Here is a 72089-nt window from a genome sequence, read left to right as displayed (position 1 = left end):
ACCGTCCTTTATAACCCCATCAAAAATATGTGTGATAAGAGTGATAGGAGAAATAGAGAACCCTCTGCATTGTTTAACAGGAAGCCTATCACTTATTTAAAAAGGCCAAGCATGATATTTTACTATAGTTCTGTATCTGTCTGTTTTGTATTTGAGAAGCATTTCTCTTACCAGTCTTCATATGTGTTGTCTGCATTAGTTTCCCCATTTTTCATTTTTTTTTTCTTTACCTAGTTGCCCTGGCAGTAACACACTTCCTGCACTAGGGTGACAACGCTCACTCATTGAATCTATGGAGGAGCAGCGTTGTCACCATGTGTTACTCTCCTGATTTGGACTACAAACAACTCCCCCCTCTTTATCTTCATTACATACAATTCACACAAGATAGCTGCGAAGGCTGATAACATTGTTTAACCACTTCTAGACTGGAAGGTTTTGCCCCCTTAATGACCAGGCCATTTTTTTGCGGTTCGGCACTGCGTTACTTTAATGGAAAATTGCGCGGTCGTGCAACGCTGTACCTAAGTTGATATCCTTTTTTCCCACAAACAGAGCTTTCGTTCTGAAAAAATAATTAATCCGTGAAGAGAACACCTCTCCAAAGTGCCAGATGTCTGGCACTTTGGAGAGGTGTTCTCTTCACGGATGAATCCTGGTTTTTACTGTACAGGGCAAAAGGCAGAAAGCATGTAGGGTGTCGTGTGGGTGCGCAGTTTGCTGATGTCAACGTTGTGGATGGAGTGGCCCATGGTGGTGGTGGGGTTATGGTATGGGCAGGCCTATGTTATTGACAATGAACACAGGTGCATTTTATTGATGGCATTTTGAATGAGGGAGCCCTCTGCTCACCACCATCACTTGTAAACACAGTGGTCTGGCTTTCTGTGTTTTCCAAGTGCAGTATAGGGACAAAGGAGATGCTGGTGCCTGGGGTGCAGTGTGAATGCTGACACCCCCACTGGATGATCTCTCTGCAAGTGAGAGAGGAGAAGCCATCTACAGTGTGAGGGGAGGTACTAGAGAAGAAGAGGGGTAAAAGTGAGATGTGGATGGGGGGTGCCAAGCTATACAGCTGTGGAAGAAGGCTGAACTCTGCACCCTGTGTGTAGCGCACCCCTGAATAGAGATGGCCTTGCAGTTCGCCCGACGGCCGGTTCGCGCAAAAATTTTGCTTGTTCCCGCCAAATTTGCGAACACATGGCGTTGTTCGCGGCGGCCATATTAGTTTACATTGGGGAGAACTTTGACCCATGACACAGCCGTCAGGTGGAACGGGACAGCCAATTAAAACATTTCAGCACATGGACATGCCCCCTACCCTATAAATAGACCTGAGCTGTCAGCCATTTCACATTCTGCTTTTTGTCAGCGTAGGGAGAGGTCAGCTGTATGCATCAGGGAGAGATTGCTAGACACAAATAGCTCTATTAAGATCCACAAAAGGTTTTGAACAACTGGTATGATAGACCAGTGGCCCCCCATTACCACATATTGAAGTGGGGTGTTATTTAACAGTATACTTTTCTAAGAGTGTATTTTAGTCCTGAAAAAAGTTGGCCTCTCTTGCTGTGTTAACTGTGCTACACACAGTGACAACAGTTACTGGCCAATTATTTGTAGAACTGGTGTAATAAACCTGTGGCCCCCCAATATCACAGATTGAAGCAGGGTGTTATCTGAGTATACTTTTACAAGTGTATTTGTGTCCTGCAACAATATTGCCTCTTTTGCTGCGTTAAGTCTGATACACACAGTGCCAAAATCCCTGGCCAATTTTTTGAACAACTGGTGTGATAGACCAGTGGCCCCCCAATACCACATATTGAAGTGGGGTGTTATCTGAGTATACTTTTACAAGTGTATTTGTGTCCTGCAACAATATTGCCTTTTTTTGCTGAGTTAAGTATGATACACACAGTGCCAAACTCCCTGGCCAATTTTTTGAACAACTGATGTGATAAACCAGTGGCCCCCCAATACCACAAATTGAAGTGGGGTGTTATCTGAGTATACTTTTACAAGTGTATTTGTGTCCTGCAACAATATTGCCTCTTTTGCTGAGTTAAGTCTGACACACACAGTGCCAAATTCACTGGCCAATTTTTTGAACAACTGGTGTGATAAACCAGTGGCCCCCCAATACCACATATTGAAGTGGGGTGTTAATTAACATTAACACTTTTAAATTAACATTAACACTTTTCTAAGAGTGTATTTTAGTCCTGCAAAAATGTGGCCTCTTTTGCTGTGTTAACTGTGCTACACACAGTGACAACAGTTACTGGCCAATTATTTGTAGAACTGGTGTGATAAAACTGTGCCCCCCCCCATATCACATATTGAAGTGGGGTGTTATTTAACATGATACTTTTCTAAGAGTGTATTTTAGTCCCGCAAAAATGTGGCCTCTTTTGCTGTGTTAACAGTGCTACACACAGTGACAACAGTTACTGCTCAATTATTTGTAGAACTGGCGTGATAAACCTGTGGCCCCCCAATACCACAGATTGAAGTGGGGTGTTATATAACTTTTTCCAGATATACCGCGATTCTCTAGAGACTTTTGTCACAGGGTAATTTAAAAACATGACAAGCAGAGGAAGAGGCAGACACTTACGCAGGGGTGGTAGAGGTAGGGCAGGAGCAGTAGGTTGGAACCAAAGTGTGACATTTCAGAAGGTGCGTTCGATAACGTCAAAGGAAGCACCAGACTTGGTTGAGTGGCTCACTCAGCCTTCCTATTCTGCACCCTCCTCATCCTCTCTATCTGCACCCTCTTCACTCTCTGTTGTGTGCCCCCCCAAAGACACCACCACAAACACCACCACATACCCTCCGCTTGAGTCTCTGGAATTATTTTCCGATCCATCACAAGACATTTGCGATGCGCAGCCATTGTTGGCATCAGATCAGGAAGAGGAGGTAGCAACAGCCGCCACTCAGCAGTCCGACAACAGTACCCAGATCAGCCCAAGGAGGTTGGTCCCCGCTGTTGCTGCCTACTCCGAGAGCCTCCTCTCCTCTTTCCTCACATTTGTCCTCCACTCCACCTTCCATGATGCCGTTGTCACGTTGTTCCCCTCTTGCCCAACGTTTGACTGCTGGCTTGTCGAAACTGATAGCCCGCCAACTACTGCCATATCAACTGGTGGACTCGGAGGTCTTTCGTAAATTTGTGGCCATTGGAACACCACAATGGAAAGTCCCAGGCAGGAAATATTTCTCGCAGAAGGGAATTCCAGAGCTGTATGGCCATGTTCAGCGGCAAGTTAATATATCTCTGGTACACAGTGTTGGTGCCAAGATACATCTGACCACAGAAACATGGTCTAGCAAACACGGGCAGGGAAGGTATATCACTTTTACTGCCCACTGGGTGAACCTTCTGACGGCCGTCAAGCATGTAACCCGTGGCACCCGTGTAGATTTAGTTGTACCACCACGGATTGCAAGCAGGCCTGCCTCTTCTTCTCCTCCTCCACCCTCCCTCTCCTCCTCGGCTGACCCCTCCTCTTCCACTGCTACCGTCTCTTCCACTGCGCCGCCCAAAATCCCCAGAACCTATTCCACATGCCAGGTGAGACGTTGCCATGCTGTGCTGCGTCTGTTGTGCCTGGAAGCCAAGAGCCACACTGGTCCTGCACTCCTTCCAGCTTTGCGTTCACAGGCAGATCAGTGGCTGACACCGCTGAATTTGACAGCTGGTAACATGGTGTGCGACAACGGTGCCAATCTGCTGAGCGCGCTGAAACAGGGCAGAATAACACACGTGCCATGCATGGCACACATCCTGAACTTGGTGGTGCAGCGATTCGTTGGCAAATACCCTGTGGTCCAGGACGTCTTGCGGCAGGCCAGAAAAATCTCGGGCCATTTCCAAAGATCTTACACAGCCAGGGCCGATCCTAGGGTCACAGGCGCCTGGGTGCAGAAATTTTTCTGGCGCCCCCACGTGGGCGTAGTCATCTTACTAACTCCTCCCCTTTACAAATGTTTCTATGGCAATGGCTCAAACACAGAGATGCTCCCCTAAGACGTCTTCCTTACCGCGGGACACTCCCACGATCTCTTAACAATAAACAAATTACAGTAAGAGAAGCAGAGTACTCTAATGGGAACTGGAGGGGGGTCTATCTAATGGACACAGAGAGGGCATCTGTTAGAGAGTCTGTTAGACAGAGCCCCCAAACAGGAGATGGTAAGAGACTGCAGACTTAAAACAAGAGATCAATGCATCAATGCAGACTGATCAGTGCCCACCAAAAGCAGCCTCATCAGTGCCCACCAAATGCAGCCTACCAGTGCCCACCAAATGCAGCCTACCAGTGCCCACCAAATGCAGCCTTATCAGTGCCCACCAAATGCAGCCTCATCAGTGCCCACCAAATGGACATGGTACAGAGGGAGATGGTTAGAGGCTGTGGACATGGTACAGGGGTGAGATGGTTAGAGGCTGTGTACATGGTACAGGGGTGAGATGGTTAGAGGCTGTGGACATGGTACAGGGGGAGATGGTTAGAGGCTGTGGACATGGTACAGGGGTGAGATGGTTAGAGGCTGTGGACATGGTACAGGGGGAGATGGTTAGAGGCTGTGGACATAATACAGGGGGGAGATTGTTAGAGGCTGTGGACATGGTACAGGGGGGAGATGGTTAGAGGCTGCGGACATGGTACAGGGGGGGGGGGGAGATGTCTGAGGCTGTGGACGTGGTACAGGGGGGGGGGAGATGTCTGAGGCTGCGGACATGGTACAGTGGGGGAGATGTCTGAGGCTGCGGGCATGGTACAGGGGGGAGATGTCTGAGGCTGCAGACATGGTACAGGGGGGAGATGTCTGAGGCTGTGGACATGGTACAGGGGGGAGATGTCTGAGGCTGCGGGCATGGTACAGTGGGAGATGGTTAGAGGCTGTGGACATGGTACAGGGGGAGATGGTTAGAGGCTGTGGACATGGTACAGGGGGGAGATGGTTAGAGGCTGCGGACATGGTACAGGGGGGGGGGGGGGAGATGTCTGAGGCTGCGGACATGGTACGGGGGGGGGGAGATGTCTGAGGCTGCGGACATGTTACTGTGGGAGATGTCTGAGGCTGCGGGCATGGTACAGTGGGAGATGGTTAGAGGCTGTGGACATGGTACAGGGGGAGATGGTTAGAGGCTGTGGACATGGTACAGGGGGGAGATGGTTAGAGGCTGCGGACATGGTACAGGGGGGGGGGGAGATGTCTGAGGCTGCGGACATGGTACGGGGGGGGGGAGATGTCTGAGGCTGCGGACATGTTACTGTGGGAGATGTCTGAGGCTGCGGGCATGGTACAGGGGGGAGATGTCTGAGGCTGCAGACATGGTACAGGGGGGAGATGTCTGAGGCTGCAGGCATGGTACAGGGGGGGAGATGTCTGAGGCTGCGGACATGGTACAGGGGAGAGATGTCTGAGGCTGCGGGCATGGTACAGCGGGAGATGGTTAGAGGCTGTGGACATGGTACAGGGGGGAGATTGTTAGAGGCTGTGGACATGGTACAGGGGGGAGATTGTTAGAGGCTGTGGACATGGTACAGGGGGAGATGGTTAGAGGCTGCGGACATGGTACAGGGGGGGGGGGAGATGTCTGAGGCTGCGGACATGGTACAGGGGGGGGGGGAGATGTCTGAGGCTGCGGACATGGTACAGTGGGGGAGATGTCTGAGGCTGCGGGCATGGTACAGGGGGGAGATGTCTGAGGCTGTGGACATGGAACAGGGGGGAGATATCTGAGGCTACAGACATGGTACGGGGGGGGGGGGATGTCTGAGGCTGCGGACATGGTACAATGGGGGAGATGTCTGAGACTGCGGGCATGGTACAGTGGGGGAGATGTCTGAGGCTGCGGACATGGTACAGGGGGGAGATGTCTGAGGCTGCAGACATGGTACAGGGGGGAGATGTCTGAGGCTGCGGACATGGTACAGGGGGGAGATGTCTGAGGCTGCGGACATGGTACAGGGGGGAGATGTCTGAGGCTGCGGACATGGTACAGGGGGGAGATGTTTGAGGCTGCGGGCATGGTACAGGGGGGAGATGTCTGAGGCTGCGGGCATGGTACAGGGGGGAGATGTCTGAGGCTGTGGACATGGAACAGGGGGGAGATATCTGAGGCTGCGGACATGGTACAGGGGGGGGGGAGATGTCTGAGGCTGCGGACATGGTACAGTGGGGGAGATGTCTGAGGCTGCGGGCATGGTACAGTGGGGGAGATGTCTGAGGCTGCGGGCATGGTACAGGGGGGAGATGTCTGAGGCTGCGGGCATGGTACAGGGGGGAGATGTCTGAGGCTGCGGGCATGGTACAGTGGGAGATGGTTAGAGGCTGTGGACATGGTACAGGGGGAGATGGTTAGAGGCTGTGGACATGGTACAGGGGGGAGATTGTTAGAGGCTGTGGACATGGTACAGGGGGGAGATGGTTAGAGGCTGCGGACATGGTACAGGGGGGGGGGGGGAGATGTCTGAGGCTGCGGACATGATACAGGGGGGGGAGATGTCTGAGGCAGCGGACATGGTACAGTGGGGGAGATGTCTGAGGCTGCGGGCATGGTACAGGGCGGAGATGTCTGAGGCTGCAGGCATGGTACAGGGGGGAGATGTCTGAGGCTGCGGACATGGTACAGGGGCGGAGATGTCTGAGGCTGCGGGCATGGTACAGCGGGAGATGGTTAGAGGCTGTGGACATGGTACAGGGGGAGATGGTTAGAGGCTGTGGACATGGTACAGGGGGGAGATTGTTAGAGGCTGTGGACATGGTACAGGGGGAGATGGTTAGAGGCTGCGGACATGGTACAGGGGGGGGAGATGTCTGAGGCTGCGGACATGGTACGGGGGGGGAGATGTCTGAGGCTGCGGACATGGTACAGTGGGGGAGATGTCTGAGGCTGCGGTCATGGTACAGGGGGGGAGATGTCTGAGGCTGCGGACATGGTACAGGGGGGAGATGTCTGAGGCTGCGGACATGGTACAGGGGGGAGATGTCTGAGGCTGCGGGCATGGTACAGGGGGGAGATGTCTGAGGCTGTGGACATGGAACAGGGGGGAGCTATCTGAGGCTGCGGACATTGTACAGGGGGGGGGAGATGTCTGAGGCTGCGGACATGGTACAGTGGGGGAGATGTCTGAGACTGCGGGCATGGTACAGTGGGGGAGATGTCTGAGGCTGCGGACATGGTACAGGGGGGAGATGTCTGAGGCTGCAGACATGGTACAGGGGGGAGATGTCTGAGGCTGCGGACATGGTACAGGGGGGAGATGTCTGAGGCTGCGGACATGGTACAGGGGGGAGATGTCTGAGGCTGCGGGCATGGTACAGGGGGGAGATGTCTGAGGCTGCGGGCATGGTACAGGGGGGAGATGTCTGAGGCTGTGGACATGGAACAGGGGGGAGATATCTGAGGCTGCGGACATGGTACAGGGGGGGGGGGAGATGTCTGAGGCTGCGGACATGGTACAGTGGGGGAGATGCCTGAGGCTTCGGGCATGGTACAGTGGGGGAGATGTCTGAGGCTGCGGGCATGGTACAGGGGGGAGATGTCTGAGGCTGCGGGCATGGTACAGGGGGGAGATGTCTGAGGCTGCGGGCATGGTACAGTGGGGGAGATGTCTGAGGCTGCGGGCATGGTACAGGGGGGAGATGTCTGAGGCTGCGGGCATGGTACAGGGGGGGAGATGTCTGAGGCTGCAGACATGGTGCAGGGGGGAGATGTCTGAGGCTGTGGACATGGAACAGGGGGGAGATATCTGAGGCTGCGGACATGGTACGGGGGGGGGGGGGGGGATTGATGTCTGAGGCTGCGGACATGGTACAGTGGGGGAGATGTCTGAGGCTGCGGGCATGGTACAGGGAGGGGATGTCTGAGGCTGCAGACATGGTACAGGTGGGAGATGTCTGAGGCTGCGGGCATGGTACAGGGGGGAGATGTCTGAGGCTGTGGACATGGAACAGGGGGGAGATATCTGAGGCAGCGGACATGGTACAGGGGGGAGATGTCTGAGGCTGCAGGCATGGTACAGGGGGGATATGTCTGAGGCTGCGGACATGGTACAGGGGGGGAGATGTCTGAGGCTGCGGGCATGGTACAGCGGGAGATGGTTAGAGGCTGTGGACATGGTACAGGGGGAGATGGTTAGAGGCTGTGGACATGGTACAGGGGGGAGATTGTTAGAGGCTGTGGACATGGTACAGGGGAAGATGGTTAGAGGCTGCGGACATGGTACGGGGGGGGGGGAGATGTCTGAGGCTGCGGACATGGTACAGGGGGGGGGGGGAGATGTCTGAGGCTGCGGACATGGTACAGTGGGGGAGATGTCTGAGTCTGCGGTCATGGTACAGGGGGGGAGATGTCTGAGGCTGCGGACATGGTACAGGGGGGAGATGTCTGAGACTGCGGGCATGGTACAGTGGGGGAGATGTCTGAGGCTGCGGACATGGTACAGGGGGGAGATGTCTGAGGCTGCGGACATGGTACAGGGGGGAGATGTCTGAGGCTGCAGACATGGTACAGGGGGGAGATGTCTGAGGCTGCGGACATGGTACAGGGGGGAGATGTCTGAGGCTGCGGACATGGTACAGGGGGGAGATGTCTGAGGCTGCGGGCATGGTACAGGGGGGAGATGTCTGAGGCTGCGGGCATGGTACAGGGGGGAGATGTCTGAGGCTGTGGACATGGAACAGGGGGGAGATATCTGAGGCTGCGGACATGGTACAGGGGGGGGGGGGAGATGTCTGAGGCTGCGGACATGGTACAGTGGGGGAGATGCCTGAGGCTTCGGGCATGGTACAGTGGGGGAGATGTCTGAGGCTGCGGTCATGGTACAGGGGGGGAGATGTCTGAGGCTGTGGACATGGAACAGGGGGGAGATATCTGAGGCTGCGGACATGGTACGGGGGGGGGGGATTGATGTCTGAGGCTGCGGACATGGTACAGTGGGGGAGATGTCTGAGGCTGCGGGCATGGTACAGGGAGGGGATGTCTGAGGCTGCAGACATGGTACAGGTGGGAGATGTCTGAGGCTGCGGACATGGTACAGGGGGGGAGATGTCTGAGGCTGTGGACATGGAACAGGGGGGTGATATCTGAGGCAGCGGACATGGTACAGTGGGGGAGATGTCTGAGGCTGCGGGCATGGTACAGGGGGGAGATGTCTGAGGCTGCAGGCATGGTACAGGGGGGAGATGTCTGAGGCTGCGGACATGGTACAGGGGGGGAGATGTCTGAGGCTGCGGGCATGGTACAGCGGGAGATGGTTAGAGGCTGTGGACATGGTACAGGGGGAGATGGTTAGAGGCTGTGGACATGGTACAGGGGGGAGATTGTTAGAGGCTGTGGACATGGTACAGGGGGAGATGGTTAGAGGCTGCGGACATGGTACGGGGGGGGGGAGATGTCTGAGGCTGCGGACATGGTACAGGGGGGGGGGGGAGATGTCTGAGGCTGCGGACATGGTACAGTGGGGGAGATGTCTGAGGCTGCGGTCATGGTACAGGGGGGGAGATGTCTGAGGCTGCGGACATGGTACAGGGGGGAGATGTCTGAGGCTGCGGACATGGTACAGGGGGGAGATGTCTGAGGCTGCGGGCATGGTACAGGGGGGAGATGTCTGAGGCTGTGGACATGGAACAGGGGGGAGCTATCTGAGGCTGCGGACATTGTACAGGGGGGGGGGAGATGTCTGAGGCTGCGGACATGGTTCAGTGGGGGAGATGTCTGAGACTGCGGGCATGGTACAGTGGGGGAGATGTCTGAGGCTGCGGACAAGGTACAGGGGGGAGATGTCTGAGGCTGCAGACATGGTACAGGGGGGAGATGTCTGAGGCTGCGGACATGGTACAGGGGGGAGATGTCTGAGGCTGCGGGCATGGTACAGGGGGGGGATGTCTGAGGCTGCGGGCATGGTACAGTGGGGGAGATGTCTGAGGCTGCGGGCATGGTACAGGGGGGAGATGTCTGAGGCTGCGGGCATGGTACAGGGGGGGAGATGTCTGAGGCTGCAGACATGGTGCAGGGGGAAGATGTCTGAGGCTGTGGACATGGAACAGGGGGGAGATATCTGAGGCTGCGGACATGGTACGGGGGGGGGGGATTGATGTCTGAGGCTGCGGACATGGTACAGTGGGGGAGATGTCTGAGGCTGCGGGCATGGTACAGGGAGGGGATGTCTGAGGCTGCAGACATGGTACAGGTGGGAGATGTCTGAGGCTGCGGGCATGGTACAGGGGGGAGATGTCTGAGGCTGTGGACATGGAACAGGGGGGAGATATCTGAGGCTGCGGACATGGTACGGGGGGGGGAGATGTCTGAGGCTGCGGACATGGTACAGTGGGGGAGATGTCTGAGGCTGCGGGCATGGTACAGTGGGGGAGATGTCTGAGGCTGCGGGCATGGTACCGGGGGGAGATGTCTGAGGCTGCGGGCATGGTACAGGTGGGAGATGTCTGAGGCTGCGAGCATGGTACAGGGGGGAGATATCTGAGGCTGTGGACATGGAACAGGGGGGAGATATCTGAGGCTGCGGACATGGTACGGGGGGGGAGATGTCTGAGGCTGCGGACATGGTACAGTGGGGGAGATGTCTGAGGCTGCGGGCATGGTACAGTGGGGGAGATGTCTGAGGCTGTGGGCATGGTACAGGGGGGAGATGTCTGAGGCTGCGGGCATGGTACAGGGGGGGAGACATCTGAGGCTGCGGGCATGCTACAGGGGGAGACGTCTGAGGCTGTGGCCATGGTACAGGGGGAGGTGGTCAGAAGCTGTGGAGGGGTCTTACCTGGCCGTGATGAGAGGCACTCGCCACTGCTGGGCCACTGCAGTTTACTTTAGATTTAAAAATGGCGCCCCGCCGGCGCCATTACATCACTGCTGACAGAGAGGACAGGAGGCGGGACTGCTGATTACTTAGAGGAGGAGGCGGGGCGGAGGCGGGACGAAGTTCTTAGCTGGGAGGAGGCGGGATGCAGAGAAGACATCCTCGGGTCTGAGAGGAGGCGGGGCGGAGGCGGGACGAACTGCTTAGCTGGGAGGAGGCAGGATGGAGAGAAGACATACTCAGGTCTGAGAGGAGGCGGGACGAACTGCTTAGCTGGGAGGAGGCGGGACGAACTGCTTAGCTGGGAGGAGGCGGGATGGAGGTCGAGCATAATTGTAATAATGCAGAGCTTGCTGATTACATTTTTTCTCTACCTCAGTTCCGCCTCCTCCCAGCTAAGCAACCCGTCCCGCCTCCTCTCAGACCGAGAATGTCTTCTCTCCATCCCGCCTCCTCCCAGCTAAGCAACCAGTCCTGCTGCCTCCCCTCCGCTCTGTCAGCTGTGTATTAAATTTTAGAACACCGGCACTGTCACTGGAGCTTCGGCGCCCCTCCTCCGCCTGAGCTCGCGGCGCCTGGGTGCGATGCACCCCGTGCACCCGCCTCGGACCGGCCCTGTACACAGCCATGGCTTGCCTTGCTGAGATTCAGCGGCGACACAACCTGCCTGTCAGGCGTCTTATTTGTGACTGCCCGACACGATGGAACTCAACATTGCATATGCTTGATAGGCTGCTCAAGCAGAAACGTGCAGTTAACGATTACCTGTTCGAACTCTGCAGCAGGACAGGTTCTGGGGAGCTTGGTTTTTTTTCACCTCGCCAGTGGCTGCTCATGCGGGATGCATGCAGACTTCTGCGGCCATTCGATGAGATCACCAAACTGGTCAGTCAAGGCCAGGGCGCCATAAGTGACATCATACCTTACGCCTTCTTTCTGGAGCATGCATTGCGTTATGTTATTGATCAAGCCGTCGAGGAGCAGGAGCAGGAAGATGAGAAAGTCGCAATGTTGGATGAATTCCCAGTTGGTGCTACTCCTTCTGAGACAAATCAACAGCAGGAGTCTGAAGAGAAGTCAGAGGAGGATGGTGCTGGGGGGGGGGATGAGGAGGAGCAAGGAGAGCATGCTTTAAACCTTTCTGGGATCCCTGGTGTTATCCGTGGATGGGGGGAGGAGAACGAGGATGACATTATCCTGGATGATGAGCTGGAAGCAGGCCACTACACCGCTTCCAGTTTAGTGCGAATGGGGGGCCTTCATGCTCCAGTGTTTTAAGGGGGACCCTGTATAAAACGCATAACGGCCAAGGAGCAGTACTGGGTGGCAACATACTTAGACCCCGGTACAAACACAAAATGGCGGAAATGTTACCACAATCACAGAGGGCGGTCAGAATGCAGGGCTTCCAGGCCTTGCTGTGGGAAATGCTGCATTCTGCTTTTCCGTGCGCTGGCAGAGGAATTTCCAGTCACAGAGAGACAGTTGCGGGTAGCAATCCAACAGCGCCTGCAAGAAGAGGGCGGTTTGAAGATGTCTTGGTCACTTCAGATATGAGATCCTTCTTTCAGCCGAACCATTGACAGCTGTACTCCGGATCCAGCATGAGGGAACGCCTAGACAGGTGTCCGACTACATTGGGTTAACAGCCGATGTGGATGCTCTGAGGAGTGATGAACCCCTGGACTACTGGGTGAGCAGGCTTTACCTCTGGCCAGAGCTTGCACAATTTGCAATGGAAATGTTGGCTTGCCCCCCGTCCAGTGGCCTGTCCGAAAGGACGTTCAGCTCAGCAGGGAGGATCGTGACCGATAAGCGCACTTGCCTAGCTAATGACAGTGTAGACTACCTCACATTTATAAAAATGAATGAGGCATGGATCTCTGAGGAATTCAACACATGTGACCAGTAGACCATGTTTCATTGAAATTCCTCATGCCAGGCCACAAATATTGGCTTCGCTACATACAGCGGCATAAAAGGCATTTCATGTCCATTGAATGGCAAATTTGTGGGGCCTTTCAGGGCCGACAAATATTTTTTCTGTGAATGCCTAATATACCTCCAGCGGCAAATACTGTACTATATTCTTACCTGTCAGGTAAACCCATGTGGGCAAATTTTTGGGGCCTATACAGGCCGACACTTACTTCTGTATACTGTGAATGCCTAAGGTACCTCCAGCCATCAAATACACTATATTCTTTGCTGTCAGTTAAACACATGTGGGCTAATTTTTGGGGCCTATGCAGGCCGACACTTACTTCTGTATACTTTGAATGCCTAATGTACCTCCAGCCATCAAATATACTACGTTCTTTGCTGTCAGTTAAACCCATGTGATCTAATTTTTGGGGCCTATACAGGCTGACACTTACTTCTGTATACTGTGAATGCCTAAGGTACCTCCAGCCATCAAATACACTATATTCTTTGCTGTCAGTTAAACACATGTGGGCTAATTTTTGGGGCCTATACAGGCCGACACTTACTTCTGTATACTGTGAATGCCTAATGTACCTCCAGCCATCAAATACATTATGTTCTTTGCTGTCAGTTAAACCCATGTGAGCTAATTTTTGGGGCATATACAGGCCGCCACTTACTTCTGTATACTGTGAATGCCTAATGTACCTCCAGCCATCAAATACTACGTTCTTTGCTGTCAGTTAAACCCATGTGGGCTAATTTTTGGGGCCTATACTGGCCGACACTTACTTCTTTATCTTGTTTATGCCTAATGTACCTTCAGCCACAGAATACAACGTTCTTAGCTGTCAGGTAAACCCATGTAGGCTATTTTTTGGGGCCTATACTGGCCGACACTTACTTCTGTATCCTGTGAATGCCTAATGTACCTTCAGCCACAGAATACTACGTACTTAGCCATCAGGAAAACCCATGTGGGCTAATTTTCGGGGCCTTTTATGGCCGACACTTACTTCTGTATCCTGAGAATGCCTAATGTACCTTCATCCAGCGAATACTACGTTCTTAGCTGTCAGGTAAACCCATGTGGGCTAATTTTTGGGGCCTATACTGGCCAACACTTACTTTCTTTATCCTGTGAATGCCTAATGTACCTTCAGCCACAGAATACTATGTTCTTAGCTGTCAGGTAAACCCATGTGGGCTAATTTTTGGGGCCAATACTGGCCGACACTTACTTCTGTATCTTGTGAATGCCTAATGTCCCTTCAGCCACAGAATACTACATGTAACTATGTAACTACGTTCTTAGCTGTCAGGTAAACCCATGTGGGCTAATTTTTTGGGCCTGGAATGGTCAACACTTACTTTTGTTACCTGTGAATGCCTAATGTACCTTCAGCCACAGAATACTACATTCTTAGATGTCAGGGAAACGCATGTGGGCTACGCTTGGGGCCTGGAATGGCCGACACTTACTTCTTTATCCTGTGAATGCCTAATTTTTCAGACTTGAAATTAAAAACAATGGGTCTGTAAAGGTTCCGCCCAATTGTGGAATGGATGCGGACCCATTTTACAGATGTGTGAATGGACCCTATATGTATTAGACATGTATTTACCGGCTACTGTCAGTTCTGGCTGATTTATGAAAAAAAAAAATACATTTTTTTGCTGTAAAGAAAAAAAGATTTAGGGCAACTTTTCCAAGTGCAATACTTCTGTTATGACATTGTCCATGTGCTGGGACTATTTGTGCACAGCTAGTACGTCTTTTGTGGCTGCAAATATGACCTAAAGGTTTTTAAAGTTCGCCTCCCATTAAAGTCAATGGGGCCCACCGCGAACTTGCGGTTCGCAGACTTTTGAGAAAATTTGCGGCTGACGTTCGCGAACCGCCCCAGCCTATGTTTGTCCATCTCTACCCCTGAACCCTTCACTGTATACATAGCACACTCCTAAACTCTGCACATAGCATACCCCTGAATTCTGCACTCTGTGTGTAGCGCACTCCTGAACCCTTCACTGTATACGTAGCGCACTCCTAAACTCTGTACATAGCATACCCCTGAACTCTGAACTCTGTACATAATGCACTGGTACTTGATGCCCCCTTTAAGACCCTCTCATTGTTAGTGAAATTTTGACTAGTTTGGGGAGGGGGTTTTGTGGGGGTCGTGGTTGAGTTCCTGCCCCTTTCTTCACAGAAAAAAAGCCCTTCTAATCAGCATCTTGATATGCCACACCTGTGAGATGGATGGATTATGTCGGCAAAGGAGAAGTGCTCACTAACACAGATTTAGACAGATTTGTGAACAATATTTGAGAGAAATAGGCCTTTTGTGTACATAGAAAAAGTCTTAGGTCTTGGAGTTCAGCTCATGAAAAATGGGGGCAAAAACTAAAGTGTTGCGTTTATAATTTTGTTCAGTGTATAAAGCATTTTGGCCACTAGATGTTGCTGATGATCATAGGAACTTATCTATTACAGAAATTTGGATCAACATGTGGGCATCCTGCAGAAATGTGTGTGACATCCATCCAACAAATGTTTTATAAATACATCCCTAAAGGGCCATACACACTATAAGATTTTCGGAAGACTTTGTCCTTTAGACTTACCAAAACCATATAATATGAGGTCAAACCTAAACACTTTCAATTTGTATGCAATCTGGCAGGCCCTTGCACTACATAGAAAAGGTAAATCTGAAGGAAATCTAACCACAAAAGTTGGATAGTGTGTATCCAGCTTAAGTGTACCTGAACTGAAATGGGGCCAACAAAAACTACTGTGCACATCTAAGTGATCCATTACTTCTCAACCACAAGGCCTCATGCACACTGGACGTTTTTGGAGCTGCTGTTAGCAGCGTCAGACGTTTTTTTTTGCAGCTGCAGAACGCCCATCCATGTTATTCTATGGCCTCATGCACACATAGAGCTTTTAGGAGCTCCAAGTGGCATAGGCATTTTACAGCTCCAAAAAAAAACCCAGGCACTGTGCGTTCTGGAGCTGCAGCGTCAAGCTGTAAAAACGTCTGACGCTGCTAAAGGCTGAATAACGTTGCTTAACGTGCGTTAAGCCACGTTATACGTTTTTTTTCTTCCAGGATGATCCGACTTGCGGCGCGACTTGCGCTGTGAGAATCTTGAGGGGGAACTCCACGCCAAAATGGGGAAAAAAAACGGCGTGGGGTTCCCCCCCCCCAGGTTCCAAACCAGGCCCTTCGGGTCTGGTATGGAATTTGAGGGTAGCCCCACGCCGAAAAAACGGCGTGGGGTTCCCCCCAAAATCCATACCAGACCCTTATCCAAGCATGCAGCCAGGCATACTAGGAAAGGGGAGGGGAGGGGACGAGCGGATCATACCAGGCCACATGGGAGGGGGGGTGGGTGCTTTGGGGCAGGGGGGGGCTCTGCACCCCCCACCTCAAAGCACCTTGCCCCCATGTTGATGAGGACAAGGGCCTCATCCCCACAACCGTGGCTGGTGGTTGTGGGGGTCTGCGGGCAGGGGGCTCATCGGAATCTGGAAGCCCCCTTTAACAAGGGGGCCCCCCAGATCCCGCTGTACCCCTACCCATTCACCCCATAAAAGGCAGTGTGTGTAAATAACGACAGGAGACGTTTTGGAAAGTTTATTATAAATCTTCATCCCGTCTTCTTCCTCTCCGGTCTTCTGCTCTTTTGCTGTCCTCACTTCTTGTCCTGTCCTCTCTTCTTGTCTTCTGCTCTTTTGCTGTCCACTCTTGTCTTCTTCTCTCCGGTCTTGTGGTCTTCTGCTCTTTTGCTGTCGGCTCTTCTTCTTCCTCCGGTCCTCCTCCGACGACGTCTCTGGCGATTATGCCGGTCTCCTGTCTCTGCAGCTTATTATATAGCCATTAGGGGCGTGGCCGCCTGATGACGTCATCTGGAGACCCCGCCCCCTTGTGTCACCGATGACGTCATCTGTCCCCTCCCCTTTCCTGGTATGCCGGGCTGCATGCTCGGATAAGGGTCTGGTAGGGATTTTGGGGGGGACCCCACGCCGTTTTTTCCCCATTTTGGCGTGGAGTTCCCCCTCAAGATTCTCACAGCGCAAGTCGCGCCGCAAGTCGGATCACCCTGATCCGACCTGCGGTGCGACTTCCATTCAAATCAATAGGCTCCCATAGGGAACCATTGATTTTGAATGGAGGCAGAAAAAACGCTGCTAACAGCTACTGTGGCCAAACGTGCAATAACGCTAATGGAAAAAGCTACTGAAAGCACGTTTTTACAGCTGCTGTTTCCCGGCGTCAAGTAAACAGCTTTGGAGCACGTTTTTATGACGCCCTGTGTGCATGGAGCCCAAGAGTGAATTTTACAATCTATAAATCTGTGGGTTCAAAAGCCTATTCTGGCTAAGGTGCATGATGATAATGATAATTATGATGATGAAGATGATAATGATAATTATGAGGCTGACAATTATGATAATGATGATGATGACAATTATGATGCTGACAATGATGGTAAAGATTATAATGATAATTATGATGCTGACAATGATGGTAAGGATGATGATAATAATGAGGATGCAGACAATGATGGTAAGGATGATGATGATAATGATGATGCTGACAATGATTATCATAATGATTATGCTGACAATGATGATGATCATACTGATGATGCTTCCTATAATGCAATGTGGGATAAAATACAAGAGTTTTATGGTCAGGGTCAAATCTATACCTCTATGGATCAATAACAGTTGCTATCTCTGCTTTTTCTTTGATGCAACTATTTAGTACTGTGGAACTAAACCTGGTCAAACATGGACCCAAATTTGATTGGTTCAGCAGGGAATTTTGATCAGTGTGTGTCCTCCCTGTTCAAAAGAATTCAATCATTGGATCGATTTCTGTCAAAAGGACAAGTTGGAGAACTTTTACTGGTCAGTGGCTCCAGCCTCTAATCAGAGTTATATGGCAGTGCTGGCTAGGGTTGCCGACTTCTCTTCAAGCCTAACCCGAACACATGGCGATTGTTTTTTTTGTAGTACATTAAATTCCTTACCTATGTACAATGCAATGCACAGCAATTTTTTTAAATGTAGTATACACTATACATACATTTTTATGATTAGAAATGTTATTTAATCACATGAAGTTAATTTCAAGAGTCCCACCTTACATCAGAGTGAACAGAGATCCCCTTTAAACCTGAATCTGCAGAGTTCCCCTTTAGCTCTGAATCTGCAGAGTTCCCCTTTAGATTTAAATCCACAGAGTTCCCCTTTACATCTGTATCTGCAGAGTTCCCCTTTACATCTAAATCTGCATAGTTCCCCTTTAGCTCTGAATCTGCAGAGTTCCCCTTTAGATTTAAATCCACAGAGTTCCCCTTTACATCTGTATCTGCAGAGTTCCTCTTTAAATCTAAATCTGCAGAGATCCCTTTTACATCTAAATTTGCATAGTTCCCCTTTAGATCTGAATCCACAGAGTTCCTCTTTAGATCTGAATCCGCAGCGTTCCCCTTTACATCTGAATCCACAGCGTTCCCCTTCACATCTAAATTTGCATAGTTCCTCTTAACATCTGAAACCGCAGAGTTCCCCTTTAGATCTGAATCCACAGGGTTCCCCTTTAGATCTAAATCTGCAGATTTCCCCTTTAGATCTGAATCCGCAGAGTTTCTCCTTTAGATCTGAATCTGCAGAGTTCCCTGACACTGTAACTGTACATGTAAGGGAGAACCTTGGGGACTCTGATTTAAGGAGGAACACTGAGCGCAAACTGTTGATGCTATATAAATCCTGTATTTTAATAATAATAATAATACATCTGAATCCGCAGTGTTTCTCCTTACATCTGAGTCTGCAGAATTTCCACCTACACTGAAAAGGGGAGCTCTGTGCAGTTTAATGTAAAGAGGAACTCTGATTTTAGGGGGGGCTCTGGGAACCCTGATTTAAAGGAGGGGGGGCATTGATGTAAGGGGGAATGCTGTGGACTTTGGTATAAAGGGAAACTCTGATGCTTATCAAATCCCCCTTAAATCCCCCTTACATCAGAGTCTGCAGAGCACTCCTTACATCAGAGTCCCCCTCCCTTTAAATCAAGGTTCCCAGAGCCCCCCTTACATTAGTGTACTAACTCAGGGGCAGGAGAGAGAAGGAAAAGAGAGGAGTACTTATTCACAGACAGGGGATGGATGGTGAGCTCACTTACCTCAGGGTGGAGGCTCAAACTTTGGCACCTTTCATGCAAGATTTAGCTGAAGCAGTTGTGCTTCAAATTTCCTGCCCACATCCCCCTGCACAGCACTGAGAGAGGCACAGCACTGGTGGGGATTGGAGTGTGCGTGGCGCAGACACAGTAGGAGAGGGGTGGGAGGAGGAGCATATTGAGCTCTCTCTCTCCTCTCCAGTGCGAGGGAAGAGGGGGAGGTGGGGGGAACTCTGGGCAGTGTGAGAGAGACTCTCAGCTTACAACCGCAACCAGCAACCCTGCCTGAGAGCCACAGTCTGGGCTGAATAATATGTCCTGGTATCAGGCAGTCTTAAACCCGGACATATGATTCAAAATCAAGATTGTCCAGGGGAATCCTAGGCACATGACAACCCTAGTGCTGGCATGGTCTCTGTGGGGGGCGTCAGGAATTTCTCTATCCACCTTGCTTGTGTGGATGATGGATTCTGATAATCTTTTTTTGGCTTAGCCATCTGGCTGAACGAAGAAAAAAAAAAAAAAGAACAGCCTGTGGATTGCCTAAGGCAGTGATGGCAAGCCTTTTTAAACCCGAGTGCCCAAACGTTATCACAAAACCAACTTTTTTTTTATCAAAGTGCCAACACTGCAATTAATCTGCAAACACGCAGCCACCCAGGTGATGAATTGATCACACACTCCAAGAGGGATTGCAGTCAAATACAGCACTCCTAGGCTGTCCCTCCTCTTACTTTCTCAGGGCATATTGGGGCTGGTGTTTTTCTTTAATTGATTTAAATGGAGTCATAGACTTCCAGGACTACATGTCCCATGTTCCACGTGTCCTGGCTCCTCATTCGTCCGTGGCTTGAGCCACTGGGGAGGTAGGAGGAATCAAAGTGGGCAGCGATCCCTGCAAGCGTTGCTCTGTCCCTTCCCCATGCTGTTTGACAGAAGAAGGGGGAAATGGGGTAAATACACTGACAGCTGGCGCTAGCTTCTTCCCTTGTCACAGTGTGGCCAGTGGCCAGTGGCAGTGGCTCTCAGGTGCCAACAAGGAGGGCTCTGCGTGCCAGCTGTGGCACACGTGCCATGAGTTCGCCATCACTGGCCTAAGGCATGCAGTATTCATACTTACGAATACACATGTTCGCATTTTGGTGCATTTTTGCAATTTGAAGAAACGCACTACAGTCCATTTAACATGGTTTCCTGCGGTACACATTCACAACCATGCGTTTTTGAAAAGGGTCAGGGACTTTTTTCGCAGCAGATTGCGTTTTGCATGTAATAGACTTCAATGTAGTCACACCAGAAACTAAATAAATTTCACATCACTGTGGTTGAAAACCAATGTCAATCTGACTCCACTAAGGATTAGAAAATTGAACTATATACTAATGATACCGGAATTTGGGTACAATGTATGTTGCTCTCTGTTTCGCTATGTTATTTTACTTTGTATCAGTTGGCCTTGCCACCTTGCTACTTCCTGTCATTGTTCCTTTTATACTTTTTCAATAAAAATGTTTATCAAAAAAAAAAAGAAAATTGAACAAATGTCAAACGAAAGAGTATACATGTATGGGCAGCATACATGTGGGGGGGGGCACAAGAAAAGCAGAGTAAGGTATATTTGTCCTGCTGGTTTGTGGTAATCTGTCTTGAGAGGTATGGGCTGGGCTGAGACATGAGGAGCTGGCCTCTGTGTCTACAATATGGGGTAAAATCAAATGTTCTCAGGCTATATTCTCTGCAATTCGAATTCAATTCGAATTCAAATGTATGAATGCAAAAAATACTGCATTGTGACCACTAGATGGCACTCTCATAGCAAATACGCTCATTAGCTCCATCTGGTGGCCTTTATTCAGTATTTTCCACATTCACCTCTTTGAATTGCAAAGATTAAAGCATGAGAACATCCTGCTCGCACAGATCCAATTTCTATGCAGTTTTGATAGATGGATAAACAACTTTGTAAGGTTTTTTTTTACACACCTCTTTGTGTGCTCAGACATGGATTAAAGTTCAAATTAATATAACGTGATTTATGACTAAAGGACATTTTGTTGAAGCTGTTTTACACTGGCTATTCTTTTTAGAACATTGAAGGAAAAGCCTCCCCAGACTGCAATAAAAACCTTACAAAGGCTGTACTTTTTTGTACATAAAAAAAAAAAGTTTTCTGGAGTTCCACTTTAATGATCAGTAGTTTTCTTTAGAGTTCAGCATGCACTCAGCAGCTGATGTTTTGCATTTTTTAGGCAATGCTCAATAGGGAAAAGGAAAAACAGGACTATTTGACCTTTACAAAAATAAGGCATGTCCTTGATGATAAGCATAACTGGAAACACTTGTAATTGTGAGAAAAGTAAAAATGACACTTCCTTGGGCAGATACAATCTATCCCAATCAATTCAGAGAAATTGTTGACCGAGTAATTTATTAAACTGCACTAAACAGGAAAGTGTTTGTCTTGGAAAAGGACCAGAAAATTGCACGGAATTCTGGAGAAGTTGTAGGACATTTGACCAATCACGGAGCAGCACATGGGAATGTCAGTTAATATTTTGCCCAAGGCTGTACATGAACAACTAAGTCTTAGCCGCACCCAATTCATTTTTACAGATGATAAACCCGACACATGGATTGTACTTTGCTCTTACTGGCCAGTGGTGTCACTAATGCTTCATAGATTGGAAGAACCTCTACAAACGATAAAAAATAACATCAATCAACCCATTCAGTAACTGATATGATCTGCAAATTAAAGGAGGAATTAGAGAGGTTCATTTGTTCCAGTTCAGGGAATCCTTACTGCCAAACAATCCCATCCAAGCATGTCAGCAATAATAGTAATATGCCTTCTGGTGTTCAGCAAGGTGCATGCAACGATCTGGGGTCTGTTTTGTCAATCAATGAATCGTCACCATAATTTCTAAAAGAATTTCACCAAGTAAACTCAGTTATACATTTGTTAACTGCTTCTGGACCGCCCCACATACAGCCAACAGCAATGTGCTTTCTGGTTTTCGGCAAGGTGGATGCACCGATCTGGGGTCTGTTATGGCAATACCAATCACTACCCCCATTTTTAAAATAATTTTTCCAAGTAAACTCCCTTATACATTGTTAACTGCTTCCTGACTGCCCCACATACAGCCAACTGGCCAACGGCAATGTGCCTTCTGGTATTCAGCGAAGTGGATGCACCGATCTGGGGTCTGTTTTGGCAATACCAATGAATCACCACCATCATTTCGAAAATAATTTCACCATGTTAACTCACTTATACATGTGTTAACTGCTTCTGGACCGCCCCACGTACAGCCAACCACAATGTGCTTTCTGGTGTTCGGCAAGGTGGATACGCCGATCTGGGGTCTGTTTTGGCAATACCAATTTATCACTACCCTCATTTCTAAAATATTTTTTTCAAGTAAACTCACTTATAGATTTGTTAACTGCTTCTGGACCGCCCCACGTACAGCCAACCACAATGTGCCTTCAGGTGTTCGGTGAAGTGGATGCACCAATCTGGGGTCTGTTTTGACAATACCAATAATTTACCGCCCTCATTTCTTAAAGAATTATTCCAAGTAAACTCAATTATACATTTGTTAACTGCTTCTGGACTGCCCCACGTACAGCCAACTGGCCAACGGCAATGTGCCTTCTGGTGTTCGGCAAGGTGGATGCACCGATCTAGGGTCTGCTTTGGCAAAACCAATGAATCACCACCCTCATTTCTAAAAGAATTTCTCCAAGTAAACCTAATTATACATTTGTTACTGCTTCCGGACTACCCCACGTACAACCAACTGGTAAACGGCAATGTGCCTTCTGGTGTTCGGCAAGGTTGATGCACCGATCTAGGGTCTGTTTTGGCAATACCAATGAATCACCACCCTCATTTCTAAAAGAATTTCTCCAAGTAAACTTACTTATACATTTGTTAACCGCATGTACTGCGTCAGGGCGGCCCCTCAGAGCCAAATCACCTGTATGTCATCTTTATTTCCAGGTCTGGGGCGCGCAAGCACGCCACCTGTGACCCGCTCCTGCTGTTATTGGACACGGGGGAGCCAATCAGCGGGTTTTGTGGACCCGAGGTTCACTGGCACCTGGCGATTTTTCCTGAGAGAGGCAGAATGGCAGTCTGCCCATGTAAACAAGGCAGTTCCCTATTTTGTGAGAGGGGAAGGTGGAGATCCTGTGTTTCTGCTAAGCAGGAACACAGATCTCTGTCTTCCCTCAGTCAAAGCAACCCACACACAGTTAGTAATCAATCATTAGGCACCCATTTAACCCTTTGATCGTCCGTAATGTAAACTCCTTCCCAGCCAGTGTTATCAGTTCAGTGACAGTGCATATTTTTAGCACTGATCACTATATTGGTGTCACTGGTCCCCAAAAAAGTGTCAAAAGTGTCACAAAGTGTCAGATTTGTCCACCGCAATGTCGCAGCCTCACTATGGGTCGCTGATCGCCGCCATTGCTAATAAAAAATAAATAAAAATTCCATAAATATATTCCATAGTTTGTAGATGCTATAACTTTTGTGCAAACAAATGAATATCAGCTTATTAGGATTTTTTCTTACGAAAACATGTATCAGAATTCGATTAGATTTTTTACATTTTTTTGTTGAATATGTTTTATAGCAGAAAGTAAAAAAAAAAAGATTGTTTTAAATTGTCGGTCTTTTTTGATAGCGCAAAAAATAAAAACCCCAGAGGTGACCAAATACCCCCGAAAGAAAGCTCTATTTGTAGGGGAAAAAAAAGAAGATATATATTTTTTTTTTTTGGGGTACAGCATCTCACAACTGCGCAATAGTCAGTAAAAGTAACACAGTGCCATATCGCAAAAAAATGGCCTGGTCATGATGGTGGGTAAATGATCTAAAGCTGAAATGGTTAAAGTGACACTAAAACCCTGGTTTAAGAAGCAAAATCTATTCAAGTATTCATTGTAAGCTCAAAAAAGTCCCTTAAATTGCTCTAAAAAATACACATGGAAAATCCCTTTATCAGGAAGTATTGTTTCCTATTATCTCCCACCATTGCATGTGTAATTTGTTGACAAGCTTGGCAAGACCTATCTATGATTAAAGAGGAAGTAAACCCTCCTCTGCAAGTTGTACCTATAGGTAAGCCTATGATAAGGCTTACCTATAGGGACTGTAAATATCTCCTAAACATGTACCGTTTAGGCAGGGCTGGCCCAAGACATTGTGCTGCCTGGGTCCAAGAATTAAATTCTGCCCCCCCCCCCAAAAAAAAATATCACGCCCACCAAAAGCCCCCCACATTCATTATTTTATACCATGACAATTAAAACTAAAATTAGATTTATCAGGAAGTCAGATTTACATGCAACAGCGCCTTGTCTATATGAAAAATTATATGACATATTATTATGTTCCATTCCAAGAGGCAGGCTAGGGCAGTATAAGGGTGGGCTAGGGTAGTATATGGACAGGCTAGGGCAGAATAAGGGTGGGCTAGGGTAGTATATGGACAGGCTAGGGTAGTATATGGACAGGCTAGGGTAGTATACAGACAGGCTAGGGTAGTATACAGACAGGCTAAGGTAGTACATGGACAGGCTAGGGTAGTATATAGACAGGCTAGGGTAGTATATAGACAGGCTAGGGTAGTATATAGACAGGCTAGGGTAGTAAATAGACAGGCTAGGGTAGTATATGGACAATCTAGGGTAGTGCACGGACAGGCTAGGGTAGTATACAGACAGGCTAGGGTAGTATACAGACAGGCTAGGGTAGTATACGGACAGGCTATGATAGTAAAAAGACAGGCTAGGATAGTATACAGACAGGCTAAGGTAGTACATAGACAGGCTATGATTGTAAAAAGACAGGCTAGGGTAGTATACAGACAGGCTAGGGTAGTAAATAGACAGGCTAGGGTAGTATATGGACAATCTAGGGTAGTACACGGACAGGCTAGGGTAGTATACAGACAGGCTAGAGTAGTATACGGACAGGCTAGGGTAGTACATAGACAGGCTATGATAGTAAAAAGACAGGCTAGGGTAGTATACAGACAGGCTAGGGTAGTACATAGACAGGCTTTGATAGTAAAAATACAGGCTAGGGTAGTATACAGACAGGCTAGGGTAGTATATAGATAGGCTATGGTAGTATATAGACAGGCTTAGGCAGTATAGGGGGGGCTAGGGTAGAATAGGGGCAGGCTAGTGTAGTATAGGGGCAGGCCCGTGGGGGGTGGGGGAGTTGTCATCATGACACACAAAACTGCTGCAAAAAATTTTTGGGTGTCAATTTGCTGGGTAAATAGAAGAGAAGAAGAGGCGCCACAGTTCAATTTGCTGCCCCTCTCTAAGGTATGTCTGGGTCCAATGGACCCAGCGGGACCCATGGTAGGGCCGGCCCAGCTGCCAAGTAACTAAAAAGTTTATACAGAAGTAAAGTTACCACAATCAAACCCGGCAATTTGGGGGCGAGGCTTAGTCCCAAATATCCCACCATTTTTTTATATTCCTCATGAGGCTGGCAGCCAGGGCTGGGCAGGGCAGCTCTGCAAAGCTGGGCAAGAGGGTAGGTCAGCTTGTGATGGCACAGGTCGGCCATACGGGGATGGCAATTATTGGCACAACAACCTATAGATCCTGAACAAAGAAGAGAGTAAGAAAATTCACTATGCCACAACAGATATGCATCTGTGGTTAGCATGGTCAGAAGAGAACATGAAGCCCTGTAATATGATGGGGACTGGCAGGACCACCTGGTATTTAGAAAGGCAGTGTTATACAGATAGGGAATGTAAAAGGAATGCAAAATATGGATTTCATTGTATGGGTTAACACGGCGTCTGTTTTTTTTTTTTTTTCATTTAATTTATTCTTTACACACTCACCGGCGGTCCGTGCTCTGTCTTGACTTAAGTGGTGCTGTTGCGTGGTGCCTGGAAAGCTGCTCTGCCGAGTCCGCCGCTCTCCTGCGCTGGCTCCGCCCCACAAGCCTGCCCACCCACACTGCTCAACCAACCGGCAGCCACATTGCCGCTCGCGGCTCGCCCCGCTCGCCTCGGCTCGGCCAGTCAGCACTGCAGCAGGAGGTGAGAGACGGCGAGTGACCGTGACAGAGACGGCGGCCAGACCCAGACCAGTCAATTTGAATAGTCCGACTCGCTCCGAGACGAGTGCAGCGCGGCCGCCAGCCGCCCGCAACATTTACTGTCTGTGGTGGCAATTATTTTTTCTTTCTTTCTTCTACAGCGGGCCCGCGGCCGCCCCTGCTTATCTGCCTCCTGGGTCCAATGGACCCACTGGGACCCATTGTAGGGCCGGCCCTGCGTTTAGGAGATATTTACCTTACATGCAGCCAGTGACGTTACTGGCGCATGCGCTCTGAAGGAACGGCCGCTGGTGCCGCTCCTTCAGAGGCCCGTGCCGTGACCGTCGGCTCCCGTGTGCCTGCGCGGGAGTGACGTCACCGCGGCTCCGGCCAATCAGATGGCCGGATGCCGCGATCCCGGAAGATGGGCGACTGAACATGTCGCCCATCATAGAGGTAAGTGGGCAGCACGGTGGGGGCTCGTTCTAAGGTAAGTATTTCATAATGAGCTAGTATGCGATGCATACTAGCTCATTATGTGTTTCTCTTTCAGGGTGAAAAAATAAATAAAAATTGGGGTTTACAACCTCTTTAAGTCTGTATACACCAAAATGTTACAATTTTTGTGTACTCAAAGGTAATTTGATGACCACTACTACTAGATTTCCACTTTTCAGACATTTTAAATCAGCCATTACATAGTACATAGGTACATAGTTAGTCAGGTTGAAAAAATACACAAGTCCATCCAGTCCATCTGGAGTCCATGCCTCTGATTGCCCGAGAGGCAATCAGATATTCCCTGGATCAACTTTACCTATAAATGTTAGTTGCCCAATTAAACAGTGCATTGAGGTCGGCTTGTAAGTTGGAGACATCATGTATGGACGTTAAAATTCTTATGAGGAACCAGACTAGATTCAAAACATGTATGGGCAGGCTGAATATCATAATTGATCGATCAATTTGGGTACAACCAGCCTGACTAATTTTACATGTGATTATTGCTAGGGGCTTTTATAGCAGCTAGCAATATTCACTGCGTTCCCCCCGGCGGGGACGCCCCTTAGCCGGAAGAACACAATGTCTCCGCAGGAGGAATTTACAACACACAGTCAGTGTTGATGAGGAAATTGAGCGAATTCCCGCAATTGCTTCATCTATGTTCAGCCTTAGGGTTAACTCTGCTAGCAAGACTTTCCCGGGTTTTTGTGCAGAGCCCTGCCCGCTGCTGGAGTAACATATAAAAAGATATCTGCTTGTGTGAGAGAGAGCTCCAGCATGGGAACATAGAGGTAGGAGTGCTTAGTCTGTAGGGTTCAATATTGAGTTGGCCCACCCTTTGCAGCTATAACAGCTTCAACTTCTCTGGGAAGCTGTTCACAAGGTTTAGGAGTGTGTCTGTGGGAATGTTTGACCATTCTTCCAGAAGCGCATTTGTGAGGTCAGGCACTGATGTTGGAGAAAAGGCCTGGCTCGCAGTCTGCCCTCTAATTTGTCCCAAAGGTGTTCTATTCAGTTGAGGTCAGGAGGTGCAGGCCAGTCAAGTTCCTCCACCCCAAACACGATCATCCAGCGATGAACGGGTCCAACATCAGTGCCTGACCTCACAAATGCGCTTCTGGAAGAATGGTCAAACATTCCCATAGACACATTACTAAACTTGTGGACAGCCTTCCCAGAAGAGTTGAATCTGTTATAGCTGAAAAGGGTGGGCCAACTCAATATTGAACCCTACGGACCAAGACTGGGATGGAATTTAAGTTCATGTGCGTCTAAAGGCACACATCCCAATACTTTTGGTAATAGTGTATATGGGCTTTGCTCAAATTCCATGGCTGGGGTTTACAACCACTTTAACCGCTTGCCGACTGCGCACAGTATATTTACTGCGGCAGTCGGCCCCGGCCAGGCAGAGTGACGTAGGTCTACGTCGCTCGCCTGTCACTCCTTCCAGAGCCAATAGCGGGCGGGCGCGCGCCCGCTGAGGCGCGCACCCGCCTCGGCTCGTTCACGGAGGAGTGCGGGAGTGTGACTGGCGGACCCGATGTCCGCCGGTCACACTACGATCGCCGGTACAGCGGGAGAAAGACAGAGCGGCTTATGTAAACAAGCCGCCTGTCAGTTCTCCCTGTGTAAAAGTGAAGATCAGACAGTTCTACTATGTAGAACTGTTGATCTTTGTTTTTACACTAGTAGACCTGTCCCTGCACAGTTAGAATCACGCCCCTAGGACACACTTAACCCCTCCCTGTCCAATACTGTTAACCCCTTCCCTGCCAGTGTCATTTTTGCAGTAACAGTGCATATATATAGCACTGATTACTGCAGTAATGTCACTGGTACCCCCAAAAGTGTCAAAAATGTCAGTCGAGGGTCCGATCTGTCCGCCGCAATGTTGCAGTACCGCAAAAAAAATCGCAGATCGCTGCCATTACTCGTTAAAAAAACAAAACACCAAAAATGACAAAAATCTTTCCCTTTGTTAGTAAACGCGATAACTTTTGCGCAAACAAATCAAAATACGCTTTTTGCGATTTTTTTACCAAACATAGGTAGCGTAAAACAAATTGGCCGAAAATTTTAAAAAATTTTGATTTTTACATTTTTTTTTGGGGGGAATTTCATATAAAAAAAGTGAAAAATATTGTTGTTTTTGCAAAAATTACGCTCTTTTTTTGTTTATAGCGCGTGATCAAAAAATCGCACAGGTGATCAAATACCACCAAAAGAAAGCTCTGTTTGTGGGAAAAAAAGGACGTGAAATTCGTTTAGGTACAGCGTCGCACGACCGCGCAATTGTCCGTTAAAGTCACGCAGTAAAAAATCGCAAAAAAACCCCTGGTCTTTTAGCAGGAAAATCCTCCGGTGGTAAAGTGGTTAAAGTTTTCAAGTGAAAGTGTATAAAGTGGAACTGTGTAAGACAAAGCCTCGCTTCTAAGTTGGGGTCCAACCTTAGGGTTGACTTTCGCACAACCACGGCCCCCTTACCTTTGTTCCCAAGCTTTAGCGACTGCACCAGATTGTGTGATAAGCACTGCCAATATACTATGTATGTTGATGCTGTATATAAACATTATTGTTTGACTTGTTCAAGGATGTTTTTCATAGTGACAGTTAGTCAGATTTTTTTTTTATATGTTTGTATTTCGGCTGTGCAATTAAATCAATGACATTTACAAGGTATATATGAGACCATGACCTTCTAAGCTGCACTACTGGACAGGAGCCAATGAAAGGATAATTTGAACAACCATTATATTCTTATGAGCAGTTTACTCATCCTGTGTAGTAGTGGTGTTTGCTGTGCAGTGGCCTTGGAGTTTGGGTGGGTTAAGACATCTTCCTGCAGGCTGGTAGCATTGTTTGTTAGGTCCCAATGTGATTGCAGACTTAATATTTGGCAACACGTTTTTTAAAATAATTATTTTGAAAGGATCAGTATGACATTTAAAAGATCAAAAACACACAATCACAGCATAAAATATATTAAGCGAGACACTGCATTCCTGAGCTAATAAACGTAAATATGATAAGGATCTGTGCACAAAGAGTCTGAGATAAAAGTGAGACCAGAAACCCTGGAACAGTACCCCCCCCCCCCCCAAAAAAAAATAAAAATAAAAAAAAATATATATATATATAGTGGGTATAGAAAAGAATCACCCCCAAAATAATCACATTTTGTTGCTTTGAAGCCTAAAATGAAGACAGACACAGTTTTTATTTTATCCAGCTGAATTTACGCAGTGCAGCTTATAGCAGGGCTTGACAAATTTTCTTGATATCTAGGAGCCAGTTAAAAAAGTTAGGAGCCAGCTTTTTTTCGCGCATGCCGAATGGCTGGCTTCTGTTGGACCTGCTGCCATACACACGGGCCCAATGGTGGCCAGTTTTTAATGAACAGGCTGATGTTGCCAGGCATTCGACCTGTGTGTACTTTGTTTACTTCTTCTGAGAGATTTTAAAGGAACACTCTAACCACCATGACCACTTCAGTGATTTGAAGTGGTGATGGTGGTAGGAGTCAGAAACACTGCACCTGCTGGGATATTTACAATTATTTGCTGGGGGCTAGTTGCACCCCTAGCACATGTGACTTACTGCTGGCGGGTACTGCTGGCTGGTACTGCTGTGGGTACTACTGGCTGGTACTGCTGTGGGGACTTATTGTGGATACTGCTGGCTGGTACTGCTGTGGGTACTGCTGTGGGTTGTGGGTACTGCTGTGGGTACTCTTTGTGGGTACTGGTGTTGGTACTGCTGGCTGGTACTGCTGTAGGTACTGCTGGCTGGTACTGCTGTGGGTATGCCTTGCAGGTACTGCTGGTGGGTACTGCTGTGGGTGTTCCTGGCTGGTACTGCTGTGGGTACTGCTGGTGGGTACTGCTGTGGGTACTTCTTGTGGGTAATGCTGTGGGTACTCCTTGCATGTACTGCTGTGGGTACTGCTGGCTGGTACTGCTGGTTGGTACTGCTGTGGGTACTGCTGGCTGGTACTGTTGTGGGTACTGCTGGAGGGTACTGCTGTGGGTACTCCTTGCGGGTACTGCTGGCTAGTACTGCTGTGGGTACTGATGGCTGGTACTACTGGCGGGTACTGCTGGCTGGTACTGCTGTGGGTACTCCTTGCGGGTACTGCTGGCGGAGATCACGGAGCGGAGCAGTAGGAAGCATACAAAGCCAATGCTTCCTATATCTCTCCTGTCACAGGTGGAGTGCATTTGATATCACTCTGCCTTGGGACAGGATGGAGGCGGAACTACACAGGTGTCAGGGAGCCGCAGCCCGCATGCGGGAGACTCCCGCACCTCACAGGCGACTTAAAATGTCTGGCGGCAAGACACCTGCCGCAGGGTAACCCAGGCGCGAGGTTGCTAACTCTAGTCGCCAATGCGACTTGGCGCCTGGGGTTTGTGGAGCCCTGACTTATAACATCCTAGTGAAATATAGAACACCAACATGTCAGAAAAAAAAATTCAAAGGCAGAATCACTGATTTGGAAAAAGGATCACCACCCTTATGTAAAACCTCCTTTTGCTTTAATCACAGCCTTTAGTCTGTTAGGATATGTCTCTACTAACTATGCACATCTAGACTTTGCAACATTTGACCTCTCTTTGCAGAACTACTAAAGTTCACTTAAATTTGATGGTGACAGATTTTCAATGGGGTTTAAGTCTAGGCTCTGACTAGGCCATGCAAGGATATTCACCTTTTTCTTCTTCAACCACTGTGCTTATTTTTTCTGCGTGCTTTGGCATAGCTCCCAACTGTCCCTGATTTTGATGGACTGTCCCTGAATGTCCCACTTTCCTCCTAATTTGTCCCTCATTTTGGTCTGACCTATAAAGTTTTATATAAAATGCATTTTTTATCTTTCCCCAGTGCTAAACCTTTCAACCAATTTCTAAATGGCTGCATTTGAAAATTTCAAAAGCCAGTTTAAAGGAATAGTAGTGGTAAAAAAAAAAAAAGCACTTGTGGGTTTACAATTTTTTTTTATATAATTCCCTTCTAAGGGGTCGTGGCAGGGGGTGTGTCCTATGCCTACATACTTTTGCTAATTGGCGTCCCTCGTTCCCATCTCAAAAAGTTGGAAGGTATGCTTTGGGTCATTGTCATGTTGGAAGGTAAACCTTCTTTCCGTTGACAACTTTCTGGCAGAGGCCAGCAGATTTTCTTTAAGAATTTGATGGTATTTTGCCCCATCCATTTTTTCCTTCTATCCTGACAGAGAAATACCCCCATAACAGGATATTACCACCTTCATGCTTTACTGTAGGAATGGTGATTATTTGATGGTGAGCTGTATTGGATTTCTGGCAGACATATTGTTTGATGTTAACGCCCAATAATTACATTTTAGTCTCATCTGACCAAAAAGTACCTTGAAGATTCTTAAGACACATGGAAAAAGGTGCTATGGTCAGATGAGACTAAAATTGCATTATTTGGTCTCAACATCGAACAATATGTCTGCCGGAAATCCAATACAGCTGGTTGCACCAAAGTTGATCGATCAACTTGGTACAGTCAGCCTGTCCATACATGGTTTTAATCTCAGTTGTTTCCTGCTGAAAGGGTCTAGATTCGAACTGTCTATGGCCGGCCTAATAATGAGCCTAGAATTACTGCTCTTACTCCGGCGCATCTTAAGCGACGTTTTTTCACATAGGCCAGGCTCCCCCCTAATGAGCGTGTTTACGTTTGTGTGTGCTTATAGGTGGGGGGCTTAACTTTTTTTTTTTTTAGGGGTGGTTTAAGTGCTTGGGCGTAACTTGTTAAAATTGTATTCAGAGGAAAAAGTTCCCTATGTGATATAATATTTGAGAAAGGTCCTCTCTAATAAGAAATTATGATGTCTCACCTGCCCGCAATTGAAGCTGATGGAGTGCTTCTTCCCAATGCTCAGGGTCAGAGAAAATGGCACCAGAAAATGTTGCTTCTGGGTTCATTCTAGCTAACAGAGATCAGCAAATGGATGTTCAGTGAACTTCCTCCCCTCCGTTTGGGACAGTGAAGCCCAGAAAACATGCTGGTGGCAGCAAAAGAGTTAAAGTTGCAATGCTTAGCAGTTAAGGCTCCCTTTCACTATTTCTCAGTATCAATGAATGGTGTATTTACTGTAAGCCCTATGGCTCCCAGTTCAAAGCCTGGTCAAGAAACTCTCTTCATAGAGTTTCCATGTTCTCCCTGTGATTGCATGGGTTTCCTCTGGGTACTCCAATTTCCTCCCACACTTCAAAGATGATTAGGTTATTTGGAGCCTATCTAAAACTGGCCTTAGCATGTGTAGGTAAACATGTGAGATTATAATAATCCTAGATTGAAGGCATATGAAAGTATGAAATGTAGAAATCCCCTTAGAGCATGGTTCAGTAAAGTGTAACAACCAGAACTCCTGAACAGGGAAAAGGTTCGGCCTGAGCCGCAAACTCTAATAAAGTCTATGGAAACAAACATAAAAAATCAAAAGCCCAATTTTGAAGGCTTATATGCAAGTTATTGGCCATAAAAAGGGTTTTGGGGGCCTGGGTACTGCTTTAAATATAGTGCCTGGGGGGTCCCCTTAGCCTGCCTGTAAAGTGGTGCATATGTACCGTGTATAGAACCTGCTGCAGCAAAATTGACATTTCTATAGAAAAAAACCTACAAAAATGTTTAAAAAAAACGATGTGGGGGGTCCCCCCTCAATCTTTACCAGGCCTGTTGGATCTGATATGGTTTTTAAGGGGAACCCCATGCCAAAATGTAAAAAAAAAATGGTGTGGGGTCCCCCCCCCCAAAATTTATACCAGACACTTATCCAAGCATGCAGCCTGGCAGATCAGGAAAGGGGGGGTGAGCTCTGCCCCCCCCCACCCCAAGGTACCTTGTCTCTATGTTGATGGGGACAGAGACCTCTTCCCGAGAACCCTAGGCTGTAGTTGTGGGGGTCTGCTGGCAGGGGGCTTATCGGAGTTTGGAAGCCCTTTAACAAGGGGCCCCCAGATCCTGCCCCCCATGTAAATTAGTATGGGGTATATTGTACCCCTACTAATTTACCAAAAAAGTTTCAAAAATAGAAAAACAGTATACGGTTTCTGACAAGTCCTTTATTAACCACTTGCCGACCGCCGCACGACTATTTACTGCGGCAGTCTGGCTCTCCTGGGCTCCCGCCCCCACTCGTTCCCTGACATCCCCGCACGAGTGACCGGTGGCTCCGATTTCCGCCGGTTACTCGCGATCACCCGCTGGAGAGGGAGAAAGGCAGGCAGCTAATGTAAACAAAGCCGCCTGTCATTCTCCCTGATCTCCTGCTATGTAGGATCATATGTCTCTGTGGTTACATCACAAGCTACGCCCCCCACAGTTAGAATCACGCCCCTAGGGATACATTTAACCCACTGATCACTAATAAAGTTAACACCTTCCCTGCCAGTGTCATTTTTACAGTAACGGTGCATATGTATAGCACTGATTACTGTAGTAATGTCACTGGTACTCCCAAAAGTGTAAAAAAAAATGTCAGGCAAATCTGTCCGCTGCAATGTCGCAGTCCCGCCATTACTAGTTAAAAAAATAAACAATAAAAATGACATAAATCTTTCCCATAGTTAATAAACACAATAACTTTTGCGCAAACCAATCAAAATACGCTTATTGCGTTTTTTTTTATCAAAAATATGTAGCAGAAAACAAATTGGCCTTAAATGTTTAAAAATTTAGATTTTTACATTTTTTTGTGGGGGGAATTTCATGTAAAAAAAATTACAAAAAATATTGTTATTTTTTTCAAAATTTCGCTGTTTTTTTGTTTATAGCGCAAAAAGTAAAAATTGCACAGGTGATCAAATACCACCAAAAGAAAGCTCTATTTGTGGGAAAAAAAGGAAGTCAGTTTCATTTGGGTACAGCGTCGCACGACCACGCAATTGTCCGTTAAAGTCACACAGTGCCGAATCGCAAAATAGGCCCTGGTCTTTGAGCAGCCAAATCCTCCGGGGCTTAAGTGGTTAAAAAAGAATAAAAACCTAAAAAATAATGTTACCCAATGTAGATCCATCATCAATCATGACACCTGCCATACCCGAGAAAAAAGAAAACGTCTACCCGCAAGGACGACTGACCATCAAATGCCTGCTCCGCCGTTTGACAGTTCTTAAATAGGTAAGGGGCGGGGCCATTTAGTGACGTCACCTAGTGGCATGCTCGGTCGGTGACTTCACAAGGGGGCGGTGCCACCAGGTGACATCGCCAGGTGGCCCCGCCCCTTACCTATATAAGAGCTGTCAAATGGCGGAGCCTGCAGTAGGCTGTAAGCCTTCGTTGACGGTGGAGCATTTGTTTTTCTTTTTTCGGGTCTGGTGGCAGCATCATAATTGATGATGGATCTACATCGGGGGACATTGTTTTTTTGTTTTTTGTTTTTTTTAATAAAGGACTTGTCAAAAACCTCCTGTTTTTCTTTATTTTTTTACACTTTTTTGGTGAATAAGTAGGAGTAAAAGGTACCCCTACTCATTCACATGGGGGGGGGGGGGTGGGGGGTGGGGGGAGGATTTCAATAAAGGGGCTGGTATGGACTGGGGGGGGATCCCAAGCCATTGTTTTTTACTGTTTTCAATTGCCGGCAATGTTTTTTTTTTTTTTTATATTTAGCTGTCAGCAGGGAAGCCAGCTGATGACCCATCCATTGTTAAGCACATGGCATTCCGCTCCATAACAACCAGCTATTCACTGACCCTAATTGGGCAAAGCCTTGCCAATCAGGGCTTAGAATGCACTGTGCAGCATGCAGTGCATTGTAGGGCGCTTTGCAACCGAACATCTCACCGAATGGGTGATTAGGCGTTGTTTGGGCCAAACTTTTGTTTGGCCCAAACCATTTACCCAACTCTAGTAAGTATTTTATATTCATTACGGTTTGCTCTAGCTCGTAATTTCCAAGATTTCTGTTGTTCTGACAACAGTTTCCACTAGAGGGCTCAGCAGTCCAGAATTTCTCATTTTGGTTACGACCATTGCTAAAATTCGAGAATTTCTTGTCATGTGATTATAAATTATCATATTTATTCAATCAGCGATATTATGATCTGTAATTACACTTCGTAAAATGTGTTTCAGCTTTGTCCTTGCAGCTTATATTCCCTCCAAACGTGATCAGGATTACACTTTCTAAGCCTGAAATCTTTTCTCATGTGCCTCATAACCCCATCTTCTCAGAACTATATAGGTATGATCATCATATCCAGTATAATTTTAGGTTACAGCAAACTATGTTTTACAGGGGTATCCTTAAAGCTGAACTCCAGTTTTATACAAAAAAAAAAGTTCTGCCATTTAACCTTATTCCATTAAATGACAATTTTTTTTTTTTTTTTTTGCCATTAGAAATTAGCAGCGACAGCCCTCATTTTCACATCAATACAAATTTCTTTTAAGGTATTCAAGCAATCATAAACATCACACATGGATATTCTCTTTACTGGGAAGCATTGCTTTCATATTATCTGCCACCATTGCATATGTAATTTGTTGGCAAGTTTGTCAAGACCTGTCTGGGTTTATGTTTATGTAGACCCAAATGTTACCATTTTAATGTGCTCAAAGGTAATTTAAATAACCACTACTACTGAGATTTCACCTTTTCAGACATTCTAAATAAAGAAAGTATGGAGTATGTTCAGGGCCGGCCTTAGGTGTTCAGGCGCCCTGTGCAAGCTAATCCTGTGGCGCCCCCCCCCTTACATCAGAGACCCCCCCACAGAGCCCCCCTTACATCAGAAACCCCCCACAGAGGCCGCCCTTACATCAGAGACCCCCCCACGGAGCCCCCCCTTACATTAAAGACCCCCCCTTACATCAGAGACCCCCATGGAGCCCCCCTTACATCAGAGACCCTCACAGAGGCCCCCTTACATCATAGACCCCCCACACAGAGACCACCCACACAGAGCCCCCTTACATCAAAGACCCCCCACACAGCGCCCCCTTACATCAGAGACCCCCCAAACAGAGCCCCCTTACATCAAAGACCCCTCAAACAGAGCCCCCTTACATCAAAGACACCCCACACAGCGCCCCTTACATCAGAGACCCCCCACACAGAGCCCCCTTACATCAGAGACCCCCACACAGAGCCCCCTTACATCAAAGACCCCAAACACAGCGCCCCCTTACATCAGAGACCCCCCTTACATCAGAGACTCCCCCACGGAGCCCCCCTTACATCAGAGACTCCCCATGGAGCCCCCCTTACATCAGAGACCCCCACACAGAGCCCCCTTACATCAAAGACCCCAAACACAGCGCCCCCTTACATCAGAGACCCCCCCACGGAGCCCCTCTTACATCAGAAACCCCCCACAGAGGCCACCCTTACATCAGAGACTCCCCCACAGAGCCCCCTTACATAAGAGACCCCCCACGGAGCCCCCCTTACATCAGAGACCCCCCACAGAGCCCCCTTACATCATAGACCTTCCCACACAGAGCCCCCTTACATCAGAGACCCCCCACACAGAGCCCCCTTGAATCAAAGATCCCCCCCACACAAAGTCCCCCTTACGTCAGAGAACCCCCCACACAAAGCCCCCTTTACATCCGAGACCCCCCACACAGAGCCCCTCTTACATCAAAGACCCCCCACACAGCTCCCCCTTACATCAGAGACCCCCCCAAACAGAGCCCCCTTACATCAGAGACCCCCCAAACAGAGACCCCTTACATCAAAGACCCCCCCATAAAGTCCCCCTTACGTCAGAGACCCCCCACACAAAGCCCCCCTTACATGAGCCCCCCCACACAGAGCCCCCCCTTACATGAGACCCTCCACACAGAGCCCCCCCTTACATTTGATGCAAGAGAGCTTACTTACTTTAGTATGGGGCCTCATACGAGGAGAAGGGCCGGAGAAGGAGGCTCACCACGAGGAGAAGGGCGGGAGAAGGGGAGGGAGGAGGAGGAGCTGACGATCTCTCCTCTGGCATCCCTGGAGAGGAGGGATCTGTCAGTGGCGGTGGATCGGAGGGCGGCTGAGCTGTGTATGATACACAGCTCAGACTGCAGCTAGAAGACATACACAGGCACTGCCACACAGCGGGAGGTAAGCGACGGCCGCGGCCTGTGTTAACCCTAGTCCAGGCCGCTTACCTCCCGCTGTGCGGCCTGATCATGTGCGAGCTGTGATGGCCGCAGGGTGCCCCTGTTGCCCAAGGCGCGCCATGTGGCCGCACAGCTCGCACACCCCAAAGGCTGGCCCTGGGTATGTTGCATCAAATATCATCTTGCCTTAGGTAAATTCATGAATCGGCAATGGTATCTGTCAAGATTAGGAGGTCCCACAATTAACAATTCCAAAATATTCAGATCTGGTATGGACTTTAATGGGAACCCCCCAAAAATAAAAAATAAATGGTGTGGGATGCCCCCAAATCCATACTAGGCCCTTATCCAAGCATGCAGCAACATGAGGGGGTGCTAGGGCAGGGGGGCTCTGCCCCCCCCCCCCACACCCCAGAGCACCTTGCCCCTATGTTAATGTAGACAAGGGCCTCTTCCCGACAAGCCTGCAAAGTGGTTGTGGGGGTCTGCAGGCAGGGGGCGTAGTATCCCTACCCATTCACCAAAAAAAGTAAAAATAAATAAAAACAGGAGGCAGTTTTTGACAGGTGAGGTTGCCAGATGGCTCCGCCCCTTACCTATATAAGAACTGTCAAAGGCAGAGCTGGCAGTAGGCGGTTAGCCTTCGTTGATGGCAAAGTGTTTTTTTTTTTTTTCTTATTTTGTGTCGTGGTGTCGCTGTCGTCGTGATTGACGATGGATCTACCTTAGGAGACATTTTTTTTTACATTTTTAACCACCTCCCACCCGGCCACTGTACATATACGGCCGGGTGGGAGTCTCGTCCTTCTGATCGGATGTTCCGGAACGTCCTGCAGAAGGAGTGCCTGTGTCCCTCAGACACAGAGCAACAAGTTGCAGCAGGAGGGCCCTGTGATTGGCCCTCCTGATCACATGACGGCTGTGTCCAATCACAGCCGTCATGTAATGTAAATACAGCCATTGGAACGGAGTGAGGAGAAGAAGACGATCTGTGCTGCAGCCAGGGGATCAGTGAGTTTTTGTAATTACTCACTGATCACAGGGGGGGTCTGTGCTGGTAATCAGAACATTGATTACCAGTGCAGCCCTGGGGGGGGGGGGGGGTGCCACTAGAGCCTCCAGGGATGCCCACCCATGACCACCAGGGATGCCTACCATGGCCAACAGGGATGGTAATCAGGGCTCAGAGAGCCTGCCAGTGGTGCCCTCCCTATCAGTGCTGCCCACCAATGCCATCTATCAGTGCCGCCCACCAGTACCCATTATTGCCCACCAGTGCTGCCTATCAGTGCCGCCCATCAGTGCCAATCAGTGCCACCTATCAGTGCTGATCAGTGCCCATCAGTGCCACCTATCAGTGCCCATCAGTGCCGCCGATCAGTGCCCATTAGTGCTGCCTATCAGTGCCCATCAGCGCTGCATATCAGTGCTACCTATCAGTGCCCATCAGTGCTGCATATCAGTGCTACCTATCAGTGCCCATCAGTGCTGCATATCAGTGCTACCTATCAGTGCCCATCAGTGCTGCATATCAGTGCCACCCCATCAATGCCACCCCATCAGTGCCTCCTCATCGGTGCCTGTCAGTGCGGCCTCATCAGTGCTCATCAGTGCAGGAAAATTTTTATCTATTTACAAAATTTTATAACATAAAACAAAAAAACTTTTCTTTTTTCAAACTTTTCGGTCTTTTTTTATTTGTGCACCAAAAAAGAAAAAAACATGCGGTGATCAAATACCACCAAAAGAAATCTCTATTTGTGGGGAAAAATGACACAGATTTGGTTTAGGTACAGTGTTGCATGACCGCGCAATTGTCATTCAAAATGCAACAGCGCTAAAAGCTGAAAATTGGTCTGGGAAGGAAGGGGGTTTTATTGCCCTGTATTGAGGTAGTTAAAAATAGAAATTGTCAAAAACTGTCTACTTGTTTTTTGACACTTTTTGGTGAATGGATAGGGATACCATGCACCCCATACTCATTCATATGGGGGGGGGGGGCGGGATCTGGGGGCCTCCCTGTCAAAGGGGGCTTCCAGATTCCGATAAGTCCCCTACCCACAGACTCCAACAACCACCGCTCATGGTTGTGGGGAAGAGACCCTTGTTCCCATCAACATGGGGACAAGGTACTTTAAGGTGGGAGGGGGGGGCAGACCTGGGCGGCTTGGCATAGATTGGGGGGGGGGGGGGGCCTCAAGCTGTTTTTTATTTTACTTTTTTTATTCCACTGTCAGCGGGATAGCCCATTGATAGCTGATGACTCACCGGTTGTTAAGGATCAGGAACTCCAGAAAACCAGCAAAGAGTCATTGCATGACATTCCTATGTTGTGACTCCTGGGGACAGTTAGAGAAAACCCGAAGGCTGCTGTGATGGTTGTCTTATATTTATGCTGCTGCCACCAATATGGAACAATAGAACTCTCAGTCTTAACTCCTTAAAGACCACCTGCCGCAGATGTACTGCAGCAGGCAGCCCCTCCTGGGCGAAACCCAGTACATGTACTCCCGGGAGTCTAGGGGGCGAGCGCACGGCCGCCAGCGGTGCGCTCCCGCCCCCGCTCGTCAGCGGGGAAGCCGATGCCTGTGTCAGGCGGCTCTGATTGCCGCCTGACCCCCGCGATCATTCCCTGCTGAGAGAGAAGGACGGTCGGCTGTTGTAAACACAGCCGACCGTCCTTCTCCGTGGGATGATCATAGAGATCATGTGATCCTGCTATATAGGATCACATGTCTTTATGGTCATTTCAGAAGCCACGCCCCCCCCCACAGTTAGAATCACTCCCCTAGGCTCACATTAACCTGTTGATCACCCCCAGGGTTAACCCCTTCCCTGCCAATGCCATTATTACACTAACAGTGCATATTTTTAGCACTGACTACTGTAGTAATGTCACTGGTACCCCCAAAAGTTTCAAAAATGTCAGTTAGGGGTCCGATCTGTCCGCCGCAATGTCGCAGTCCCACAAAAAATCGCAGATTGCCGCCATAAATAGTAAAAAGAATAAACAATAAAAATGACAGAAATCTTTTCCGTAGTTATTAGACACAATAACTTTTTCGCAAACCAATCAAAACACGCTTATTGGGATTTTTTTACCAAAAATATGTAGCAGAAAACAAATTGGCCTAAAGTGTTAAAAAAAATTGATTTTTGATTTTTTTTTTTGGGAATGTCATATAGCAGAATATGAAAAATATTGTTTTTTTTAACTTTCAAAATATTTTATTAATATAAAGAGTAAGGTTACAAACAAGAGCAAAACAATAACAGGTGGTGTGCAAGTTGGGATTGCAGAAGCAACTGGATACAAGAATACAATGGGCTTCAAGGGGAGTGCAATCAAAATCAAAATAGACATATAAGAAGCATCAAAATGAAATACCATCTTCAAAATGAGAAAAAGGCACAAAGGACTATGAAAGGAAGAAAGAAGGAAAGGAGTATCGTTTTTTTTTTTTTTCAAAATTGTTGCTCTTTTTTTGTTTATAGCGCAAAAAAAAAAAAAAAAAAAAAACGCACAGGTGATCAAATACAACCAAAAGAAAGCTCTATTTGTGAGAAATAAAGGAAGTCAATTTTGTTTGGGTACAGCGTTGCATGACCGCGCAATTGTCCGTTAAAGTAACGCAGTGCCGAATCGCAAAATAGGGCCTGGTCAGGAAGGGGGCAAATCCTTCCGGTCTTAAAGTGGTTAACCTGCACAGGGATTCAGCTCACAGGGCAACAGCTTATGTGAAACAGACTAAGATTGATTCTCACTGGGGTCAGTTAACCCTTTATACACACCAAAAATAGCTGCCACAAAGCGTTTTAACTGAAAAACACACATTTCCCAGTACCTGTTATAGCAGTTCTGACCTTTAGGAATGAAAAAAATGTCTGACATCCACTGCCATGCCAGACAGGGATAAAACTGAGTTATAAAATATGGAAACATTCTTCAAAGAGGCAAGGAGTCCTTAAGTTTTTATGAAGAGCATTTAGAGAATCAGCTGTTGTTGTTTTAATAAAGGAAAAAAGATGATGCAAAAAAACATTTACCAAAAGGGTATTACAGAAACAGACGGTAGCAACAGGGAAATAGATAGAATTATAAGTGAAAACTACTAAATAAGTTCCTTTGGCTACTGACAAAATCCAATTCACTGCAGCATAAGGCAGAGTCAATGGCCCTCAGTGATTAGCATTTGTGCAAATATTTGATACAAAATTGAAAGCCCCCAAGCTGTGGATGCAGCCATCTTTTCTGTTCCCTGAGAAAGTTGGTTACAGAAATTACTTAACCAGTAATGATCTGAGGGGAGTCAAAATATTTCATAATAGTTTAGCAGAAACTCTCTCCATGTCAGTTTTTTAACTGTATCCAAATTTTCAGATAACCCTCTTTTACAGTCCAGCAAACAGCACAATATTACGCAGAATGAAATTACCATTTGCAAAGACCAAACATGATATGCCTCAGATATATTATATTTTAGGATATTTAATGTGACCAATTTGCTTCCTTTAGATAAAAACATAGCCCTGTGTAGTATCAAATGAATCATGTTTTACTTATACATTTGGGGAGATGCTTGTTTTTAATGTAATGCTATCATATCAAGAGTTATGGAATATTTGTAGAGTTATATAGCTAGATGGTATGAAAATGGCAGTAGAGCCAAACTAAAAGGTTTATTTCTTCAAATGGTTTTAAAAAGGTAAAGTATAGATAGATGTTTTTTTGGAATAGCAAATTACAACAGGTCTAATAAAGTTATTTCTTAATGCTGTTTTATGATGGCTATCAGGGTTCCGGAGTGCCAGACTACTTTTAATGTTACCGTCAAAACTTTTATTGGACATTTTACAGCCATTGCCAGGCTTCTGAAGAGTTGGGTTTAATGTTACTATGCAGGATTTATAATCCGGATGGAAGTTTTATTTATCTTGATCTGCCAGAGCGGGTTGTATTCTAATGTGGGGGTTTTATATGGAATGTGTCAGTTCTCTGCCTGACCCTAGGATGTAAAAAATAAAAAGCAATTTATTTATTACAGGTACTTATATAGCGCTGTCAATTTACACAGTGCTTTACATTCACATCAGTCCCTGCTCTCAAGGAGCTTACAGTCTAAGGTCCCTAACTCACATTCATACACATACTAGGACCAATTTAGACAGAAGCTGATCAATTTACCAGCATGTCTTTGGGATGTGGGAGGAAATCCATGAAGGCATAGTGAGAACATACAAACTCCAGACAGGTAGTGTCGTGGTTGGGATTCAGACTGACAACCCTAGTGCTGCTAGGCGGAAGCGCTAACCACTCATCCATTGTGCTGCTGTAATGACATGTCACAAATTTGCACATTTTGTGAGCAACACAGATGGTAGCCTAGTCCTTGGTTCCCCCCAAGCTTTCATGGGTTTCCACTGGGTTCTCTGGTTTTCACCCACACTCCAAAGACATGCTGGTAGGATATTTGGCCCTAGTATGTGTTGTATGCATAAGAAATAAGGATTTTAGACTGCAAGCCATTTAACTCAAGAATAGGATTTTAGACTGCAAACCATTTAACTCAAGAATATGAACTCTACGGAAGTCAGGTTACAGAAGCATCACGCCAATAAGTGACACTAATCCATTTAAGAATTTGAACTGCAAAAAAGTAAGAACCCGGGGTTACTTATTTCTTGAAAGAAAAGATCTGTGCTTTCAAAGAAAAAAAAAGTCCTAGAGGAAATTTACCTGAGGGATCGATGAGAAATATTTGGAGGTGTTTGCAGTACACAGACACAGAAAAGGCCAACAATCCTTTATCTAGTGTAAACCCTTTCAGATTTTTATTCTGTAAGAGCAAGGCAATAGCTAATTTTAAATCAATGGAATAAAAAATACCCTTATTCATCCTAAGCTTGACACTTTTTTAAATTCTTTATTTTTTTAAAGGGAGGTTACAATGAAAATAATAATGTATGTAAAATATTCAAGTCTAGCTAACGCAAACATAGAGAAAGATGCCAAAGATGTGGGAGAACCCAGAACATAGCCTCTTGATCAACATCATACATTGCACTTTTTGACTGACCTCCATCCTTAGAGTATTATAAGTGTAGCTCCCTCCTAGTTTGGCACTAGATAGGTTAGGTACTTTTAGATCTTTAGTTTCTCTGTAATCAGTGAATCCGCTTGAGATTGCTCTGGTCTGCTCTGAGTTTAACAGGGCTGTGGGTTTGACTACTTCCCACTGCCTTCTGGATGGTTCTGGGAGGTAGTGGGCTGTGAGAGTCAAATCTACAGTCTGAATATTTATGTGGTTCCAGCCAATCTCTGAGGGAGGGTGCCCAGTAGGTGCCTGGGAGGGAGCATACATAGTATAAGGCCTGGAGCAGAGGGGCTTCTTGTCCAGGAAGGGAAGATCCCAGCCTGAGAGACTGCTGCCCTTCCAAACAGTCCAACTTCACTTGTACACTTGTTCATCAAGCTCCCAGCTGCAGTAGATGGGGGGCCTATTCTGCAGAATTTTTCTAGAGTTAATTGCGGGATTTGTCTGGAGATCTTGTCTGGCTGATATTGGAATGAGGCATCCAAATATGCAAGGACATGTGTGGGTAGAGAACAGTGTGTGAGACCACAGTGATCATGTGCTGCTAGTATCCCTCTGGCATTAGTGTCAACCTGTGCTAAAAGGTGGACCTTTCCCTTAGAGGCTCATTCCTTTATATGCTACTGCAAGAACTGAGCTAGGAAGCTTGGAGGAAGAGACAAGTGTCCTCAAGTTGCTACCTGACGTTATTAGAGTATCTCATATTAACCTTGCCCCCATCCAAGTTCACGTTTAATAAAGCATCAGAAAAAGGATACCCCTAGACTAATTATCGTGCCAAAAGAGTGGCTGAGACCGTGTGCTTGGCAGCAGATACACTATTGGGAAAGAATCTTTGGGACCATTCAGGGGTGAGCGCCACACAGGGATTGGATAGTAGATCAAACCAGAAAGGGTAGTTAAGGTAGTGGGCACGGAAAAAGAATAGAGATAATCAGGGACACAATGGATAGGGAAAGAATATTAGGGGGAAGAAGGGCAGAAGAAAAGGAAAAAAAAAGGAAGCTTGCCACCTTTTGACTGAACCAAGCAGGAAAGGGGGCACAGCAATAACAGCCATAGCTTATAAAAAGTGGTGGGATTTTAAAACAAGGGCACCCACATCCCTGTAAACTATACAGTGAGAAAGTGAGAATTTCTAAAACCAGACTATCAGGTCTGAAATCAGCCTGGCCACAACCCTATTATAGCCACTGTTATAGCAGGTTATGGTTTTGGGGTTCTGAAAACACTGCAAAAAGATACATGGCAATTACACTAAAAAACTACTCCCTAGTGTGTTCAGACCTTATTACGGCACATCTAGCGCACTTTTAGATTTTTTTAAAAATTCTATTTTGAAGTGGGATCATGTTAATGGATAATTATTCAGGCAGAGAATGCAAATTGTATTGTCAAGGTAATAAATACTAATAAAATATTGCTTGATAAAGCTTGTTACTCCTTCTTTGGGCAGAGTACAAATGATATAAAGATTCTGAACAAAGACATTGTAGATGGATAAAATGTAAATAGGATAGTAACAGATGTAAATAATTTGGATTACAAATGAATAAGAAGTATAAGTAAAGGGATATTAGTATCATTGCTGTATGAAGAGCCAGAAAGTCTGGTTTTAATGAGGTACAACAAAGCAGTATGTTTGCATAAGGTGTCATAAATCTGGATTCTACCTTTGACCCTTATTAACCCTGGTACACAGTATCATTTTTTTTTTTTTTTTCAACCCAACGGGCTGAACGATAAAAAACAAACTCAATAGCTTGGGAGGAGATCCTGTATTAACAATCTGATGTTAGTACAGCCATCCCCCCGCTGAGCTATTGTTTTCTGACTGAGGGACGTCTCCCCCGGCAGAACACTCCGGTCAGCACTCTCGGCCATTGGCAGACTCTTTCCGGTCATGTCCCTTCAACAGAAGCCAGACATTCGGCCAGGTTCTGTCGGACTGGCTGCCGTACACACGTGCCAGTTTCTATTGAGCTGGACGATACCGCCCAATATTCTGATCGTGTGTGTAGAGCTTTATAGTGTATTGTATGGTAAACCTGTCTTTGTATGCTAAACCTGTCTCACTTTGCCCAAAACTGAATTAAGTATAGATACGTGTTAGAGTGAATTTAAATATAAAAATGAAAATAAAATAATGGTAAACTTTATCCCCTCCAGTTGCTTTACAAGCTGGAGAATTTAGGAGGCCAAGTCAACATCTCAAAATCGTTGTGTTCTTCAAACCATTCTTGATCCATTTTTGCAGTATGTCGGGTGCATTATTCTGCTGCGAGAGACCACTGCCATCAGGGAATACCATTTCCATGAAGAGGCGCTCTTGGTTAGCAACAATGTTTAGGTTAGTGGCACATGTCAAAGTAACATCCACAAGAATGGAGGGACCAAGGTTTCCCAGCACTGCCTAAAGCAGGAGTATTAAATTAAAGTTCATGGAGGTAAAATTTTCTTCTACCAGAGGTCTGAACCTAATTGTTTTCAGCCCTCTCTTTCTATTTCACAATCTGTTGATTCAGTGTCCTCAGTCCCCCCACTTCACATCAGTTTCCCCCTCACAATAGTGCTCTTAGGCCCCCTGCACACCATACTCCCCTTTACAATAGTGTTCTGAATTCACATCACACACATCCTTTATTCACAACAGTGCTCAATCCCCCTTCACATCTTTACCCTTGCCCCACAGTACTGTCCTCTGCCCCCTCACATGCCACCACCACAGTACTGTTCTCTGCCGATTTCACATCACCCTCCGACAGAATTGTGCTCCCTTCATATCACCCCCCCCACAGTACTGTCCTTTTCCCCTTCACTTTACTACCTAGCAGAACGGTACCCCTTTCAAATTTCCCCACAATACTGCCCCCCTTTTATATCTCCCCCCACAGCACTACCCCCTCTCACAGCCCCCACAATAGTATGCTCTGCCCTCCTCACACCCCCAACAGCATTATCCTCCTTTACATCATCCCCCTCCCACCACAGGACTGTTCCCTCCCTTTACATCACACCTCCCCCTCACAGCACCGCCCTTTTAACATGTTATCCCCCCGCCCCCCCAAGAGCACTGCCCTCCCTTTGCATCACCCCCTCCTCCTCCCCCCTCAGCACTTCCCATCATTCCCCCCACACACAGCCAGATTAGTGTCCTCTGCCCCGTTTACCCTTGTACCTTAGACAGAGTGGAGAGTGGGAGGCAGAGCATTTCTGGACTGAGTGTGGGAAGTTTAGTATAGCATTGAATGAAGTGCGAGAATGGGAGGCAGAACATTTCTGGACTGAGTAAGGGGCGCACAGCATTAAGCAGAGTACGGGAGTGGTAGCTGCCAGGGTTAACTTTTCGTATTAATCAGCAGGTGACTGGCTGTAAGGACCGCCCTGCAGCCAATCACCTGCTTGTTAACTCGAAAAGTTAGGTCTGGCAGCTACCGCTACTGTACTCTGTTCAAGGCTGTACCTACAGTATTTTTTTTTTATCTTTTTTATTTATTTTCTCTTTTATGATAATTGTGTTTTTTTTTTTTTTTTTTTTTTTCATCATTTTTTATGTTTTTTGCAGTTGCCTGTTGAGCCTCCTGACCAGTGATTGGCCATTATTTGGCCATCCTTGGATGGCTTTAGCGTTATGTATATTTGTACCCTCTCTCAGCAGTGAGAGGGGGACTTCCAATGCACCCCTGTCCTTGACGTCTTGAATCCCTCCTCCCCAGTCTATCTGCCGGTCTACTGGTATCTGGCACATGCGCGGTGCAGCTGTGCCCTCGTGCATACGCGGGACATCCTCCTGCACAGACTGTTACGCCTTTGTGATGTCACGTGCATGCTGTTTATATGCTGCATCTTGGCAGGATTCTGCCACCGCGGCTCCTAAATGGTGTGTTTTACTGTGCAAATATAATTTTTAAACTTTTTTTTTTATATTTTTTAAACCTGCTGCTTTCAGTAATGTGAAATCCTCCCAATGCACTGTACTATGAGCTATAGAATTAATAATTATTATCAGGGGTTCCCTAAGACGTGAAAGTTATGTTAAGGGGTCTTCATATTATAGTTTGAGGGGTTTTTATCTACTTCTTTTTTTTTAACCACTTGCCGACCAGCCGCCGCAGTTATACGGCAGGTTCCTGTGAATTGATTGCCCCTGGGTTAACCCCTTCCCTGCCAGTTTCATTATTACAGTAACAATGCATATTTTTAGCACTGATTACTGTAGTAATGTCACTGGTCCCCCCAAAAGTGTCAGTTAGTGGTCCCTATTTAGGAACACAGGTCTTTTTGTTGATTTCACAAGCCCCCCCCCCCCACAGTTAGAAAACACCCCCTAGCCTCAAGTGTCCAGTGAAAAATATATATTCAAAATGTCCAGTGCAAACAATGTGTGTGATCTGGTGAGTCTTGTGGTTCCAACGTGCCCTCTACCCCACAAGTGAGTCCACTTACCAGAAGACGCGGATCCCTTAAACCATATGGCCCAGGGGTCTCAAAAGGCTTGGCAAGTGGATAGAAGATGGGGTCCCTTTAAGATGTCCTCTCCTCAAATGCAGGAAGATAAAACGGAAAAGACTCAGATAGTGTAGTACGTTATGACAAATTTATTTAAACAATAAAAGGCTTCCAGATATGCACTCACAATGTATAATACTTTATGGGCTCATCAAATGCGTATTACAGAAAAATCCCCGGCATATCCTACCGTGCTTCTCGCTGTACTAAGCGGCGTGCGTTCCAACGCACTGCCGCTTGCGTTCCACCACACCGGAAATTACTTCTTACGTTTGCTCTGAAGGCTGGAATTACGTTGACGCATTTCGCCCCTCCCAGTGGGCATTTTCAAAGACTAGGACAAAGAAAGGGGTCTAATCTGTCTGCTGTAATGTCGCAGTCTCGCTAAAAATCGCTGATCGCCGCCACTATTAGTAAAAAAAAATAAAAAAATAAAAATTGCATAAATCTTTCTCCTGGTTTTTAGACGCGAAAACTTTTGCGCAAACCAATCAAAATACGCTTATTGGGATTTTTTTTTTTTTACCAAAAATATGTAGCAGAATACAAATTGGCCTAAAATGATGAAAAAATGTAATTTCAAAATTTTTTGTTTGGGAATGTTAAATAGCAGAAAGTGAAAAATATTGTTTTTTTTTCTGAATTGTCGCTCTTTTTTTGTTTATAGCACAAAAAATAAAAATTGCATAGGTGATCAAATACCACCAAAAGAAAGCTCTATTTGTGGGAAAAAAAGGACATCAATTTTATTTGGGTACAGCGTCGCACGACTGCACAATTGTCTGTTAGAATAACGCAGTGCACAAAAATGCCCTGGTCATTAAGGGGGAAAATCTTCCGGTCCAGAAGTTGTTAAAGAGCACAATTTTGTACACAGATTTCCACCAAACATTAGGAATATAGAGCTGGATCAAATACATAAACATGTCTTTCTGCACTCAGAAACAGCACAGCTTCAGGGCAAAGTAGTAACTTTTGACATGGCAGAGTGACGAATGGTTCCTTTTGGAGAGGTCACCTTTAAATACAGGAGAAGCACGTAGGATCATGTCTTTCATCGAGATTTACAGAAAAGCCATCTGTTATATTGATTACTGGTGACACACTTGTCAAACTCAACAAGAATGACCAGTGCTGCATGTTATCCATACTCCACTTAGCAAATGGCTGTCTGTATAATTAAAGCTGTTTGGAGTAATTATTGTATTTGTGTTCAGAACTAAATTGACGAAGGTTATCAGTTAGCAAATGACTCAATTACCAAACTGCGTTCATGATATACTCACACTTAGGACACTCACGTGGCCAGTGGTGGACAGTGTACTGACAATGTAATTTTTTGTCCAATTGTACGTGTGTACACACTTATATACATACATTTATTTTAAATTCATTTAATTGTATGATTCTACTTTATCAGCCCACCCACAGTGGGTGGGGCTTATGATAGAAGTCGCGTGACTTTTTGATCATTTAAAGACCAGCTACCTGTATTCCAAAGTTAGCTCTGAAGAAGAGAGACACCCTCGAAACGCGTCAACTACATTTGGAGGTTTACATTCCACTACTGGTTGGAGTGGAAATTTCTGGTGGACCTACATTTTTATGTGGCTTGTTTTTTCATCTCCTTTGTGGGTGTGATGTATATACTTTTTAAAAAATAAAATGTTGCAAAAGGTAATGCGCTAGGCTGGTGCGCCCTCTGTATTATTTTCCTTTTAGAGCTTACTAGAGTATGCCTGGTACACATGATGAGATTATTTGATGAATGATCGTCTGTTTTTTTTTTTTTTTTTTTTTTTTTAGGCTAGTCTCATATCAAAAATTAAAGTGGCTGCTAATGAAAATTCTCGTACGACAGAATTAAAATTGGGAAGTGATGTAATGTATTTCTATTGTATTTTCGGATGACAACTGCACTAATTAAACAAAAATTGTGCTATTGGGTATTGTATGAGAACATTTTTCATGCTTGTCCCATCGGATAATTTTGCATGAACTGTCATGATTGGCTCTCGAAAGCTGTGTACTAACGATCAGATTATCGTAGGATCACTTCTGATTGCGTGTACGGGTCTTTAACTGCTTGCCAACCATATAATTTACATATACGGCAGCAAGGCGGCTCTCCTGCACTAGATCATGTACGAGTCTTGGTCGGGGGCGCACAGGCGCGCTGCCGGTGGCTCACTCCCGCTGTAATTATTCACAGCGGGTACCGCAGTCTCAATGTCCGCCGTCACCTGCCAATTGTTCGTTACCAGGGCTTTTTTGTCTCAGAGAATAGGTATAGGAACTCCCCCTTTCCGAGTTACCCCTTTTCTCTGCCCCTACCCACCTCCGAGCACCATTACTTGGTTCCACCCCCTACCCACCTCCCAGTACTGCCCTCTTAGAGCTTACAGAACCAAGTATCATTTTGTGGTGCTAATTTGTATGGAATATGGTAATGATAAAAAAAGCAGCATAGGAGTGCACAGAGGGCACAACCTAATCATTACGTGTGGTGCAGATTCCCCCTACTGCCTGGGCTCCCCCCCCCCACCCCCAGGCTGACTTCCTTCCTCTCCTCCAATCTGCGGGGGTTGTTTCAGGATGGAAAGCGGGGGAAGGTGCTAGTAAATATGTAATTTTCTGGCCCCTTCCTTTTCTAAATGAAGACAGTGAACACACTCACTCACTGTGTTCATTCATAACCGAAGCATAGTAAACTGTGTTTCAGATTGCGAATGAACAGGAAAACGCATCATCACGTTCGTGCGGCCCTTCAGTGAGGTATGCGTTTCACCGCTGCCTCGATCTGATTCCCTGATTGGTTCTTCCCTAGTGTCATCTCCAGGCTGCTGGCCAGGTCTGAGGACGGGAACACCGCGGACCCAGAAGGATGCCGAGCTATGAGGATAGATGCTTACCTCCATGTAAGTTTTTAATATGTGTCATTAAAATTATTTACATCTGCTACACTGAGTGGCGCCTTTCTTTCCTTTCTGCCTGTTCATGGGACTGTTGCTTCAGCCTACCAAAGAGCTGCCCTCGATGTAAGCGCCGCATCTGTGCATTTGTGTTATCCATATCAGTCCGGCTGCACCTTATCCATCAAGATAGCCTGAACTGAAGCCTTTCCTCCAAGCAAGAGCGCCCATCAAACCATTTTCTTTCTCCACAGTTAGTTTCTAATGGTTAGCAAGGTCAAACTGAAGTTCGTTTTTTCGACTGTAGTGATTAGAAAATTCAAAGGAAAATAGTGGAAAATATTTCTAGAATGACCAAAATTCTCGATTTGAATGCGGACAGGAAATAGAAAATTGAATCAGTTGCGCTCCAGTGATCAAACCAGGGCCGTCTTATGGCATGGGCAAGCTGGAAAGTTGCTCGGGGCCCCACTTGTCCGCGGGCCCCACCGGCCTAGCGACCCAGCCAAGCATTAGTCCCGACGTGTGCATCTCGCCAACCAACTTAGCAAGTGGCAAGCGCCTGTCGGCCCTGTGCTGCTGTCAGGCTACTTGGGCCGTGGAGGGGGAGCCCACAACTGCAGGAATGCCTGTCTGCCTCCAAAGAAATAGTTACACACAGGACAGTCGAGTCTGACTCCCGTCCATGTATGTGTTCACCGGACCCAGCCGCCGAACTTGGAAGCTGTCATTAGCCTGACACTGCTAATGGGGCCTTGGAGAGGTGCCCATAGCAGCAGGAGTGCCTGCCTGCTTCCAAGGTCCGCCGGGAGACAGGCACACACCAGGACAGCCGCAGCCCAAGCCGCAAAGGCGGGGGCACTGCTGTAGAAGCCTAAAGTGGAAGCTGGCATGGCAGAAAGGAAGACAGAAAGGGTAAGTACTAACTTTTTTTATGTGCAGATATTAATATTGTCTTTGTATGTTCAGAAAGCCAAAACATCTGCATGTCACCTTCATTTTGTATACAATTGATGGACAATAATATTAATAGGGATATCAGTGCATTTTATTTTTTTCGCTTTTTTAAAAATAATTTTTATTTTTTTATAGTCTTTTTTTTTTTTTATTATTTATTATTTATTAATTTATTAAATTTTTTAGCCTTTATTTATTATTTATTAATTTAATGATCAAACACTGGTTTTGTTGGGGGGGTACCAATAAATATCGCCTTATCGATATTTTGCATTTGTATTCTCGTGGGTGATTGTGTAGGCAGGGCCCCAGTGCCCTGCATTGCCCGGGAGCCAATAATGCTCTTAAGATGGCACTGCAGTACATCCAAGTGACACAGCATACAGAAGCAGTAAAAACACAGTTTGTGACTGAAGGTTGATGCGTTTTGTGCTTGTCTCAGCGCTTAAAGTGTTACTAAACTCAGGATCCTGCATTCACTATACATACAGCACACAGGACATGGAAATGCAATTATTTTAATAAATACGTAGCACCCTCCTAAACACATTTGGTGGCTCTGTTCTGCTTATCAGGAGAGCCAGATCTGTTAGTTTAGCCTGTCCCATGTTTCCAGGTGTGATTTATTGGGTCTAAGGGAATCTCCCCACTGTATCCAATAAGGGAGCTTGTTGGACAGTGGAGGAAACCTGACCACAAGTGCACCAGGGTTTATGGCTGTTCCAGTGGGTGGGCATTGTCGCAATGCATCCTGGGATTGGTTATAAATACTGAGGGGACATGTGACAGGGTGTCTTTTGGCGGGAGCAAAGTCCCAGGAGGAGGTAGATGGCTGTCTCTCCTCCTGCAGAGTGAGGAAGGTGGTCCAGGCGGTCAGCCTAGGGACCAGGAGTGGAGCTGGGCTGTGGAGGATCCAGTGGGCTGACCAGTGGAGCTGTTGGGCCAAAGACGTTGGGAAAAACAGTATTGTATTGTGAGTACTAACGGATCTGCTCAAGGGTCTGCCTAGGAAAGGAGACCACTCCAGGGAAGTCAGGGGATCAAGGAGCTAGCTCACACAGATTGTTACAGTAAAGAGGGTGCCGTGTAGATAACCCTGAAGATTAGGAACAAAGGGGGTGCCTAGAAGGGCCCTGAAGTTGTTCTGCAGTACAGTACAGTTTACCTCAGAAAGTTCATTCAGTCCTGCGTCACATCTTGTGACAGACGGAAGCAGCAGTCTAGCCGTGACTAGCTATATTTAACATTACTCAGCATCATACAGCTTTAATCAGCGCTATTCAGCTCTATTTAAGTCGTCCCAGCCTATTGTGCATAGTTCTTTAAATTGGAGTATCCGACTCATTCCCTTCTCCTATCCAAGTTCCAAATAAAACCCAAAAACCAAAGAAACTGGACTGCTTCTTGTCTGAGGTAAAACACTTGGGAAAATGCCAGACTGTTCTGTTGTTGCTAATGGTAACCCAGGGGAACCCGCACACAGCAGCTCCCATGGGAGTAGTGCTACAAATATAAACTGCTAAATACCTTTTCCTATCAGCAGTATGTAGCGGTCTTGTGACTTCTATCAGTGCCTGGTTAAAGCTTGCGGGAGGAGTTTTCATACTGCACTGGCTGTCCTGTCATTATGCAGGACCCCTGACCCTCTGTCTGGACAGAGCTGATTAGCCATTTGCTGATCACATGCACTCTCCCAAGAAAAAAAACAACTGTCTAGCAATACACATGAAACTGAGCATGTGCAGTCTGACTCCACTAACTCTGCCTTATCCGGACATGTTATGGGGACAATGCAAGAAGAGGAGGATCTGTGCATACAGGATCAAACAGCCTTTTTACCCAATTGCAGAGGATTAACCCCTTAGGTTCCACAGTAAGTATTACAAGCATGCATTACTGTATATATACACTGATTTTACTGTTGTGGGTTTAGTAACACTTTAATTATAACCTGCTGGACGGATCACACAGCAGCCTTCTATAGGGAGACAAATCTCCATTCAGCTGTTTGTATTTAGCTGTTGGCAGATCGATTCCAAACAAGAAGATGAGCTATGTATACCCCATACAATTGCAAAACAAAACACCTTGGAGGAGATTTACTAAAACTGGGGCACACAGAATCTGGTGCAGCTGTACATAGTAACCAATCAGCTTCTAGATTTTATCATTAAAGTTTATTTAACCCCCTTGACGCCGGCTGCCACTGGCTCTTTAAGGGGTTTGTTATGCTGAGAGGCGGGGCAGGGCTTACGGTCATGTGACCGGCGTGGTTGGCTGTCACGGCGGTCACATGATCGGAAAACATTCCGTGAGCCGCTGGGGACTGTGCCGGGAGAGCGCAAGGCTATTGCACGCAAATATGCGGCCTCCGTGCATGAAGGCTGGTGACAGGTAATCGGGTACTCCGATGACAGGTACTCTAGTACTCCGATGACAGGTACTCGGGTACTCAGATGACAGGTACTCAAAGTACCCGAGTACCTGTCATCAGAGTACCTGAATACCTGTCATCAGAGTACCCGAGTACCTGTCATCAGAGTACCCAACTACCTGTCATCAGAGTACCCGAGTACCTGTCATCAGAGTACCCGAGTACCTGTCATCAGAGTACCTGGATACCTGTCATCAGAGTACCCGAGTACCTGTCATCAGAGTACCCGAGTACCTGTCATCAGAGTACCCGAGTACCTGTCATCAGAGTACCCGAGTACCTGTCATCAGAGTACCTGATGGGCTGGTGACAGGTACTCGGGTACTCTGATGGGCTGGTGACAGGTACTTTGATGGGCTAGTGACAGGTACTCGGGTACTCTGATGGGCTGGTGACAGGTACTTTGATGGGCTAGTGACAGGTCCTCTTTATTGGGGGGGGGCAATCAGTGTGTTTTGGGGTGCACTGTAATCGGTAACCAGCTGTTACCACAATCTCCTCCTCACACATGATCAGTGTGTGAGGAGGAGACCGTGTTCTCTGTTGACATTCTGTGACCGGCTGTGATTGACAGCCGGTCACATGGTAAAAAACCCAATTTCATTGGCTCTTTACCTAGATCGGGGATGGGCTCTTTCCGAGGGATGAGCCTTGTCCCAGATCGACGTGCGTTGCAGAGAGAACGAGTGGCTTGTGCTGGAGCCGCTCATGTGATCGGCTGTGATTGACACAGCCGATCACGTAGTAAACAGCCAATTTTCATTGGCTGTTTACCTTGATCGGGGATGGGCTATGTCCGAGGGACGAGCCTCATCCCTGATCGCCGCGAGAGCGGGCCTCCGTCATATGACGTCCGCCCGGATCGACAAAAGCTTCCTGCCGCCATCATGGCGCGGTATGGAAGTGGTTAAACAAGCTGAAATTATAAGCTGATTGGATACTATGCACAGCTATACCAGATTCTGTGTGCACCAGTTTGAGTACATCCTCCCCGATATTAGTTTTGTCTACCGAACAGAAAAAAACGCTGCTCAAAAAAACTGAATAAAAATGAAATACATTTGGAATACATCAAAATTAACACATACAGTATCACACAAAAGTGAGTACACCCCTCAGATTTCTGTAAATATTTTATTATATCTTTTCATGTGACAACACTGAAGAAACTACACTTTACTACAATGTAAAGTAGTGTGTGTACAGCTTGTATAACAGTGTAAATTTGCTGTCCACTGAAAATAACCCAACACACAGCCATTAATGTCTAAGCCGCTGGCAACAAAAGTGAGTACATAATAAAATATTTACAAAAATGTAAGGGGAGTACTCACTTTTGTGAGATACTGTAAGACTATGGCATATTCAGTGCCAGATTACTATATTAGGCAGAGTAGGCACCTGCTTATGGGCTCCATGCTGTTTATATTAATGTTGTTTTTTATTCAAATGGCTGACAGGCAGGGTATTTCTGACAGAAGAGACCCTGTTGGTCTCTTCTGCCATAAATGCATCCTTTTGCCTTTAGGCCGTCATGTTCACTGAGCCGCGCATGCTCAGCTCAGTGAACATTTATGGCCCCGATCAGGGCCTCATCACGGCCTAGCCTATCAAGTGGCCGAAGGCACGGGCCCCAGAAGGAACACTAGGCTAAGATAGAAGCACTAGGGGCCCACCGCATCGGTCCCAGCGCTACGCTGGAGGATACCAAATGACAGGTAAGTCTGCCATAATGTACTACCGGCGGCAATGGGGGCAGGAGCACGCCACCGGTGGTGCACGTTTGCCCCCTAGCTGGAGGAGGGGCTGTCTGCTGCAGTAAAACTGTGGTGGGCAGTCCGGAAGTAGTTAAACGTCACCAATAATAATGGGCCGAACACCCCCCTGTTTGGTTCGCACCAGAACATCTCGAACAAATGTTCTAGCGAATGTGCAAACCCTATCAAAGTCTATGGGACACAAACATGAAAAATCAAAAGTCCTCATTTGAAAGGCTTATATACAAGTTATTGCCATAAAAAGTGTATGGGGACCCAGGCGTTGCCCTGGGGGACATGTATCAATGCAAAAAATGTTTTTTTAAAACAATAGTTTTTAAAGGAGCAATAAAAAATTCCTTTAAATATCGTGCCTGGGGAGTCCCCCTAATGTGTCTGTAAAGTGGCGCATGATGTATAGAGCCTGCTGCAGCAATACTGACATTTCTAAAGGAAAAAATGTCCCCCCCCAAAAATCCGTACCAGACCCTTATCTGAGCATACAGCCTGGCAGGTCAGAAAAGGGGGGGGGGAACGAGCAAGCTCCCCCCTCCTGAACCATACCAGGCCACATGTCCTCAACATGGGGGGGTGGGTTCTTTGGGGCAAAGCACCTTTGGGGTAAAGCACCCGAAGCACCTTCCCAAAGCACTGAAGAGTAAAGGGAGCTATAAAATTGACAGAAGGTTGTCTAAAATAGCAGGTAGGGAATAGGCCCAAGGAGGGTCCTAATTTCTGGTACCAGGGTCAGATGCTGTTTGTGTTGTGCTAACATCGTCAGTAGGCTCCCATTGCGGTCTCCCTCCTCAAAAAATCTATTTGTTGTTGTATAGGTCCAATCTAGTGATTTCAGCTAGGTGTAGATGAAGCTCATGTTTCTTAACATGAAGCAGGTCAAACTGGAGCTCAGTCGGATCAGTATTGTAGGCTTCTGTACAGGTATTTACTGCGTCCTGAAGGGCAATGGTGGCAGCAGCTTGTTCCTTATTGACCGCAGCTATGGAAGAAACCTAATGTCCCTACAGAAATGCCTTGAAGGCACCCCAAGTAACCTCTGGAGACGATGACCCTGAGTTGAGTTCCCAGTATTCTGTAAGGAGTGGAGGAATGGTATCCACTAGGCCAGGGTGGGCCTCCCAGTGAGATCCCAGGCGCCAGAAGGCAGAATTCCGTGGGCAGAGACAGACAGGGCCAACAAACAATGGTCAGAGCATCCACTGGGGAGATATGAGGCGTCCAACACATTCAACATCATGGTCGAGTTTGCAAAGGCCAGATTGATGCGGGAGGCTGTTTTGTTTGTGGATGAGAAACAAGAGTAGGATCTGGTGGTAGGGTGCTTCCATCTCCAAACCTCTGCAAATTCCATTGTCTAAGCTCAGGCAACTAAATCAGTGGAAAACTGTTTGGGAGGGGGATTGGGCCTATCAAGCTCAGGAGCCAATTTTGCCGCTAAAATCACCCATAGGCAAAAATTAAGTGGGGCAATAAGGGGTGATCCTCTCCAGAATAGGATACACGCACAAAAAGCTTCAACTCTCCTGGAAAGGCTGTTCACAAGGTTTAAGAGTGTGTCAATGGGAATGTTTGATCATTCTTCCAGAAGCACATTTGTGAGGTCAGGCACTGATGTTGAACAAGAAGGTCTGGCTCACAGTCTCTGCTCTAATTCATCCCAAAGGTGTTCTGTCAGGTTGAGATCAGGACTATATGCAGGCCAGTCTGGTTCCTCCACTCCAAACTCACTCATAAATGTATTTATGGATTTTACTTTGTAAAATGATTTGGTGGAGGGGGATTATGGTGTGGGGTTGTTTTTTAGGGGTTGGGCTTGGCCCCTTAGTTCCAGTGAAGAGATCTTTTAAGGTGTCAGCATACCAAGACATTTTGGACAATTTCATGCTCCTAACTTTGCAGGAACAGTTTGGGATGGCCCCTGTTTCGACATGACTGCGCACCAGTGCACAAGGCAAGGTCCATAAAAACATGGATGAGCGAGTTTGGGGCGGAGGAACCTTACTTGCCTGAACAGAGTCCTGACCTCAACCTGATAGAACACCTTTGGGATGAATTAGAGCTGAGAGCCAGGCCTTCTCGTCCAGCATCAGTGCCTGACCTCACAAATGCACTTCTGAATGAATGGTCAAACTTTTCCATGACACACTCCCAAACCTTGTGGATAGCCTTCCCACAAGAGTTAAAGCTTTTATAGCTGCAGAGGGTGGGCCAACTCAATATTGAACCTCATAGACTAAGATTGGGATGCCAATAAAGTTAATGTGAGTGGAAAGACAGGCATCCCAATACTTTTGGTAATATAGTGTATTTTAAATATACACCGTGATAGTAAATATTGTACAAAAAAGTGAATTACCCAAATGCGCCTCCACTATATGGTATGAGATGGCCGCTTACCAGAGGGAGTGAACTCTAGAATATAAGAGTCATAAATCCAGTATGGTAGGATATCCTTTAGGCAGAAGTCATCAACCCTCTTTCCTTTACAGCAAAATGGGAGCCCTGAATTTCTTTCCTTTAGTGTCAATGAAAACACTTACACTCACATAGGGAATGGTAGATAGTTCACCGGCAGATCATGCATTCAAGATGTATCAAAGAAACTCCCAAAGTGTAAAACTGTATAAAATGTAAGTTAAAAAAGGTTCCAACTATTAACTTAAAGCGGAGTTCCACCCTAAAATTAAACTTACCTCCATCTTCTCGCTCCGGGTCACCTGAAAAACAAATGGATAATCGCAATTTTTATTTTTTTTACTTACCTCGTTTAGAAGAAAATATACTTACCTTACTTCCTCTTCCTCCCCTCGGCGGCCACGGCGATTCGTCACTTCCTGGCTTTGCAATGATTCCTGGGAGCTGAATGTCATCGCTCCCAGGAATCAATGCGCCTGCACCGGTCCCGACGTCAGTTCCGGTGCGGGCGCCATCATACCTTGCTAAACAGCTTCTGGGCATGCCCAGAAGCTGTGCAGGGATGACGCTGCGGCACGGGAAGTTACGGCGGGGCCGGTGCAGTGCATCGTGGGACCTAAGAAGACGGAAGAGGACGCAGAAGAGGATCGCGCTGGCTTCAAGCTGCCCACACCTGAGATGGCAGCGCTGGACAATACATTTTCAAGGTAAGTATTTCTTCTTGCAGGTAAGTGCGACCCGGGACAGATCAGAGGCTAGCCATTGTGGAATGCACTAGCCCTGACTGTCCCGGGGGTATTTTTATTAAAAAAAATGTCCCAGGGTGGAACTCCACTTTAAATGCAGTTAAAACGAGGATGCAGTATGTTTCCGTCCCGGGATTCAAGCCGACAGCCTTGTAGGATCAGCAGGCATGATGACGTCATGAGCATGGACTCTGCCCAACGCGTTTCATGAAAGATCATGTCATCTGGGGCACGAGGCCCACACAGGATCTGTTAGAGTGTAAGCGCCGCAGTCCAGTCTCCAGAAGCCCTGCATTCACCTTTTTGTATGATATTCACTATCAAGATGTATATTTCATATATGTTGAACACTGAATTCCTCACATTTTACTTGGAGTGATTCACAAGTTTCATTATTGGACTGCATCACTTCATTGGACTGTAACATTTACAAGGCAGGCAGGTGGGCTGGTATTTTTTAAAAGAGGGGACATAGAGCTCCTGCAAGTTTTGAACTTTGCTAAATTCCACTAAGTGGACACCGTTGCCAAACCAAAAGAGACTGTTATTGTTCCAGAGGGAATACAGTCCAGGATTTGCCATTTTTCAGTGTACAGAGTCAAGGAAAATGGGCGTTAGACATTTTTATGCCTCTGAATGCAGCTGCATGTTATTTAATATGCTCACGCAAATGTGAATAAATTTGCATTTGTGTTTTTGTACGCAGAAGCATATTTGCACTTTTTTATTCAAAAATTAACATAAAAGCGCATACATGCATGTAAAGGTATTCTAATGGCTAGAAAAAAATGAATATTCTAGCCAATAGAATGAGTTTACATACATGCAAACTCTTCTAAACACCATATGCCTGTAAACAAGATACACTATATTACCAAAGTATTGAGAGGCCTGCGTTTACACGCACATGAACTTTAATGGCATCCCAGTCTTAGTCTGTAGGCCCACCCTTTGCAGCTAGAACAGCTTAATCCCTTCTGGGACAGCTCTCCACAAGGTTTAGTAATGTCTCTATGGGAATGTTTGACCGTTCTTTCCAGAAGCGCAGTTGTCAGGTCAGGCACTGACGTGGAAAGAAGGCTTGGCTTGCATTCTCCACTCTAATTCATCCCAAAGGTGTTCTATCGGGTTGAGGTCAGGACTCTGTGCAGGCCAGTCAAGTTCCTCCACTGTGAGTGGAGTGCTGGCTGGGAAGGTAGCACCTCCATGTTCCAGGCAATGGTAGAGCGTGATTAGATGTCCCAGGAGCCGCACATCAAGTCAAAACCTGCTGTTTGAATGCCCATGAGTAAGCTCTGGTGGCCAGAGTAAAACTCGTTGGGGGCATGGCCTGGCAGGGCTCCAGGATGAGACTGCCATTCACCATCATACAGCAGGTTTTGACTTCCGGTGCGGCTCCCGGGACACCTAAACACTGTCTACCATTGCCTGGAGCATAGACGTGCTGCCTTCCTAGCCAGCACTCACAGCGGTGGGCACAGGACTTCATTCCAATACAGCCTCTCTACCATATGCCTGTATCCACATATAAACACGTGCAACTATGTACCAAAACAATCATTTTTTAAAATGTTTTTTTTTTTGGCTTTTCCTGCCAGTGTATATAGAAGTATTTTAATATTCTTCTGCATATTCTTGCAAACTATATAGAAACAAGGTTTTTAACACGTTAACCACATTTACTTTTTTTTACATATACATCTAAAAAGACTTTATGTTCCCGAAAAAAGGCAAGCCTAACTAATTACACTTGTATGATCTACAATGGATAAAAATTTCAACTATTTCCCTTCTTCTTCTGCATTTTTGACATGGCGTCAGTGCTGACCCCAGCAAACACTCCAGAGCTAAGCTGTACCAGGCATTGTATTCATCTCTGTTGTGGTAATGGCAGCAGCACAGATAACAGATAATTGATGTAGCTCTATGCAAGTTGAATCCACAATATGGAACATTCCCATTATCCTCCCTTGTCTGTCATCATCTGGTAAACGATGAGGAGTTTAAAGGCTTTTTTTCACCAACACACTGTGCAAATGTTTACCAGGACAAGGAGGGGTCCTGCGGCTGCCCTTGCAATGCTGTATTATCTTAGACAGGGCTTCCCAAACTTTTTTGGGCCGAGACCCACTTCTGAATAGTTATTTTTCATGACCCACTTGCTTGTAATTGAATATTGTAAAGCGATACAGAATTTGTTTGTCGCTATATAAATGCAAATAAAATAATTATGCATATTTTAAAGGGAGGGAGATGTTAAATTAAAAATAGAAGCTGCCATGAACTCCTTACACCGCTGGGCCACCTAGTCCTCCTATGACACAGAGGCTGCCGGCTCTGCCTGCTATATCTGAGAGAATCCCGCCGCCAGTCTAGCCACCACCACTCCTGCCAGCAGGACAGAGAAGCTGGCTCTGCATCCCATGAAAATATCCTACAACCTACATAACATCCCACACACGTACTCACTTGTGCAAGTATCCTCCTCGCGGGAAATGCAGACCAGCCTCCGTAAACTGCGTGGGCGGGGTCCTGAATCCATTGCGATTTGACTGCTCTGGCTCTCTGTAATTTGCGTGGGCTAGCACAGCATATTTTAAGCTCTCAGTGATTTCCGGCTCAGTGCGACCCACTCAAACGCAGCTTGCGACACACCAGTGGTTCCAGACCCACAGTTTGGGAACTCCTGATTTAAGGCATCCAATAGCCTCAGATTCTGGGTTTTCTCTTATTAAACTGCTCCCTGAGTAGATAGAGAGAAGTTTTTACCAGGGGTCTCCAAACTTTCTAGACAAAGGGGCAGTTTACTGTCATTCAGGCTTTAGGAGGGCCGGACTGTGGCTAGTGGGAGTAGATAATGACTCAGGCTTCATGGTCAATGGGAGTAAAAAAAATGACATGGCACTGCGGTCAGTAGGAGGAGAAATAGTGTCTAACCATTGGTATTAGTGGGAGGAATAGTGCCCAGTAATTTACATCAGGAAAAGTGCCCCATCCTTTTTTTTAATGAGAGGAATAGTGCCTGTAACGGGAGTCACTTTGGGCAGGGGATTCCTGTGTCAACTTCCCAGGCCCCTCTTATGTGTAAGTCACCCTGTGTCTATAAGGGGCCCAGGGTGACTGAGAAAATGATGGACAACTACAAAGAACTTAATGGACGCTGAGAGCTTGGTTTGGATTACTTCAAATTAATAATTCCACTGTATCAGACTGTGAGACCTATTGCAGATGTTAATATAATTAGCAAGCCACCTGGAGCTGGTGGACTCCTGCTATAGTCTGTTTATTAAGGTGTTATGTGTTATTCTGTTAAGTATGCCTCTCCCATTGTTAATTGTGTTAATTAAGACATATTGTCTCTGTCTGTCTGCTAGCACACTATTGTGGGATGTTATGTGTAATGTACTTTGTTGTGACCTTGGGGTCAGGAAGTCTGACCTGGAGTAAGATCTCGGAATAATCACAACATTGTCTGGGTGGCTAGTTGTTTAATTAACTTAAAGTAGATGTACAGCCAAAGCTCGTTTGGCTGTACATTTCCTATGGATCACAGGAGTGCAGTTCGTTCTGCACTCCTGTGACCCGTTTTCCTCACAGAAGTTGGTCCAGGCACCGCGTCATCACGACTACAGAGTCACGGCTCAGCCGGCTGCTTCCCCCCATCCACAGCCCAGCACTCCAGTGAGTGAGGAGGGTCAGAGCAGAGAGCAGTGACTGACAGTCAGCAGCTCTCTGCTTGGGGAAGCTGTCAGAACTGAGCGATCGGGGGTGTTCAATCGCTCGGTTCTCAGTGGCGCTGGGGGACAGATGCAGCATCGGACTGATACTGCATCCACTTAGGTAGGTATAAATGGGGAAAAAAAATCCAGTACATCTCTTTTAATGTTTATTGTTTATATTGGTTTTTCCTTAATTATGTTAATTATATTTCTGTATACTGTTACCTTTGCATACAATAATGTGATCAGGCTCACCTAATCTGTTGTACTATATATTCTGTGTGAGTTCTCAATAAACAGTTCCAGTTCTCATACGAGCTATTGTCGGCTAGTCTTGCATGGTCAGCTATATTATCTGGTTCCTATGTCCAGACTGGGGGGAGCTGTATACTGATGGAAGCACCTAAGCGGGGTGCTGGGCAGTTCCGTCACAGTGCCCCTTTCATTGGTTTCAGTGGGAGGAACAGTGTCCCAGTATTGGTGTCACTGGGAAGAATAGTGCCTCATCTTTGATGTCAGTGGGAGGAATAGTATCTCTTTCATTGGTGTCAGCAGGAGGAAGAGTGTCCTATCATTGTGTCACTGGGGAAAAAAATGCTTGCTTCATTGGGCTAAATGGGAGGTATAGTGCGCTATTGTTGGTATCAATGGAAAGAATGATGCCCCACTGTTGGTGTCAGTGGAAGGAATAGTGCCCCACCATTGATGTAAGAGGAAGAAGTTATGCCTCATCATTGGTGTCATTGGGAGGAATAATGCCCCATTGTTAGTGTCTGTGGGAGGATGAGTGTGCTATTGTTGGTGTCAACAGAAGGAGTTATGCCCTACCGTTTGTGTCAGTGGAAGAAATAGTGTCCCATCATTAGTGTCAGAGGAAGAAGTTATGCTCCATCACTGGTGTCAATGGGAGGAATAATGCCCCATTTTTGGTGTCAGAGGGAGGAATTAAGTCCCATTGTCTGTGTCAATGAGAGGAATAGTGCCTCCTATCAGTGGGAGGGACAATGTTGCAAGGGTTAGATCAGTGTTTCTCAACGGTCCTCAGGGGACACTAACAGGCCAGGTTTGAAAGAAGACTGAAATACATCACAGGTGATATAATTTGCTGCTCAGTGATTTCAGTATTCTAGTCTGCATCTCCCCAAGGTAACACTTAAAATCTGGGCTGTTACTGTGCCCTGAGGATCGGAGTTGAGAAACACTGGGTTAGATAAAGGCAAGAAAAGGCTGCATCTGGCCTGTAGGGTGCAGTTTGGAGACCACTGGTTTATACCGTAAGATCGGTGTGGTTCAAAGAATCTCTTTTATTGGAAAAATATGGGAATTATATGCCAATAGGGCAGTCATAATTGAGTGGGCATTAGAATCAGAACATTTTTGCTCTCCTGATAAAACATAAAAAAAAACTGTTTATAGGGGCCAGTTACATTGATATACTGAAGATGTATGGTTATCATTTCCTGCTACATAAGCAGAGGGCAGTAAAGACAATGTGTATGGCCTATTTTAAAGTAGAATTAAGGGGAAACTATTTTCATTTTGGATAGAGTAAGGGTATAGATAGAGTATAACCCCTGTCAGGTTTTTTGGCATTTGTGTCTTATTGAAGGTAGATTTCCCTTCATTTCTTGTCTCATAGCCAAAATGGGAAGCAGAAGGAAATCGCTCAAAAATGAGGGAATCTCTGGTTGTCACGAGAGTCACCAAAACAAGTGTCCCCATTGGAGGATTTCCTTTCTATTCCTGTTCTGGGAACAACTCAAAATTTGGGATTTGCTTTTACTTTCACATTTGATGATAAAGATAAAGATGACAAATAGGGAGTGTGAATCTCCCTAAGGAGGGCACAGACAGCAATAAAAACCTTTGTGACATAAGAGCGCTAAACCCTATGGAGATATTTATACCATAATGGGTGGTTTGTGGACCTAGAGGCTGCTCATCTTGCTGGTCTTGCTGGACCCCAAAGGAGTTCACTAAAGTTTTGAAAGGATGGGAGCGCCACACCAGCTTATATAGTTCTTTAAAAGATTTTATTATGGAACCACCAACATGTTTCTGGGGGCTCATTACTCCAACTTCATCAGGGATAAAAGCCAGATGAAGTAGGCGTGGTGGTGCTCCTATCCTTTTATTTAATTTCACTCTCCACTCTATTTAACACTAAAAAAAAAGTTTTGTCTTTAGTTACAGTTGAACGCTAGTTCTTTTTAATTCACTGATTTGTCTCTCTCTCGAGAAAGCTTACTGAGGGGGCACTCATGGAGGTATGGTGGAGGTTGGCACTGAGGCCGGAGTGTCCATACCAGACACTCTGTTCTCAGTGCAGCTCAGTAATACTGAGCCTGATAAAATCGCAGGCTTAGCATTAACAAGCTCCCTGTCTAACCACTGTGGCTGTCACACAGGCAGGCGCAGTGGCCAGGCCTCTTCAGTGATGCATGGCTAGTTAAAAATGCAGGTTCAGCATCACTGAACTCAATGCTGCCAAGTGAGCTGAATACATGTGTGGATGCGCACATGAACAGGCAATACTCCCGTTGCCCAAGGTGGTCATTTGCACTGTGAGGATGTAAAAATGGCCACCTTGAGTGGCCCGGTCCTGGCATGGCCCTGACGGTCCCACTGATCTTCCAGACTGTCAATGTAATCAAGCCCACTTGCTGTGGACCCAGGCTGTCAAAGATATCCGTCCTGGGGACGCATCATAATGCACCCTATAAATACAAAGAACCCCATGCACTCCATATAGCAATGAGATCGAGTCATAGGAGGGTGCCATTTAAAGCATAAACCTAATCCAAACATGCTGTGCTGGTGACATTTTGGTTTGATGAAGTAGTCTGGACATACAATGCTGCTGAACTGAGCAACACCGGTGCATCATGGCATGATCACTGCTCAGCCCAGAAGGTAGAACCACTACCGAGGATAAAGTGGAAGAATATGTAATTTCTCATGACTAACCTGAAGATTGGAGAATTTATGATATGTATCTAAAAAAGGTGTACATGGGAGGCTTATGAAAAAATGTATTTATTCATTAATTTGAGATGTAATACCTTCTAAATTAATCTAGAAAATATGCTTCAGGTATTTATTACCATCCATCAAAATCGCACTACTACCCCTGACCTGACTTTATTTGCTTTTCTCTTTGGAAGAGGAGCACCATATATCTTTAGACATCACTTTTTTTTTTGTTTTTTTCACCCTGCAAGTATATGACCAGCTTTACTAAACTGTTCCCTTTAATCTGTTATTCATAGTGTGGTGAATGAGTATCTCAGTACTGTGTAATAGGATCCACTTAGAAGAAACAGTGGGGAAGTACGGTTGAGCGACTTTGTTAATAGGAATGGTGAGGAGAATGGCTGGTTCATCACTATTTAATTTCTCCTGACCCATAAAGTGTTTGTGGTTTGTTAAGTTTGCTTCAAAACTTTGGAAATCTATTTTAAAGATAGGCCTGAAGAAAAAAAAAAATAATAATAAGCAAAAGGCTGGCATGACTAGGTAAGCAGTGGAAACAGGCAGATATGGGGTAATAGGTTAGTAACTTACAGTAAGTTACATACCAGGATTGGTGGGCTTGGTAAGTTACTAGGGGCTTCTGGGTGTAATAGGTGGGATCAGATTTATTCCAGGCAGTTAGAACTCTTCAGATAAAGGAGAACCTTCCTACCCTCCCACCCAGTTGCTCAGATTGTGTTCCGTGGCTGTCATTGGGGCCTGGTGGTTGGGATCTTTGGAGGCCTTCTAAAGTACCAGTGTAGCACCCACCTAGGTAGATGCTAGACAGTGCATAGTTTTGGGGTTTCCCTGCTTAACAGGGGGACTGTCAGACAAATTTAGGTACCTTCCGCTTAACAGGGAGCAGTGATCCATTGATAGGGTCTGCTCAGTGTGATCAGATGCTGCTCATGTTGTCTGCCTGTTTCACACTGGTCCAATAGGAAGAGGCATATTGGACAGTGGTGAGGAAACCTGACAAATGGGAGCATGGGTGTAGATGCAGCCCTGACCATTGGCAGAGGAAGGTGCCTCAAGGCATGCTGGGTAACTGTATTTATACCAAGAGAGCAAATGTGCACGGGGTCTTCGGCTAGAGAGCAGGGTCCCGGAGGAAGGGGGGTTGTTGCCCCTCCTCTGTACAGGGTGCCATGCAGCCTCAGGTAGTTGACCTGAGGGCCAGAGTTACAGAAGCTTCAACCCAGATGTCCTGCAGAGCTGACTGGGAGGGAGACACACTTAGAAGGATCTTTTCCTGGCTACTGTGAGTACAGACATAAGTCTAGGGGCCTGTTCTGTGAGGGCCATCCCTTCAAGCTAGTAAAGTCAGTGGATGGATGCCAGCTAAAGGGCGTACTGGTTTGTGTCCCGAAGAATCCAAGTTCATTGAGTCTTCTGCCAGAGCAAGCAAAGGACTTTGCTGAACCATACAGCATTAGTATGGAAGAATGAGGGTCTGCTATTCAGTTCAACCAAATGAGGCCAAGTGAAAATCGTCCTCATCTGTGCATAGTAAAGTTGGAGTATCCCACTAATCCCTTCTATCCAAATTCTAGCAATAAATACAAAAAGCAAATCTCCTAGACTGGTCATTGGATAACGAGCGGATGAGTGTGCACCTGATTGTGTGAAAATATCAAAGCATCTGGCTGCAGGATAATCAGAGGTAGACCCAGTGATATTGCATAGTGGGGAACCATCTATGGAATGGGGTACTCTGTAAAATTCCAGTTAAAGAGGAATTAAACTTTCATCTTTAAGTTTTACCTATAGGCAAGTCTATATTATGGCCTACCTATAGGTAGTTTAAATATCTCCTAAACATGCACTGTTTAGGAGATATTTACTGACCTAGCAGACAGTTATGTCACTGGTGCATGGGCTCTGAAGGAATGGCGGCCAGTGCCATTTCTTCAGAGCAGTGTGCCGTTACTGGCTGCTCCCACGCGCATGCGTGTGAGTGATGTCATTGCGGCTCCGGCCAGTTACAGAGCAGGAGCTGCGAACCCAGAAGGAAGACCAGTTATAGAAGGATGCTGCCTCCAGCTGGAACGCTTAGTTTTCAGGTAAGTTTAACATAATACTGACCTAGCAGCCAGTTACGTCAGCGGCGCATGGGCTCTGAAAGAATGGCCGCCCATGCAGTTTCTTTAGAGCAGTGTACCATGACTGGCTGCGGTTTAAAAAAAGTGCAGCGGTTTAACTGAGGTTTAACTGGGCATTTGGGACATGGAGGTATCTGCATAGAATGTGGAGAATTGGGATCATTCCTGAGTTGGTGTGTTGCAGCTGGGGACTTGTATATGGTTACGCAGATACAAAACAAATTTTGGTTTTACAGTGCCTTCAAAGATCGGCAACCTATAACCGATATTATTATGTTTCTGTTTAAAGTAATGTGTTTTATTGGTTATATGTTACTGTAGCCCTGTCCCTGCAGGAACCGCTGGGTAATATCTTGATGGGCTCCCCTGGTTACCAGCACACAGCCACCATTAGATAAAGTCCCCGGATCCCTCCTTGCTCCCGATGGCTTGTCACACAAATAAAGAGTCCAGGGGTGTTGTTTTCTTGTTGTTGACAACAAGACTGAGGACTTCTATCTTTAGGACATTCTCACTAGCATCCCCTTTCCACTGACACCCATCCACTGACTATCCTAGGAGCAGGGGCCCCATTGACACGAGCTTCTGTACTCAGTGTACTGCAGAGATAGATCCACCAGTATCTCCCCTCTCAGTCAGCTCCTCTGGACATCCGGGTTCAGTACCTCACTGCTACTCTTCAGGCCCTCAGGATGACCCCCTGAGGCCGCATGACACCTCCACAGAGGAGGAGGCGACCGCCCCCTCCCTACGGGACTCCGCTATCCAGCCGAAAAAGCTCAAGCACATGTGCTCCTTCCTTTTTTCAGTATCCCTACATGGACCGAGGCACTTTTTCCCTCTGCCAATCATCAGGACTGCATCAAAGCCCATGCACCCATTTGTCAGGTTTACTCCCATTGTCCAACATGCCTCCCTATTGGACCAGTGTGAAACATTCTCTAGACAGAATGAATTGCACTCTGAGCACAATGAGCAGACCTCACTAACAGATCCTGCTCTCTGGTATGCAGAGAACAGTATAGATTTACCTGCAGCCCCTCTGGTAAGCTGGCAGAGCTCAAACTATACTTTCTCACTAGCACCAACCCAGGAGGGTGCTACAATAATAAATAACCACTACGGCCATATTTCACTCCAAATGGTGTTGTCTAGTTATACTAGAACAGTTGGTAAAAGGGGTAGGGGTTGTAGCAGTAGTATAGTAATTTGGTGAGGGGTTACATCTGTTTTGCCATAGTTCAGAATCTACTGTTGTTCTGGGATGATTTAGGGCCTATTTAGATCTATGCATTAGTGTAGAGAATAGAGATTCATTTTTGTAGTAGTGACATTCTTTTTTTATGCATTTGTAGCACACCCCATGTAGGAGCTGCAGATGAACAGGGATCCCCACTCCTGCACAGCCAGGCACACTGAATCTTCCCAGAAACACAATCGTTTTTGTTGTTTTATTAGGGGGTTTAACAACTTGGATGGGTATAGGGTGGTTATGGGATGCCCACTTTACTGTAACAAGAACATCAGGGACAAACTTCCTATCATAGGCAGCTCTCTAATTAGGCAAATTAGGCGGTTGCCTAAGGCCTCACACCTACAGGGGCCTCACGGCCAGTGGCGGAGCGACAACAGTTAGAAGGGCGCAGTCAGGGAAATCTCCCAAGTAAAAGATTGTTTTAAATCCTTGGATATAAAAGTTGCAGCAGACCCTTCACTGCGGCTGCCAGGTGTCTGTTGTCCGTTGACACTTACCCCGCCTTCTCTGGCTGGAAATTGGCCATCTGATCATGTAATCCTAAGATGTGGAGGAATCTGTGGGCATGTATCTGCATCAGTAGGAAGTTACTGCCCGGTCAGCTCACTCTGATATCATCAGTTGTTACTCGGGGAGGAGAGCTCTGCCCTGGCCCAGGAACATACAGGTAACCAGGCCCCGACTTGTCACTCTGCAGGCTGGTCATAGGTTTGAGGTGTCTACTACGCAAAGGGGGTAGCCCCAGGGAAGTTGGAAGAGTCCTAAAAATTATTTGGTGGAGGAGGAGGAGAAGAAGAAGGCCCTGGGTGACTGGGGGAGGAGAGGGTGGCTGGAAGAGAAGGAGAGGGTCCCTGGGTGGCTTGGGGGAAAAGGAGAGGGTCCCTGGGTGGCTAGGGGAAAAGGAGAGGGCCCCTGGGTGGCTAGGGAAAAAGGAGAGGGTCCCTGGGTGGCTAGGGAAAAAGGAGAGGGCCCCTGGGTGGCTAGGGGAAAAGGAGAGGGTCCCTGAGTGGCTGAAGGAGAAGGAAAGGGCACCCGGGTGCTAAGGGAGGAGAGGGCCCCTGGGTGGCTGAAGGAGAAGGAGAGGGCCCCTGGGTGGCTGAGGGAGGAGAAGAGGGCCCCTGGGTGGCTGGGGGAGAAGGAGATGCCCCCTGGGTGGCTGTGGGAGAAGGAGATGCCCCCTGGGTGGCTGGGGGAGGAGAGGGACCTTGGGTGGCTGGGGGAGAAGGAGAAGGACCCTGGGTGGCTGGGGCAGAAGGAGAGGGACCCTGGGTGGCTGGATGAGAAGGAGAGGGCCCCTGTGTGACTTGGGAAGAAGGAGAGGGCCCCTGGGTGTCTGGGGTAGAAAGAGAGGGCCCCTGGGTGGCTGGAGGAGAAGAAGAGGGCCCCTGGGTGGCTGGAGGAGAGGGACCCTGGGTAGCTGGAGGAGAAAGAGAAGCCCCCTGGGTGGCTGGGGTAGAAGGAGAGGGCCCCTGGGTGGCTAGGAGAAAAGGAGAGGGCCCCTGAGTGGCTAGGGGAGAAGGAGAGGGCCCCTGGGTGGCTGGGGGAGAAGGAGAGGCCCCCTGGGTGGCTGGGGAGGAGGAGAGGGCCCCTGGGTGGCTGGGGTAAAAGGAGAGGGCCCCTGGGTGGCTGGGGTAAAAGGAGAGGGCCCCTGGATGGCTGGGGGAGGAGGAGAGGGCCTCTGGGTGGCTGGGGTAAAAGGAGAGGGCCCCTGGGTGGCTGGGGTAAAAGGAGAGGGCCCCTGGATGGCTGGAGGAGAAGAAGGAATGGGCCCCTGGGTGGCTGGAGGAGAAGGAGAGAGCCCCTGGGTGGCTGGGGGGAAGGAGAGGGCCCCTTGGTAGCTAGGGGAACAGGAGAGGGCCCCTGAGTGGCTGAGGGAGAAAGAGAGGGCCCCTGGGTGGCTGAGGGAGGAGAAGAGGGCCCCTGGGTGGCTGGGGGAGAAGGAGATGGCCCCTGGGTGGCTGTGGGAGAAGGAGATGCCCCCTGGGTGGCTGGGGGAGGAGAGGAACCTTGGGTGGCTGGGGGAGAAGGAGAGGGACCCTGGGTGGCTGGGGCAGAAGAGAGGGACCCTGGGTGGCTGGAGGAGAAGGAGAGGGCCCCTGTGTGACTTGGGAAGAAGGAGAGGGCCCCTGTGTGACTTGGGAAGAAGGAGAGGACCCCTGGGTGTCTGGGGTAGAAAGAGAGGGCCCCTGGGTGGCTGGAGGAGAAGAAGAGGGCCCCTGGGTGGCTGGAGGAGAGGGACCCTGGGTAGCTGGAGGAGAAAGAGAAGCCCCCTGGGTGGCTGGGGTAGAAGGAGAGGGCCCCTTGGTGGCTAGGAGAAAAGGAGAGGGCCCCTGAGTGGCTAGGGGAGAAGGAGAGGGCCCCTGGGTGGCTGGGGGAGGAGGAGAGGGCCCTTGGGTGGCTGGGGTAAAAGGAGAGGGCCCCTGGGTGGCTGGGGTAAAAGGAGATGGCCCCTGGGTGGCTGGAGGAGAAGAAGGAATGGGCCCCTGGGTGGCTGTTGGAGAAGGAGAGAGCC

This window comes from Pelophylax lessonae (assembly GCF_965119305.1).
Source record: "Pelophylax lessonae genome assembly, chromosome: 11".
NCBI classification, from domain to species: Eukaryota; Metazoa; Chordata; class Amphibia; order Anura; family Ranidae; genus Pelophylax; species Pelophylax lessonae.
The sequence above is the reverse complement of the archived record's forward strand: the minus strand, read 5'-3'. Positions refer to the sequence as shown.